The 72,089-nt window shown below is 42.4% G+C and overlaps 3 protein-coding genes across 4 annotated transcripts in view; all 3 read right to left on the bottom strand.

Annotated features, from left to right (window-relative positions):
• Positions 1-30,987: 30,987 nt before the first annotated feature.
• Positions 30,988-45,502, bottom strand: LOC123746054 (uncharacterized). Of its 2 annotated transcripts, none has more exons than XM_045727229.2 (2): positions 44,503-45,502; positions 30,988-36,110 (listed from the first exon to the last, which is right to left on the bottom strand). In XM_045727229.2, exons 1-2 carry the CDS (start codon positions 44,644-44,646, stop codon positions 34,341-34,343), a joined length of 1,914 nt encoding a protein of 637 aa, XP_045583185.2. In that variant the 5' UTR covers positions 44,647-45,502; the 3' UTR covers positions 30,988-34,340. The 2 variants fall into 2 exon arrangements, with proteins under 2 accessions (XP_045583185.2, XP_045583186.2); XM_045727230.2 differs by lacking the exon at positions 44,503-45,502 and adding an exon at positions 43,593-44,482.
• An 8,167-nt stretch (positions 45,503-53,669) lies between these two features.
• Positions 53,670-60,295, bottom strand: LOC123746052 (leucine-rich repeat-containing protein 58). Its single transcript, XM_045727228.2, has 4 exons — positions 59,482-60,295; positions 57,967-58,183; positions 56,439-56,640; positions 53,670-56,111 (listed from the first exon to the last, which is right to left on the bottom strand). The coding sequence occupies exons 1-4, from the start codon at positions 60,153-60,155 to the stop codon at positions 55,915-55,917; spliced, it is 1,290 nt and encodes a 429-aa protein (XP_045583184.2). The 5' UTR covers positions 60,156-60,295; the 3' UTR covers positions 53,670-55,914.
• A 2,578-nt stretch (positions 60,296-62,873) lies between these two features.
• Positions 62,874-72,089, bottom strand: part of LOC123746051 (beta,beta-carotene 15,15'-dioxygenase) — a 13,933-nt gene continuing 4,717 nt past the window's right edge. The window contains exons 7-12 of the mRNA XM_045727226.2: positions 69,138-69,352; positions 68,686-68,832; positions 67,477-67,606; positions 66,819-67,000; positions 64,961-65,101; positions 62,874-64,498 (exon numbers count right to left, since the gene is read on the bottom strand). Coding sequence (XP_045583182.1) covers positions 64,352-64,498; positions 64,961-65,101; positions 66,819-67,000; positions 67,477-67,606; positions 68,686-68,832; positions 69,138-69,352 — 962 coding nt within the window. The 3' untranslated portion in view covers positions 62,874-64,351. The remainder of the gene's footprint in view (positions 64,499-64,960; positions 65,102-66,818; positions 67,001-67,476; positions 67,607-68,685; positions 68,833-69,137; positions 69,353-72,089) is intronic.

Genomic DNA, 72,089 nt, shown 5'->3' with positions numbered 1-72,089 from the left:
TGGTTTTTGTACATAAATAGGTCAAAGTTACGTTAGATGTTTTGGTTCCGTTAACAATAACTTATATTTTAAGTACAGGAGTGAACAGTAAGCTTCATTTATGAGTAACGAATAATTACTCAAGTCACACTGAGTAATTCGAATCACATTACTCAATGCGATTCCAAGTAAGCTTCGAATCAAATTATGAGTAATGTGTAACATCCTCCTCAAAATTACAAGGTACTAAAAACTTACCCCAACACGGTTATATCAATTATTGCAAAACTTGGCGTCTCGTTATAGCGGGTTCCCGCTCGATATCTTCTGGTTATCTTGATCGAACGCACGGCTTCGCTCCGTTCCTGTCCTCGAAGCGCACATTTCGAAATGCTTCATCAACATAGCGTAAATAAAAGCAGCAATAGAATCAATACACCTGATCTATCCTAGGCCTACCTGTCCACAAAAACCTGCCTATTATATGTGAGCAAATACAATAGTTGATTACATATTACGGAACAAAAAAATTGGAAAAAGAACTTATTGGCACGACCACTGATTGGCTCAAAGATAGGCCCAAAAAAACATTCGAAACACCGATTTAACGGGGATTTAACGTAACGATTTAAACCTTACCTCAGGTTTAACTGTAAATAAAATATGCAATAATGATATATACATACACGCATATATGTATACAGTACAGTTTTCTATTATATAATCAACAGGACAAAATGGCGAGTTCTCTAGAGAATGGCGTGAGTTTGTACGTGCGGAGACTGAGGACTGGTTGAGGTCTGGGTTTACTCCCACCCGCGCCACACACACCTGCCTCTAACAGCTCCCCATCACACACCTGTTGCACCAGCCACCATCACTGGAGGCAATTTGGGCAGCATCTATCAGGGGCCCCGGGCACCAGGGGCCCCGGGGGACCAGGGGGCCCCCTCTGAATACACGCAGGAACGATGAATTAATCAGATTCTGTTATGTAGAAGTCGGTCGTCAGGAAGCTAGCCCAGGGGGGAAAGTGGGCGGCGTCAGCCTGTGTCAGCGGCATGATATTGGTGTGGGAGTGTGGGTGGCCGAGGAGGTGGCCAAGGGATTGGCCGAGGAGGGTGGCCAAGAGATTGGCCGAGGAGGAGGGTGGCCAAGAGATTGGCCGAGGAGGAGGGTGGCCAAGAGATTGGCCGAGGAGGAGGGTGGCCAAGAGATTGGCCGAGGAGGGGGGGGGGTGGCCAGCGATCACCACGACATACATGAACCGTCGACATAAACTAATATGGCTACAAATGACGCTAACCCTCTCGTCTATAGTGTGGCGAGGATCAGGTGTGGGGTTACGTCCCACGGCTACAGCCACCTCTCCTGTTACCACTGCACCCACTGTAATTATTGTGTTACGACTCCGGCCCTGTAGTCCCTTGTGACCACCAGTGTATCTGCACAAGTGTAGGGAGAAAAGGAGTGTGTGTGGTCAGTGCCGGGGCCCACCAGCCCTCACCTGTGTATCAGGGCTCCCCCCACCCCCACCCACTCTTCATGGTGAACCCCGCCCTCACCTTCCACCCTCACCCTTCACCATCAACTATGCGAGGACCGGCCCTCAGAGCTCCGCCACTAAAGACAAGATGTTTACCATAACGCTGTGGCAACATTTGGGGCAGTTGACTCAAGGTCCCCAGCAACTGTACTGTGTCAATACCACCGTCTCGCCCTCCGCCACCGCTTGCCACCCCCCACCGCCACTTGCCACCCCCCACCAGGAACTGGGGGTGGCCAGAGCTATGAGACAAACAGGTGGGTGGTAACTGGGAAGACACGGACACGTCATTTATCATGTGCACCTTACAAGGCCCGCCAAGCCGGTCCTGGTGGCAGGAGGACGACTGCAGAAGACTTACTAAGCCGCTCCTTTACTGAAACACATGACGGAGGCACCAGGCACGCACGCACCCACACCCACTCACACACACACACACACACACACACACACACACACACACACAGACACACACACACCAACACACACACACACACACACACACACACACACACACACACACACACACACACACACACACACACACACACCCACACACACACACACACACACCGTCCAACGGTACGAGACAAGAATGACAGCACTAACAACAAGTGTTTCAAAGATATAACGAAGACAGTAATCCCTTGAGCAGAGATCTACTCCTTGTCCTTGATAATCTAAACCGCAGATAAACTGACTGGAGAATTGAGGCTCCCCATAAACGGGGGTAAAGACACGGTGATACTGAAGGACATTAAACAGATACACACACGTCTTAAACCAACATATGATGAAGACAACAAAGACCAGGAGTGAAGGAGTGAACCAGCCACACAAGACCTACTCCTCAGTGATAGTGAAGAGGATGCTGAGAGAGGGATATAACACAAGGTGCCGCGGGAAGCGAGCCATAACTGCATCAGAGTGCCTGACCACATGGTGGAGCTGAGGTCAACAGGCTGGAGAGTGGGTCCAGGAGGGAGAGCAAGACTACAGGAGAGGTGAATACAAAACGGCAAATGACTTCGTACAGAAAGTACAGTTGGAGAATGACCTTGAGAGGAACACGGCAAATGTGATGTGATGAAAGTTTGTTTATAAACTCACAGAAGCCACACACACACACACACACACACACACACACACACACACACACACACACACACACACACACACACACCGTAAATGACCCCCACATATCACACTATGAAGAGCGGCCATCACAGAGAGCGACAAGTCTGTATTGAATTGAACTCAGGGACACGAGTTCGATCCCATTCTACAGCCTTAATATTTTATCGTGAATACATCAAGCGCTTGTGGTCTTATTGTTTCGTAGTAGAAGTGGCGTCACTATCGACTCACTATTGGGGATCCCGGGTTCGATTCTCGGACGGGATAGAAATAGTTGAGCACGTTTCTTTTCATCTAATGCCTCTGTTCACCTAACAGTAAATCGGTACCCTGAATTTAGGCAGCTTATGAGGGTTGCGTCCACATAAGAGTCCCCAGGTCGACCTCTTGGGGGGGGAGGGGAGGGAAAAGAGACCTCGATACAATCCAAAAGTGTGTGTGAGAGTGAGTGAGTGAGAGTAAGAGAGTGAGAATGAGAGTGAGAGTAAGAATGAGAGTCAGAGTGAGAACGAGAGTGAGAGTGAGAATGAGTGAGTATAATATAATTTATATATTAGCCCCCTACAGAATGAATTTATTTTTGTTTTGCAAGTGACAGGCAAATAAGTGCCGACCACTGTGCATATTTCCGTTCACGAGCATTTCAGTCTACGGAGATCGCGCGCCACGTTTAACTACCCAAGCATACCCACCCCTCTAGAAGCGACCTTGCTAGCCCCCGTCAGGCGCTACACCACAGCTCCTCCTCCACTTTCAGTCCCATAGGTCGCTAGCACGAGACCTGAGCCACTCGTGGAGGTCAACACCATGAATATCATAGTTATTATAAGTCACAGTAAGTGTACTTATCGTGAGAGAATTCGTTTGGGTTCACTTAAGCGAGACAGACCAGGGGCCAGATTCACGAAGCAGTTACGCAAGTATTTACGAATCTGTACATCTTTCCTCAATCTTTGACGGCTTTGGTTACGTTTATTAAACAGTTTACAAGCATGAAAACTTGCCAATCAACTGTTGTTATTGTTATAAACAGCCTCCTGCTGGTGCTTCGGAGCTCATTAACTGTTTAATAATTGTAAACAAAGCCGCCAAAGACTGAGAAAAGATGGACAGGTTCATAAGTGCTTGCGTAACTGCTTCGTGAATCTGGCCCCTGGCTAGGGTGAACCATGGAGATCGCTACCATAGAGAGACTTGGCCAGGGTGACACCTGAAGGTGCTAGCCCTAGTGACAATGAGATTTTATTATTATTATTAATATTTTCTACCACAGACGTGGCCAGACATTTACAATGCTAACCAGCATATATACATTTTCTTCTTCTGTCCTCCATGGACAGGGTTAGAGATGTGTTAAACATATAGTTCAAGGGTTTATTGAACACTCAACCACAGAAGGTGATTGTGGTGCTTTTAAAATGCTTAGCTAACCTACATACGTAAATACATAGATACACAGATTTACGTATGCCCTACATAAAGTGTTCGATGTGTCTTTTACATAGTGTCATTAATGTGCATTTACAAAGGTGAAATGTAATTCTGTTCAGACAATGAGATACTAGGTCGGGGTCGTGCAAGAAGGTCGTTACTATCTGGCCTGGTCAGTTTCAATAGTTTTTCTTCCCCAACTCTTGAAGAACTGAGTCCAGGTTTTCCTGGAGTTTGTTATGTGGCGGGCGGCAGTCATCACCACCTGACTGATCAGAACTTGCTCCAGTAACTTGTCTAGTTTCCTTTTGAAGGATAAAATCTTGCTGGTAACATATATATACTTGTTCTGAAAGGCTGAAGTCAGGCACGCCTGATATTGTTACAGTGTTCTCTAATCCTGTTTATAGTGCTCCTGAGTGTTCTCTAATCCTGTTTATAGAGCTCTTGATACTGTGTTCTCTAATCCTGTTTATAGAGCTCTTGGTACTGAGTGTTCTCTAATCCTGTTTATAGAGCTCTTGATACTGAGTGTTCTCTAATCCTGTTTATAGTGCTCCTGATACTGTGTTCTCTAATCCTGTTTATAGTGCTCCTGAGTGTTCTCTAATTCTGTTTATAGTGCTCTTGATACTGAGTGTTCTCTAATCCTGTTTATAGTTCTCCTGATACTGTGTTCTCTAATCCTGTTTATAGAGCTCCTGATACTGAATGTGTTCTCTAATCCTGTTTATAGAGCTCCTGATACTGAATGTGTTCTCTAATCCTGTTTATAGAGCTCCTGATACTGAATGTGTTCTCTAATCCTGCTCATAGAGCTCCTGATACTGAATGTGTTCTCTAATCCTGTTCATAGAGCTCCTGATACTGAATGTGTTCTCTAATCCTGTTTATAGAGCTCCTGATACTGAGAGTGTACTAAAATCCTCTTTACGGCCCTCCTGTTCCTCACTGGACGTATCCTGCACTTAATACCAGATCCCACTCCACTACGCTGCCATTGTATGGTGTAAATGAAGACCCAGTTCTTCAGGTGTTGCCGAAGACGGCAGGCAACACCTTCTTCAGGTGACACAGAAGACGGCAGGCAACACCTTCTTCAGGTGACACAGAAGACGGCAGGCAACACCTTCTTCAGGTGACACAGAAGACGGCAGGCAACACCTTCTTCAGGTGACACAGAAGACGGCAGGCAACACCTTCTTCAGGCGACACAGAAGACGGCAGGCAACACCTTCTTCAGGTGACACAGAAGACGGCAGGCAACACCTTCTTCAGGTGACACAGAAGACGGGTTGTCGTCGTCTCTGCTCCAGCGAATACAACAAGCCGAGACTACACGCTGAGAACTCTGAAGGGTTCTCGGATGATTTACTGTATTTACTACGTGTTATATAGACCTGTTTGCCACGTGCTAACAATCCAGATATGGTGGCACGCGCAAAGTTAACAATCTCGGGGGTATTGTTTGTGATAGAGGTGCTATAGAATGTAGAGATAGTGTTTTGTGGCTTTCGGTATAGTATTTAATATAAATTATAAGAGTATCTTATACCCAATGCTAGGTAGCTTTGACACAGTGCCTGGTAGTCTTGACACAGTGCCTAGTAGCAGTGACACAGCGCCTGGCAGCCTTGACACAGTGCCTGGTAGCCTTGACACAGAGCCTAGTAGCAGTGACACAGCGCCTGGCAGCCTTGACACAGTGCCTGGTAGCCTTGACACAGTGCCTGGTAGCCTTGACACAGTGCCTGGTAGCCTTGACACAGTGCCTGGTAGCCTTGACACAGTGCCTGGTAGCAGTGACACAGTGCCTGGTAGCAGTGACACAGAGCCTGGCAGCCTTAAGGCTTTGCCACAGCCTCAGAGCGTTGACTTATTAAAGCAATCAGGGAAGACCGTGTGACCATCAACAGCCAATGGCTCCTCCAACTCTTGCCACCAAATATATCCCCAACAACGGTGCAAGATTCTATGAGGAAATCTGATAACATTTCTGCTGAAGCTGCGGATCCCTGGAGGTATAATGGCTACGCGAGCTATATTGACAACCAGCGTCACGGAGCCGGCCATGGAACCTCATGGGGGACCCCCTGGTGAGAGACTGGTGGAACTGCTACTAATAATAATAATGTCGGTGATGCTGTCCCACTCTCCACCCCCGTCTGCCCTCTCCCACTCCTTGGGGCGGAGAGAGAGAGAGGGAGGGAGGGAGGGGGTTCTCCGCCCCCACTTACCCCCCTGCGAAGAGCGCCGAGTACGGCTTCCTACACGGACCGTGTTCCACGACAGGAAGGAGGTAATTATGGATTTAATCAAGACGAGGACGGAAGAGGGAGAGCAGGACCAATAATCGCGTCACCAACACCACCCACACATAATACAAGAGGAGAGGGGGAACAGCAGAAGGAAGGGAAGTGTGGAGAAGGAAGAGGAGAAGTAAAAGCGAGGAGGAAATAACACAGAAGGGAGTTAAGAGAACAAAGGCAGGAAGTTAAGAGGACAAAACCAACCCACCTGACGGCCACCTTGGACAAAATGACGACTTATCCGCAAAATCCTCTTGTGTCCAGCCGGTGCTGGATAACTAATCTTGTTGTCAGATGGGCAGAGGGCCGAGCACCCCCAGGGTGGCCCCACCGTCAGCCCCAGAAAGCCCCCCTAGGGAGGCCCCAGAGAGCACCCCTCCCCATCACCAGGACCTTGCCGTACCCCCAAATAATAATTACCCTTAAACTCTAGACGAGGACGCTCGCCCATCGGTATCCCACCTCCCCCAGCCTCTTCCCCTTCCCCTCTCCCCCTTCCCCTCTCCCCCTTCCCCTCTTCCCTTCCCCTCTCCCCGACAAGCGTTGTCAGGTGAACACTTTCCCTCTACTCCCCACAGCACAATACGGACAGGAACAAACGGGAAAAATATCCCAAACAAACCAAAAACATGTTTATTCTGTGTGTGTGTGTGTGTGTGTGTGTGTGTGTGTGTGTGTGTGTGTGTGTGTGTGTGTGTGTGTGTGTGTGTGTGTGTGTGTGTGTGTGTGTACTCGTCTATTTGTGCTTGCGGGGGTTGAGCTTTGGCTCTTTGGTCCCGCCTTTCAACTGTCAATCAACTGGTGTACAGATTCCTAAGCCTATTGGGCTCAGAGTGAGTGAGTGAGTGAGTGAGTGAGTGAGTGAGTGAGTGAGTGAGTGAGTGTGTGTGTGTGTGTGTGTGTGTGTGTGTGTGTGTGTGTGTGTGTGTGTGTGTGCGCGTAAAAGATTAATGTATATTAGTGAAACGTGTACAAGATAAACTGAACTAAAATTCATGAAGCCTTTACGTACTCACTTAATTACGAAACCTCTGCATCAATCGTCAATCATGGTGGATTAGTTTTCAGTACACAACAATTTATGAGCTACAGAACTTCACAACCCGAGGTTATTATTGATATAAGCAACCTCGCAGACCCTTCGGTTCTCACAAAAGAGTTATTAAATAGTAAACAAAGTGGCCCTGAGTGAGAAAAGATGTACTGGTTCCGTCAGTCATGACCCAGGATACGAACCCCACACTGGTGACGACTAGACACACACGTGGCTGCTACACTCGGCCCGGTTAAGGTCGTTGTCTTCCACAGCTCATGAAATCAAATGGCCAAACTCAAACCCAACACGGAAAGAACCGTGTCAACTATATTTACCACATTCTTGTGGTACGACTACGAGATCTACCACTTTCTTGTTGGACGACTACAACATCTACCACTTTCTTGCTGCACGACTACGACATCTACCCACAATCTTGCTGCACGACTACAACATCTACCCACTTACCCTTCTTGTGCATCAGGTATAGGACAGGTGTAGGGGAGCATTGGAAACGAATAGGCAATTATGTAAATATGTAACTAGTATGGACTTGAGTGAATAAGTGTGGGAAAAGATCCGACTTGAATAGAATGGCCTGAACAGGTTGGGGCTGACAGGTGTAGGCGAGGGGGGGGGGGGGGAGGGGGGGGACAGATAAGGGGGTGAAGGGGGGGGGGACACAGATGTGGGACGGGGGCCTGGCACCTGTCAAATGCTTCATTAACCACCCAAGGGAACTAAACAAAAGAAAATCAATGAATTCCAGATAAGAGCGTCGACTTCCAATGTAAACAATGGGACAGCCTTCAATGGCATGTTGACACACCTCATTCCCCTCATGCCCTGGCCGACCCCGCCTCACACCTCATGACCTCGCTAAAAGTGTGGGTAGACCTGCGAGGTGATGGTGATGGGTCCTCAAGAACACAACGCGCCTCTACAAGAACAAGCGGTTACTAGATAAAGAACAGCCTCGCCGAAGGTCCATATTTAAAGTACAACCCGTTCTCGCACTTTCGTATAGTCAATATTGACTTATTAAATACGTGCATATGTGACATACTAAACATACTAATTTACCTTGAAAAGCTTCATAGAAAACACCGACCTTACCTAACCTTCTTAGTATGTTAAGATAAGCATCTTATTGATTCGTAATTACAATTATTACTTAACCTATACCTATAATAGGTTAAGTAATAATTGTAATTACGAATCAATAAGATGCTTATCTTAACATACTACGAAGGTTAGGCAAGGTCGGTGTTTTCTATGAAGCTTTTCAAGGTAAATTAGTATGTTTAGTATGTCACATATGCACGTATTTAATAAGTCAATATTGACTATAAGAAAGTGCGAGAACGGGTTGTGAAGTACTGAGGTTGGGTGCCTAGGACGCAGGCCTGTGGCGACGCCAGAGTGCCTAGGACGCAGGCCTGTGGCGACGCCAGAGTGCCTAGGACGCAGGCCTGTGGCGACGTCAGAGTGCCTCCTTTACGAAATACCAAAAAGTCTTTTGGGTTGGATAGTGTGACAGGCGGTGTGAGGAGGTCTGGCAGGGCGTGGGCGGTGGAGAGTCTGCCGCCCACGCATCTTCCTCCTGGCCGGTCGCATCATTATTTTATACATTTTTCCCCTCTCCGGTGTGCACTGTGCCCAGAGGCCGCGGCTCGTGGGGGTCCAGGACCACCATATGGAGGACGTGTCATAGGCCGTGTCACTGTCTCCGTGTCCCACTATTCCCTGTGTTTATTATCTTATTGTTGTGTCTCTTTGTTCACTTGTAGCCTCCACCCTTCCCTCGCTCTCTCCAACACCACCACCTGCTGCTTGAAGCAGCCCCCACACCACCACCTGCTGCTTGAAGCAGTCCCCAACACCACCGCCTGCTGCTTGAAGCAGCCCCCAACACCACCGCCTGCCTGAAGCAGCCCCCAACACCACCTCCTGCAAGCACTCCCCGCACATAGACCCTCCAAACATGGCTGTTAGTCTCACCTCACACCTCACACAAACAGCGTGCCCAGGTACCTCCGCGCCTCACACCTCCCCACCTTCCCACTGGCTCACTTGTCCTGATGTAACGACTCGTGTGTTTATCCCCGTCAGTAATTCACAGTTAAGGATAAATCTAATATTAGCTTAACCAAGCCATCCCTCTTGTTCCAGCCTCCACACACACCCTACTCAACTACTGCTCCTGCTGCTGCTGCTGCTGCTGCTTAAGTAGCTGCTGCTCCTGCTGCTGCTCCCGCTGCTGCTCCTGCTGCTGCTGCTGCTGCTGCTTAAGTAGCTGCTGCTCCTGCTGCTGCTCCTGCTGCTGCTGCTGCTGCTGCTGCTCCTGCTGCTGCTCCTGCTGCTGCTGCTGCTGCTGCTGCTGCTGCTGCTTAAGTAGCTGCTGCTCCTGCTGCTGCTCCTGCTGCTGCTGCTGCTGCTGTTGTTGAGGCATCCAAGGCTCAGCCGCACACATACTTCCGGCTTACCTCACAGCTTCAGCATGCCATGTAAGCAGCTATCTTGCCACATTTAAGAGTATTCAAAATTACTCGACTGTTCAATAGCAGAACGCTAATGTTTGTAATATATTAAAACAGGTAAAACCCACTATTTCACTAAATATTTTTTTTCTATAATTCAGAAACGGTTTCAAACTGAAGCTCTTGTACTGTGTCATGTTACAGAAATCCCATCCTTAGGATTACAGTAAACTACAGATTAGCAAGAACGGCGCTCTTGTACCACGTGTACACACACACACACACACACACACACACACACACACACACACACACGCACACACGCACACACACACACACACACACACACACACACACACACACACACACACACACACACACGCACATACACAAGTAGTTTCAAAGCGATATATGACAGAGTGCTGGGAAGACGGGACACCACGAGCGTAGCTCTCATCCTGTAACTACACTTAGGTAATTACTTAGGTAATTACACGTTGTAATGCTGTACAGCCATGTGTATATGTACTCGTTGTTTGCTATGACTTTCCAGCCTTGTGTACATACAATACATACATACTTGTATGCATTGCAAATTATTGTACTATTCCACGACTTCATACTGGTCCAGGACAAGGTCCAGGTTCATACTGGTCCAGGACAAGGTCCAGGTTCATACTGGTCCAGGACAAGGTCCAGGTTCATACTGGTCCAGGACAAGGTCCAGGTTCATACTGGTCCAGGACAAGGCCTAGGTTCATACTGGTCCAGGACAAGGTCCAGGTTCATACTGGTCCAGGACAAGGTCCAGGTTCATACTGGTCCAGGACAAGGTCCAGGTTCATACTGGTCCAGGACAAGGTCCAGGTTCATACTGGTCCAGGACAAGGTCCAGGTTCATACTGGTCCAGGACAAGGTCCAGGTTCATACTGGTCCAGGACTTCATACTGGTCCGAATTATCGTTTCTTCATTTTCTGATGTGTTGTCATCATATGGATCAATACATCAGAACCTTCAGTACTGGAGAGATGTCGACAGCCTTACTGTTATATATAATTCCCATGTTCTCAAGAGTCTCTACCTAGCCAAGAGAGCCACTGTAGCACAAGAGCCTCAGTCATTAACAGCCTCAAGCTGGTCGTACCCTTCTCAAGAAGGGTACGACCATATCGGTACGGAGGTACGACAATCTCTCCATCATACGACCATTCTTCGGCTGGTTTGCGTACGAATCACCTTTCATCAACCAGGACTCATTGGTGAAATAAGATAGGTCAACTACAGCCAATATTGACTCCCGCCAAACCTAACTACTTCCGGTAGTTCCTTCACAACTTCTAGAATTATTCAAACTCGCCACACAAGCGTACCATTCAACTAAAAGTCAAACCATTAACTAACGCGGTGACTAATTACAAACACAATACCCATATTTCTCACCCCAATTCAACTTTCCTAACAATAAAACACACATGCAGAATAACAGAGTAATAACGTAACGAAGTATTACAAAACAAATAACGAAGTATAACAAATGCTTCACAACATTGTATCACAAAGGGTCGCTCACCTTTGACAAATCAGTTGAGAGTGGAAAGGTTAGTGACTGTGTACCTTGACTTTAGCACAACTTTTGATGCTGTGTCACACACGAAACACAGGCTAGAAAATGAACAAATCCACAAGGGCCGTGACGAGGATTCGAACCCGCGTCCGAGAGCATCCCAGACGCTGCCTTAATCGACTGAGCGTCTGGGATGCTCTCGGACGCAGGTTCGAATCCTCGTCACGGCCCTGGGGATTTGTTCATTTGATGCATCACGCAATTGTGATTTATGGGTGTACTGGCTAGAAAGATAAGAGATTCGGGGTATTCTGGGTTTCTATTTAAAGATGTATAAGGATGAGGTTATATCAAAGGAAACAGAGTTAGGATAAATTGGGTTTTCTCAGAGGAGGAACCATTGTAAGTGGAGTGCCTCGGGGCTCTGTCCTGGGGCCTGCATTGTTTACAATATATATATATATATATATATATATATATATATATATATATATATATATATATATATATATATATATATATATATATATATATATATATAACTATTTAGATTCAGGACTGGGCAGCAATATTTATTGGATGGAAAATCAGTTTAGTGGACTCAAAATCCCTTGAATCCAGATAGGCTTCTGAAGTGGTCAAAGGACTGGAAGATGCAATTTAATACTGACAAATGTAAAGTTGTGAGTCAAAGTGACGACGATAGTTACAAGATGCCGGCTGGATAGTATGGACATTGCGAAAAAGATCTGGGGGTTATCTTCTTTGGGTTATCTTGAGATGATTTCGGGGCTTAGCGTCCCCGCGGCCCGGTCCTCGACCAGGCCTCTTTTTTTTGTTACACATCCCCAGGAAGCAGCCCGTAGCAGCTGTCTAACTGACAGGTACCTATTTTCTGCTAGGTAACAGTGGCATCAAGGTGAAAGAAACATTTTTGCCAATTTGTGTCCGCCTCCACAGGGAATCGAACCCGGAACCTCAGGACTACGAATACGAAGCGCTGTCCACTCAGCTGTCAGGCGGGGTCATGATTAGTAAGAATTTAAATCCAAAAAATGCATAAATGTTCGGAATAAAGCAAATAGGAGACTGGGATTGATTTACAGAAGCATTATCAACAAAGTACCTGGTGTTATTCTTCAGCTATATTATCCAAACACTTGGGCTGGACGGTAGAGCGACTGTCTCACGTCATGCAGGTCGGCGTTCGATTCCCGACCGTCCAAGTGGTTGGGCACCATTCCTCCCCTCCGTCCCATCCCAAATCCTTATCCTGATCCCTCCCCAGTGCTATATAGCCGTTAAGGCTTAACGCTTTCTCCTGATAGTTGTATTTCCTTCAGCTATATCTTGCTCTTGTTAGGCCCCTTTTAGATTATGCAGCTCACTTTTGGATGTCATACTATAGAATGAACATAAATTCCCTTGAACACGTTCAGCGAAGTTAAACACGTTTGACAAAATTAACCTCATAAATTAGTAACCTTCCAAATGAAGAGGGATTGAGAAAGTTTAATTTACATTCTCTATTAAAGCGAAGAGTGACATGATTAAGGTATGAATGGGCATAATAAAGGTCGATATTAATAAGGTATTAAATATATCAACACACAATATTACACGTAACGATGGATATAAATTGGATAAGCTTAGATTTAGGACAAGACCTGGGTAAATACTGGTTTATAAAGTGTTGATGACCTTTGGAAAAGATTATACCGGGTAACATAATATACATTTCAAGCGTAGGTTAGACATACATATGAGTGTGGGTGGATATATGTTAAAGCTGTCATATATGGACCAATAGACCTTCTGCTGTTTCCTATATTCTATATGGTCTTATATTCAGCAGTAAATAAACAAATTAAGCTTGTTCATACAATGGTCAACTCTCTGAATGTGTATGTTACTTGTACACAGTGTACTCGGTACTAAGATGGTACAAGATGAAGGTAGTCAACTGTGATAGATAATAAACCTAACAATATTGCACTATAGCTTGCTTAATAAACCTAACAATATTGCACTATAGCTTGCTTAATAAACCTAACAATATTGCACTATAGCTTGCTTAATAAACCTAACAATATTGCACTATAGCTTGCTTAATAAACCTAACAATATTGCACTATAGCTTGCTTAATAAACCTAACAATATTGCACTATAGCTTGCTTAATAAACCTAACAATATTGCACTATAGCTTGCTTAATAAACCTAACAATATTGCATGCAAACGTTGCCGTGTGTGTGTGAGTGAGAGTAGTGTGGGGGAGGAGGCAGCGAGGAGCACCCATCCAGAGGGCGCCGACCTTGCCTCCCCTTACCATTACTCAGTGTCAGAGTTCTCCCGTCACAACCACAAGGGACGCCTGACAGACAGGCTGACGGCAATCCTCGAGTCCTTGCAAAACGGTCACTTCGCCAGGCGTGAGCATGGGGAGGGGGGCGGGGGCAGAAATGGTATTTCTCCGTCTCATTTCCACCACTGTTAAACTGTGTGTGCTCCTGTGCTGGTTCACACTTACCCCCGTCCTGGTTCACACTAACCCCCGTCCACACCCGTAACCTCCGCTCACAGGGATCATTAACTTGAGACGGTACTGTCAGAACCCAAACATCGACAGTGTTGACGCGTTCTCCAGCCTTAGTTGCTGTGGTCACATCTACAGCAACACCGCCTGCTGGTGGATTAGTACCAGCAACACTCATTCACATCTGGGCCAAACATACGGGAGTTTGGGTGTCTTCACCAACCCTCTACGAGTTGAGGAGGAAGAGGGAGCGTGACGAGCAGTAGTGAGGTAGTGTTGGCAGTAACGCCGGGCAGGAGGGCACTGTGGCCCCCGTACCTCTGGTGGCACACCACCCCTGGCGGACGTAACACAAGCAATAGAGGCACACACGTTAAGTTCACAGGAGAGGGGGAGGCGCGCGTGCTGGCCGGCCCACCTTCACAGCTGTACTGCTGTTGCTCGTTCCCGCCCCGCCAGCCACCCTCAGCTGCTGCTGCTGCTGCTGCTGCTCCAATATCGCCGTGCGGGTACTTCCCTAGATGTGTTGGCGGGGGTTGAACCAAGTTGGATATCACACAAATTTTCCCATCAAACAATGGTCAGCCTCAAGTGTGTACTAGCTTGCCTGGTTCACTACCTCGCCTCTCTTTGCCCAACCACTTGAGCTGGACGGTAGGGCGACGATCTCCCTTCATGCAGGTCGGCGTTCAATCCCCCGACCGTTCAAGTGCTTGGGCACCATTTCCCCCCCCCCCCCCGTCTCATCCCAAATCCTTATCCTGATCCCCCCCCAGTGCTATACAGGCGTAATGGCCTGACGCTTTATCTTGATAGTCCCCCTTCCTTCTCTCAGCTCTCGTACACTGAACATCAAGTTATCTGACTGTTCTGCGTGTTCAACTTCCTGCTGGTCCTGCTGGTTCTTCCTCAGGTGTTTGAACAGTCTATCCTGCCTACATTCTGGAGCATTTTGTGGGTAATTCTGTTCACCAATTGTTCTACAGTGCTGCAGGGTCATGGTACCCAGCTCAAGAGGCTTGGGTATATGTGTTTGGAGGGCACGAGCTCCAGCTCTTGAACCCTGCACTTACGAGCTGCCGGGGACATCTGTGAGTTCTTCGTACTCTTCCCTCTCTTTCACCGCCTTCCCTCTCCCTCACCTCTCCCTCAACACCTTCCCTCTCCCTCACCTCCTTCAATACTTAGCTGTAAATGTATATATGATAAGACAAACGAAGGAGAAGAGTCTGAAGAGCTTGAGAGCTCAACCCGTAGACCCGCAGGGAGACTGAGAGCGGATAACAGGATACCCGGGTTATGCAGAGACACTCCAGCCAAACTATACACGCTGTAACTTCCTACAGTGATAGCCATTTTACGGTCAGGGGGGCAGCGAACCACTGTACCCGCCAAGTAACACACACACACACACACACACACACACACACACACACACACACACACACACACACACACACACACACACACACACAAACACACACACACAAACACAAACACACACACACAAACACACACAAACACACACAAACACACACAAACACACACACACACACAAACACACACACACAAACACACACACACAAACACACACACACAAACACACACACACAAACACACACACACAAACACACACACACAAACACACACACACAAACACACACACACAAACACACACACACAAACACACACACACAAACACACACACACACACACACACACACACACACACACACACACACACACACCTGTTGATTGACCTGTGTGTCACCTGTTGATTGACCTGTGTCACCTGTTGGTTGACACACAGGTTCACCTGTTGATTGACAGTTGAGAGGCGGGACCAAAGAGCCAGAGCTCAACCCCCGCAAACACAACTAGGTGAGTACAACTAGGTGAGTACACACACACACACACAGGCAGGGAACGACTCCCTGATAGCGTCAACATATTGAAACGATAATTGCACTCGCTCACACACACGCACACACACACAGATTCAAAACAATATTCTTAGTGACGTAAGAATAACTTTCTATTAAAGAATTGTTGCCATTTAAAGTTGGCGCCTGAACAACAGATAACTCCCATCAACACATTACGACCAATTAAAACCCGTCTCCATAATTTATACCTGGAGGAAATACCTCATTAACGTAATCTGTGATAATAAAAACTTTTGTCTACCAATCCCTAAACAATCCCGAAGTATTCACGCAAATGAACAAATCCACAAGGGCCGTGACGAGGATTCGAACCTGCGTCCGGGAGCATCCCAGACACTGCCTTAATGGACTGAGCTACGACAGGGCAAAAAGGGTTGAAACCGAAGTTCTACTGAACTTACAGTAGCGTAGTAGTTATCTTGAGAGATGATTTCGGGGCTTTAGTGTCCCCGCGGCCCGGTCCTCGACCAGGCATCCACCCCCAGGAAGTAGCCCGTGACAGCTGACTAACACCCAGGTACCTATTTTACTGCTAGGTAACAGGGGCATAGGGTGAAAGAAACTCTGCCCATTATTTCTCCCCGGCGCCAGGGATCGAACCCGGGACCACGGAATCACAAGTCCAGCGTGCTGTCCGCTCGGTCGACCGGCTCCCCGTACATCACCGACCGGCTCAGTATATCACTACTGCTTTCTCTCATCTCAACAATCTCTGCTGTGCGCCGTCTGGCCCTCTGCTTCTGACGAAACACAGCCAAGATGCAGGCGGACATCGAAGCTGGTCCACTCTATCCTCTACCCCAAACTCAAATGATTTTGTAAACTTCACTGACTTCCACTTTCGATTTTGGAAGACTTCCACTTCCTATGATATATAAACTTTAGACCAGTGCCTCCGTCTCTTCCTCCTACGACATTCTAGTAGAAGCCAAGGCTAGGAAAATAAATGAAAAAAATAGATAGGAGCTGCCTCGTATGGGCCAATAGGCCTTCTGCAGTTGCCTTTGTTCTTATGTTGTTAAACACGTGTGCAACTCCCACCTAACTCTACAATCTCTACTAACCATTAATAATATTACATTCGTCCAAACGGGTGCCATGTTGGAGTAGGTCTTACACTAGGCAGGTGGGAGTTGTGAGCGGGCCGCCCGGGACCTGATAACAGGGTGGAGATAACCTTACCTATGAGGGGAGGGGAGAGATTCAGCAGCAGCCTTACCTTCACATTGGTGCAGTACTACACACACCAGTACTAGGTGAGTACCGGTGGGGTGATGCACGTCCCTCTCAACTCACCTGCGGGGAGAGGAAAATGTAGTTACAATAATAACCTAGCCAATAAAATGTGTGTGTGTGTGTGGGGGGGGCAGAGTCCAGAGCCACATAGAAGAAGTAGTGTTAACCCTCAGCAGCCTCCTTTAAACTACCCAGAAGATCGTTGACGTGTAGACTATATATGGCCCGAGATGTGTTGCATCACATCTATGATATACACATATCGCACACCTCTGTTAAGATCCCTTACCGCCCTTACAGGAGAAGCGCTTTCCTCCTGTACAAGACTACACGCATCTCGCTGCTGCTCTGCCTCACCACCACTTTGTACTCTTCCCTCCCCTCCTCCTCCCCCACGCCAGCAGACAAGAGCCTCCATATTAACCATTCACCGTCTCCCTCATCTCCGCCAGCCTCACCTCCAGCACCAGTGAGGCCACTGACGACACCACCTGGTTGATACCTGCTTGATGGGGTTCTGGGAGTTCTTCTACTCCCCAAGCCCGGCCCGAGGCCAGGCTTGACTTGTGAGAGTTTGGTCCACCAGGCTGTTGCTTGGACGGCCCGCAGGCCCACATATACCTGGTTGATGGGGTTCTGGGAGTTCTTCTACTCCCCAAGCCCGGCCCGAGGCCAGGCTTGACTTGTGAGAGTTTGGTCCACCAGGCTGGTGCTTGGAGCGGCCCGCAGGCCCACATATACCTGGTTGATGGGGTTCTGGGAGTTCTTCTACTCCCCAAGCCCGGCCCGAGGCCAGGCTTGACTTGTGAGAGTTTGGTCCACCAGGCTGTTGCTTGGAGCGGCTCACAGGCCCACATATACCTGGTTGATGGGGTTCTGGGAGTTCTTCTACTCCCCAAGCCCGGCCCGAGGCCAGGCTTGACTTGTGAGAGTTTGGTCCACCAGGCTGTTGCTTGGAGCGGCTCACAGGCCCACATATACCTGGTTGATGGGGTTCTGGGAGTTCTTCTACTCCCCAAGCCCGGCCCGAGGCCAGGCTTGACTTGTGAGAGTTTGGTCCACCAGGCTGTTGCTTGGACGGCCCGCAGGCCCACATATACCTGGTTGATGGGGTTCTGGGAGTTCTTCTACTCCCCAAGCCCGGCCCGAGGCCAGGCTTGACTTGTGAGAGTTTGGTCCACCAGGCTGTTGCTTGGACGGCCCGCAGGCCCACATATACCTGGTTGATGGGGTTCTGGGAGTTCTTCTACTCCCCAAGCCCGGCCCGAGGCCAGGCTTGACTTGTGAGAGCTTGGTCCACCAGGCACCACAAACAGTCTTCACAATAACAGGCAGCTCAATCACAACAGCTCCACTGTTGGCAGACCAGCACCAGCAACATTATCACTCCGCCAGGTGATAGTAGTCGACCCCTGAAGAGCGACCACTTCCACACGCACTCTCTCAACATGGCACAGTGGTCTACGTACTCCACTCGCAATCCAGTTCCCCCGAGTCGATTCCTAGGAGGGGACAGAAATGGCTTGGCAACGTTTCCTTTCAACTGATGTCTCTGTTCACCTAGCAGTAAATAGGTACCCGGGAGTTAGGCTACTGTTGTAGGCTTCATCCTGGGGAAAGTCAATAGTTGCTTTAGGGAAGCTCGCTAAACCTAGCTGCAGGCTTCCTGTCCCCGGCACTAGGAATAATCACTTATCTGACACGGTAACTACGTGACCATCAGTAAAATTAGTTTGTCACATATGCACTTATTTAATAAGCCAATATTGACTATACGCAAGTGCGAGAACGGGTTGGACCATCGGCCGCTTATCAATACAACCTTCATCTGCCTTGAGGTTACCTTGAGGTGCTTCCGGGGCTTAGCGTCCCCGCGGCCCGGTCGTCGACCAGGCCTCTAACCCCTGTCTTATGTTCATAATCAATATTACTGACAATAAACAGATAACAGGAGGAGATACGAGCCTAGTAGATGAAATACACAATCAATCTTTCTATCCTTTGGGCAAGAGATGAGCTTCATGTCATATCCAGACTCAGACGATAAAATTCCAGATCGCGGCCAACACAGAGAGCGGCCCATAAGGCAGAAGATCTCGTTTGTGACCACGCTAAAAATGACCTCAAAAGGCCAGGGTAAGTTGCAGGGAGCCACTTACAGGAAGCAGCAAGATACACTTGCCAACTACCAGAGAGGAAAAAGAGCAATAGTTGTGGAAAGACAAAAAGGAATGGAAAGGAATATGAGAGAGAGAGAAAAGGAGAAAGCCCCCCCCCCCTTCCCCCGTCACATTACACAACACCTACAGGCCTAACACTCCCAAACATCGCATATCATTCCTCTTTCAGGCATGCCACCATCCCCTACGGCATATCCCCAGGAAGCAGCCCGTAGCAGCTGTCTACTGCACCAAACATATGCGTAATGCAAAACTGCTCTTGTACTAAACACCTCCTACATCTGCAGTTATAACAGACTAAACACCTGCTTTACGTGACGTGCACATGTTCCACGCCACACACCTGCTTCAACTAATTCTTCAAATAAATTGCCTATCTGTTCTACCAGTACAAATCCTACTTCACCTAACCTGCATTTCTCCCCCCCCCCCTTCCCCCGCCACATTAAAACTACAGGTGTACTCTACCAAAACACCTGCATTAAACTGCAGGTGTTTGGGTAGACCACCTAAACACCCACTGCATTGTGCTAGAGCAACCCCCCTAATGACCCAACCTAACCGCTCTACAACTGTCCCAAACACACACACACACACATCATTCAGAAACCTAAGTAAGGAGGCATTTAGGGCGCTTTACACTGCCTACGTAAGGCCAGTCTTAGAGTATGCCGCCTCATCATGGAGTCCCCATCTGAAGAAGCATATAATGAAACTGGAAAAGGTTCAGAGGTTTGCAACGAGACTCGTCCCAGAGCTACGAGGGATGGGGTATGAAGAGCGCCTGAGGGAACTGTGCCTTACGACACTAGAAAGAAGAAGGGAGAGGGGGGACATGATAGGAACGTATAAGATACTCAGAGGAATTGACAGAGTGGACATAGACGAAATGTTCACACGGAATAGTAACAGAACGAGAGGACATGGATGGAAGCTTGAAACTCAGATGAGTCACAGAGATGTTAGGAAGTTTTCTTTTAGCGTGAGAGTAGTGGGGAAATGGAATGCACTTCAGGAACAGGTTGTGGAAGCAAATACTATTCATAATTTTAAAACCAGGTATGATAGGGAAATAGGACCGGAGTCATTGCTGTAAACATCCGATGCTCGAAAGGCGGGATCCAAGAGTCAATGCTCGATCCTGCAGACACAACTAGGTGAGTACAACTAGGTGAGTACACACACACACACACACACACACACACACACACACACACACACACACACACACACACACTTTACACTTGTCAGCCACACACCAGCTCCAGGAAAGTTACTTTTACTTAATCTTATGGTTTTAGGTATTGTATGTATTAACTCTTATCTATAAATCCAACATTATGTTTGTAACTCATCATCGTATGTACTTTTACCTGAATAAAAATTTGAATTTGAATTTGAATTTAAATACCCGCCTCCACTGAACTTTGTATCTACCACACCAATCACCAGTCTGATTTAGATCAGGTTGATCATGGATCAGAACTGCCAAAGGATCTGTATTAATAATAAAAATAAAGTTAATAACAGCAACATATGAGAAACGACGGAGGTGTTAGCGGAAGGTGAGCCAACTGTCAGCAGCAGTCTCCCGTCTTTATACAGCTGCTCCCTTAAATACATTTTCCCGCCCTTCCTACCCACAATAATATTTCCCCGGGAAAGAATAAATTACACGAGAAAGTAAACAAGTCAGTCATAAACCGTGCAAGGGTAAATATATGAGACAATGGTCCGTGTTTAGCTTCGCTTGTGGGGGGGGGGGGCTCTTGCTGGGCTTCACTGGAGGGGAGTCATATGGGACTCTTGCAAGTGTCGCTAGGATATCTTGTAAGGTTTGACAAACAGATCTCGCATGGCTTCACAAATGAATCTTGCAAGGCTCGAAAAGGGAATCTTGCAAGGCTCGACAAGGGAATCTTGCAAGGCTCGAAAAGGGAATCTTGCAAGGCTCGACAAGGAAATCTTGCAAGACTCGAGAAGGTTATCTTGCAAGGCTCCACAAGTGAATCTTGTAAGGCTCGAAAAGGGAATCTTGCAAGGCTCGAAAAGGGAATCTTGCAAGGCTCGACAAGGGAATCTTGCAAGGCTCGACAAGGGAATCTTGCAAGGCTCGAAAAGGGAATCTTGCAAGGCTCGACAAGGGAATCTTGCAAGGCTCGACAAGGGAATCTTGCAAGACTCGACAAGGGAATCTTGCAAGGCTCGACAAGGGAATCTTGCAAGGCTCGACAAGGGAATCTTGCAAGGCTCGAAAAGGGAATCTTGCAAGGCTCGACAAGGGAATCTTGCAAGGCTCGAAAAGGGAATCTTGCAAGGCTCGACAAGGGAATCTTGCAAGGCTCGACAAGGGAATCTTGCAAGACTCGACAAGGGAATCTTGCAAGGCTCGAAAAGGGAATCTTGCAAGGCTCGACAAGGGAATCTTGCAAGGCTCGACAAGGGAATCTTGCAAGGCTCGACAAGGGAATCTTGCAAGGCTCGACAAGGGAATCTTGCAAGGCTCGACAAGGGAATCTTGCAAGGCTCGACAAGGGAATCTTGCAAGGCTCGACAAGGGAATCTTGCAAGGCTCGAAAAGGGAATCTTGCAAGGCTCGACAAGGGAATCTTGCAAGGCTCGACAAGGGAATCTTGCAAGGCTCGAAAAGGGAATCTTGCAAGGCTCGACAAGGGAATCTTGCAAGGCTCGACAAGGGAATCTTGCAAGACTCGAGAAGGTTATCTTGCAAGGCTCCACAAGTGAATCTTGTAAGGCTCGGCTCCACAAGTGAATCTTGTAAGGCTCGGCTCGACATTTGAACTTTGCAAGGCTCGGCAAGGAAATCTTGCAAGGCTCGACAAGGGAATCTTGCAAGGCTCGACAAGGGAATCTTGCAAGGCTCGACAAGGGAATCTTGCAAGGCTCGACAAGGGAATCTTGCAAGGCTCGACAAGGGAATCTTGCAAGGCTCGACAAGGGAATCTTGCAAGGCTCGACAAGGGAATCTTGCAAGGCTCGACAAGGGAATCTTGCAAGGCTCGACAAGGGAATCTTGCAAGGCTCGACAAGGGAATCTTGCAAGGCTCGACAAGGAAATCTTGCAAGGCTCGACAAGGGAATCTTGCAAGGCTCGACAAGGGAATCTTGCAAGGCTCGACAAGGGAATCTTGCAAGGCTCGACAAGGGAATCTTGCAAGGCTCGACAAGGGAATCTTGCAAGGCTCGACAAGGTAATCTTGCAAGGCTCGACAAGGGAATTCAATTCTCAATGACAAGCCCCAAAGAAGTTTTGTCTTGCTTTTATTGCAGTCTCATAACCCAGGAAGCAAAATTCAATGTGGCAACAATAAATAGCAATATTATATATATATATATATATATATATATATATATATATATATATTATTTTTACTAATAATTTGTTTTCTCGGTGACAGAAACCCTATGTTTATATATACCTAGGCTTATATCGAGGCCATCCCCCCCCCCCCAGGTCAAACTATTGACCCTTCCCAGGATATAACCCCCCACAATAGATGCCTAACTCCCAGGTACTTGTTTATTGCCAAGTGAACAGAGGCATTAGGTGACAGAAACATGCCGAACCATTTACGTCTCTCAAACACTGGATAATTATGAGTCGGGAACCAACTGTACAGTACTATGAGAGCCTATATATAATAGAAGGTAAAATAGTTGTGTCAGTACAAAATTTGGCAGTTAACTGGTACATTCCAGCAAAGGCACTAACACATAGCCTTTTAGACAAGTTTCCGTAACCAATATAGATGCGTGTAAAGAGAATGGATAGCATGTTAGGTTTTTATCTGGTAAACACACCAGGTTGTCTGGCATGCATTTATATGCTGCACAGATGTTCACATTTATGTTAATGGCACGGGCCCACTTCATTATTGCAATGTTACATAATGTACTTGACGACTTCTTCTAGTCCCAACATTCATGCATATTTACCCGAAGGCCACCGTATCTCTAGATGGGCAAGGCCAGCTTCTTCAGATTGAGAGCAAGTAGTATTGAGAGGACATAAATAAAAACTGGAAATGGAAATGAGTTGAAGAAATGCAAGGAGATACTCATACCCTGTCAGGGTGGTCAGCAAGTGGAATGCATTGAAAGAAGTTGTGGAAGCCACTGTAAACCATAACTTTTAGGTCAGAATCAACAAAGAATTAAAATACGTGTAGAATAATTTAAGTTACAGTATAATGCAATAGGTGCAACAAGGCTTGTAGGTGCAGCATGAAATCCTAGACCTCATTTCTCCATAATCACTGATAGATAAGTAATGACAGAAATTTTTAATTTTTTTTTTTTTTTTTTGCAATACAGTACTGTACAGGTATTGGATTTTTGATGGATATTATTTTCATGTAATATCAACAATTAATATGACTTCCAATTAATATGATATTAATATTAATATGATATTAATCATAACAATTAATATGACTTCCATGGGGTTACACCACCTAATATCAATAGGGAGCTTAGTTTTTTGTTAATTCTGTAGGTATCAAGTCAATACTGTTCTCAACAGAATGCACAAAATTATGAGTGCTGGTTGAAACCTTACACATTATATGGCATTTGATAAGGAACCTTGCACTGCTTGGGTGATAAATGCAGGCTAACCCTCCTGGGGCCCCCAAGGTCCTCTCAGACATTTAATTTCATGGAATAGTTAAGCAGGTAATTATGAAAAGAAGCCACAAAGCCTGGAAGACTATTTAGAACCATCTGTCACAGGACAGTCAAAAAAGCCTTACAGATTATTCAAGATGCCGCTACCCATATGAAAACAAAAGACAATCACCGTCAGAGGTATTGGATTTGCCGAGGAATTTATCAAGGGACAAGTGACTCAAAGGGGCAGTTGAAAAACAAGATTTACAATCATCCCAAAAATCAGGACATTTTACAGGAAGGTAAACACATGTAAGCAAGACAATACAGCTCGAACAACAAGGCACATGTCTTTGTTCCACTAAGTAGCCATGAGATAAGCATGTACTGTATGACCAATATTAGCCTAGCCAGAGCCATTTCTCACATCCTATTACAATAGCAGAAGGCTACGGGGATAGACCATATTTAATAGTATAGTACATAGCTTGCTACTTGTAATACCTGACCATGTAACACTCAGGGGAAGTCAAGTTCTTGACTATAAAGTACATGATCTTCACTATTAACTTCACCACAGTATTTATGATCCTCACTATACAGTATCCCAATATTGTAAACATTTGCCTGAGAGGGGTTGGGCAAGCTATTAGTGTTGCATCTCTCTTTCTCTCTAGCAGATCCAAGGGAACTAGGAAATCTACCATTGATATATGCATGTGAAGCTTGAGATGAGTATGTGTTATTTTCATCGGCAAAATGTAAAGAGCAATTGTGGTTCCAGAGAGCACTCTGGATGTGTGAACACTTCCTGGTATGAATATTGGGAGGAGGATAGCTTGCTTCTATGTACTGTTTGTGTGAATTTGGTTCTGTGGTGCTACAGTGAGAAACTGCCTGGATACTTAAGGCATGGATGTTGCCTTAATGCTGAAAAAATGTAGGGTTCTGAGCTTAGGAAATAATAATAAAGTTACCAGATATCCGAAGGACAATGATGAAATTGGGAAAACAGAATGTGAAATAATCTAGGATTCATAGTTAGTAGGGATCTAAAATAAAAACATCAATGTTTAAATGTATGAATAAGGTAAATACAGTATATAGTACTGTGATTTATTTCTAAAAGCATTAGCAGACATGTAATATTATTCTACAAGTTTATTTTCAACTTGTTAAACTGCATTTAAATTATGCATTTCAGTTTTGGTGCCCATACTACATAATGGGCATAAATGCAATTGATCGCCAACAAGTATCAGTAAGGTTTTCAGGTTATCAACACGAAATAGAATAAAAAACAATTTATATAAATTGCATCTTACTTTTTTTTACATGACTCAATGACTCAAACTGTTTTGATGACTGACAACTGACTTTAAAGCTTCTGTGGAACCAAAAGAATTTGTTAAATTTTCATAAAGAATCACACCATTGGGTGTGACTTTGATAAAAAAAAATCATGGTGGACCAGAACCCCTTGTTAACATGTTAGAAATGGCTAACAGGCAAACTCTCTCTGAATAATAATAATAATAATAATAATAATAATAATAATAAAAATAATAATAATAATAATAATTTTTATTTACAAGAAGGTACAATGGATTTGTGAGATTACATAATACTGTATTGATATTTTTACATTCTTGCAAAACCACTAACACACACAGTGTTCCCGACAGGTCCTAATCTAACATATCAGGTCAGATGAAAAGGTACATTGTAGCAAAATTTTATATCAACATATAACTACAATATACATTGATAAGTGATTACACTGGTGAAGATATATGTCTGAAGTACTGTACTAATATTGGGGAAGTGGGTAGCACAAGATGTAGTGTGAGTTTGAAGAAATGAAGTGAACTGTAATATGGTGTCTGCTTCACCAAGTTGTGTTGGTAGACAAGTCAGATTTAACTAAAATAATACCATACAATTATTTTTTCAACATTTGTACTATTCTCCTGCCTTTAGCAGAAAATAAAGTACTAAAAGAAAAATATATAATTTTTGCAAAGCATTTTTTTACTCTATAGTACTTGAATATTTAAGAATAGTCAGGCTAAAGTAAGAAGGTATAAAGGAAGTATCCAAACATGAAAAAAAAAGACTAAATAGATTGAGAAAAATGAGCAAACCTGGGGAGTGCCGAGAGAACTGGAGCGTACCTGGAGAGGATTTCAGGAGTTCTTCTTTTCCTCGAGCCCGGCCTGAGGCCAGGCTTGACTTGTGATAATTTGGTCTAACAGGCTGTTGCTTGGAGTGGCTCGCAGGCCCACATATCCACTACAGCCTGGTTGATCCGGCACTTCTTGCAAGAACTTATTTAGGTGCTTCTTGAATACATCCACCTTTGTTCAACTAGTAGTAATGATTCAGAGTAAAATATGCTCAAGAAATCAAAGTATAAGGAGTTACATGAGGCTGCTTATAAATGGTTTGTGCAATAGCATTAGTGTACCAGTTTTGTGGTATTTGTTTTGTACTGACTACAATACTGTACAGTAGTAACTGTTCTGTATATCAACATTCCTGTTGCAGAGATTAACAAGCAAAAATAAGCTTTAAACAAATGTAACAACAAAAATTTGTTCTTACAATTTCTATCTTTCTTTTCCAATTTAACCTTCAAGAATATACATAAATACATACGTATATTATTTTGTTCTCAATACACACAAAGATTAATTCTTCCATTTGAGGCCACAACAACAAAATTGCAACAGCAAAAAGTGGCAAACACTAGTGGGCCGGAAACCTTCCTTGAATGGAACAATTCAGATATTTTTACACATCTACCATATTTGCACATGTTATTATAGCCAACTTGAGAATGGTCCAGGAATAGCACAATCCACTTGAGAATGATCCAGGATGAACCGAAACGTCGTCGTCCCTTCATTTTCTTGTGTGGTATGGTCAAATTATTATAGCCAACTTTAATAATTCCTGAAATTTTGAAGTGTAGTTCTGTTTAAGGATGAATGTGCCACAGCTAGATGGTTTCTTCACCATTAATTAGGCCTACACTAATGGCTTAACCAATGACAATCCAGAATTACTGGCTACAGTATAGCAATGATAATATAGTATTGTGACTATTGCAATATCCACATCATTGAATACAGCAATAGCCACACCACTGACTACAGCAACAGAACTATCTGGTTTGGCTAAGCCTAGATATATTACAAAGAAATAAATTGGGTTAGGAATAAGTTTAGTTCGCTTAGGTTCAGCAGAGTACTGGTGGCTGAACTGCCACCACTATTGTGCTCACCTTAAGAGAAAATAAGGTTTTGTGTTATTAATTTTATATAACAGCAATGAACAATACATTTAACCCTAGGTATTAAATTCCTAAATTGCCAGAAAATAAAAGATAGGAAGAATACTTCAATGGCAAATTATATGAAATAGTTAATCAAGGCTCACTTCTTATTCTGATTACCATCACAGTCTGCTGTTACCATTCTCCAGCTGTCAATTACCCAAAACACAGTAAATTTCCATGTCCCTCACTTATCTTTACCTTAACTATTCTTATTAATTTTACCACAAGCCTTAATCCCTTAAATATTATATCCTGCCTCAAGATATGTCGCACATGTTACCAGACTAATTAAAGCAGAGGTGAGCAGACTTAATAACAACTTCAGCACCCTTGCCCGAAACGCTATGCTTACTAGTGGCTTTAGGTATTGTATGTATTACCTCTATCTTTAAATCTAACAGAATGTTTGTACTGTAACGCTGCAACTATGTATGTACTCTTCCTAAATAAATTATTATTAACAGGTAGTAATAAGATGCTGCCAAACAGCAGATTCACACACACAACGGAATGTGTCCTTAACATCACACTGCACATTTATATGACGAATTACACAAAATGTATATATATATATATATATATATATATATATATATATATATATATATATATATATGCGAGCAAGTGTACTTGTTTGACTAACTTGACCTGATGGAGTCAAGGCAGGGGTCATGACCCCGAGGGGCCGATCGGGTGACCCGGGGTCACCATAGACCACAATGCACATATCACCGCTTGTATAACCTCTCCAGATGCATTACCTTTGGTGTTTTAATGAGTTCCATGCTGGTGTCAGGGGACGAGAGATGTCAGTCATCAAAGTTTCGAGTCACAACACACCAAACGTCATCAACAACTCCCATCTGTCAACACTTCTTAGCGACAACTAATTTATTGGACCTCGACCAAAAATAGAAAACATCTTTGTATAGTCAATTTGTGACGCTCGCTTTTCACAATTTCTAATAGAGAGCTCAATCGAGGTTGATGGTGATTTATATTCCTTTACAAAGTATTGGTATCAATTTAGTAGTTTCTGTGAAATGTACAAACAAGCAGACGACGGATGTAAACAAATTTATGCAAAGATATTTTTTTTATATTGCTTTGTTTATTTCCTCATTGTTGATGTGACGACTTATACTGAATTTTGTAACTAGTTCATCAAGATTGTAACTTGCTTAACTAAATGAATTGTGGGGTTCAGTCCCTGAGCCCATTATGTGCCTCTGTAATCCTTGCCACTACCGCCCACAAGATGGGTATGGGGTGCATAATAAATGAACTAAACTAACTTTCCTCATGAGACACCGGAGCACAATATCACTCGTGTGCTATTTTCTCGTTAAAATACAATGTATTATCTTATTTTTTTAATGTGTAAACGTTTTCGATAAGTCACAAATCAAAAAACTATAGCTCAAATCCTATCAACTGTAATATGAATTTTATATTATATGGAGTTTTTTCGTAGTTATTAATATGGTTTGAGACGCAGGCCCTAAATCACCATATCGGCTATACTAAATCTGTTTAGGTCATCCGTACACAACAAATTATAATTCATCGCTTATCTCGGTGGCATGAAACTTCTTGATGTTAATTATCAACTTATTATCGTCTCAGAATATACACATCAAACAAACAATGATTATAAAACTCTTATTTTATCATTATTTTTATTTTAAATTTAATTAATGAACCTGATATTATGGATTTTATTAATAAAATAGATAAGACACTCCTGGACCTTTTAAACATGTTTTCTTTAAATCACTTCCTTGCAGCTCGAGAAAACCCAACTTGAGCCATATCTATTATAATCTATAGACTATTAAAATAGTAACTTTTATTTATTTATTTATTTATATACAACAAGGTACATTGGATTTATTAGAGTACATAGCATTGATGTTTTTACATTCTTGTAAAACCACTAGCACGCATAGCGTTTCGGGCAGGTCCTTAATCTATCAGATAATTTTAAGTAGGTAATTTGTAGCAAAATTGAAAAAAAGTTAACAGGTACATTATAAGAAAATTAGTAAATACATTATAACAAAATTTGAGGATTATCGACAGGTACATTGTAGCATAATTTGAGGATTATTTCTAGATACAAGATAATGGCAATGAGTACAACGGTAAAGTTAAATGGCTTAGGTCCATTTTGGGGGAGCATGAAGCACTAGGTAGAACACCAAGAGGCTGAAATTAGGTACTTTTTGGTGTTACTTTTAAATAATGGGGTGAGTTGGACAGCTTTTTAATTCGTTCGGGAGTAAGTTCCATAGACTAGGTCCCTTTATTTGCGTAGAGTGTTTACACAGATTTAATTCGACTCTGGTACTTCCCTGCTGGCTGGTACCTCCCTGCTGATTAGTACTTCCCTGCTGGTTGGTACTTCCCTGCTGGCTGGTACCTCCCTGTTGGCTGGTACCTCCCTGCTGGCCGGTACCTCCCTTGTGGCTCTTACTTCCCTGCTGGCTGGTACCTCCCTGCTGGTTGGTGCTTCCCTGCTAGCTGGTACTTCCCTGATAGCTGGTACCTCCCTGCTGGTTGGTGCTTCCCTGCTAGCTGGTACTTCCCTGATAGCTGGTACCTCCCTGCTGGTTGGTAGTTCCCTGCTGGTTGGTAGTTCCCTGCTAACTGGTACCTCCCTGCTGGTTGGTAGTTCCCTGCTAACTGGTACCTCCCTTCTGGTTGGTACTTCCCTACTGGCTAGTACTTCCCTGCTGGCTAGTACTTCCCTGCTGGCTGGTACCTCCCAGCTGCCTGGTACCTCCCTCAGCTGAGTTCGGGTTGAGCACCACGAGAAGGTGATAAGGGCCTTGAGGAAGGCCCCCAACATTTTTCTCAGCTTTATCGAGAAATGTTTTGAATTTTAATACAGTCTTGACCTTTGCAACCTCGGTGGGTAGATGAGTTTGAAATTGTAAGAGAAATAAAGATCAGAAGACAAATGTCTTCTGATCTTTATTTCAAAAAAAGTATTTTTCATTTATTTTTTCAAGTGAAAAAAGTACATTTGTCTACACTTTAGTACAAGTTGAGAGTTGCATGGCTGACATGACCTCTAAAGCACGACGGGACTATAAGTGAGCGTAGTCTTATATGTTGTATATTTAAGATACCAAACCAGGTTATATAGCGTGACTCATGATCACTTCTCCAAGAGATCTAATTTGATTCGCACAAGAGCGGAGAAATATGATAAGTGGGATGCCACAAGGGTCCATTTTGGGACCTACCCTTTTTTGACATATACAAATATTATAAACATCATAACATTTGCAGACGACACAAAGATTTATGGTAAAGTGGGAAATGATAATTATATTGAAGCCTTACAAAGAGGTCTACATGAACTCCACAAGTGCAAAACAAACCCTGGACGAGAGTACTCGATCATGCTAAATTGAAACGCATCATTTATTTCTTAAGAGCATAAATTATGGAAGTTGAAAGCGTGTGTCTCCTGCGATTTGGTACCATATTGTGGAGAGGAAGCTTGATAGGCTTATCAAGATAGGTCTCACAAAACATTGACCATTTCCAGGATGTAACCCACAACAGCTGCAGGAGCAGGTATCTATTTACTGTTATGAATAGAAGCATCGGGTGTAAGAAATTGAATTGAATTTGAAATAAGTTTATTGAGGTAAAATACACACAAAGGGATGAGGTAGCTCAAGCTATTCTCACCCCGTTCAGTACAGCGTGTTCATACATATATAGACAGATTGGGTGTAAGGAAACGTGGCCAAATTGCTTGCCCTGCCGGGTAATTAAACCATGGACCAGTCGTCTATGAACCGACAACACTATAGCAACTGCCTCCTTTAGAGCAGAGGCTAGCCTCTCATGGCATTAGCCTAGCTCCTCTAAAACCCTGGCCAGCCTTATATACCAATCTGGTTAACGATCCTAGCGCAGCTTCGTCCGCTTTCCCGCAGAAAACCCCCCCTTGCATGGAGCCAGTCCCTTGTAGTCCCCAGACCAGCCCCTGTAGCTGGAAGACAGAAGAGCTAGGGGAGACATGATCACCACATACAAAATTCTCAGGGGAACTGACAGGGTAGACAAGGATGGATTATTTAACACGGGTGGTACACGCACAAGGGGACACAGGTAGAAGCTGAGTACCCAAATGAGCCACAGGGACATTAGAGAGAACTTTTTTCAGTGTCAGAGTAGTTAACAGGTGGAATGCATTAGGCAGTGATGTGGTGGAGGCTGACTCCATACACAGTTTCAAATGTAGATATGATAGAGCCCAGTAGGCTCTATCATATCTACACCAGTTGACGGTTGAGAGGCGGGACTAAAGTGCCAAAGCACAACCCCAGTAAGTACAACTAGGTGAGTACACAGCTTCGCCACCTCGGTGCCGACACCATTCCGTCACTCCTGACGTCAGCCGTAGTGCGCCACGCTCACAGGATATGACTAGACGCGCCAAAAACGCACTGTGTTCATATTTGGCTTCTAGTAGATACATTTAATTTATATGATTAAAGAATAAGCTGTGCAATCATAAACACCAACCTCTATTACACGGTTTTACCCCACGTTGAAAATGATTAAGTATTAACAAAAAACACCTCCAAAGTATAATAATATATTTATTTAACAGGTGCAATGGAAGGCGTTTGTTATTAACTATAATCATAATTAATTATAAGGTGTGTAAATATACTATAAAATTTTATGTAAGATATTCGCAGAGGTCTGTCTGATTAAGACCGTTCATTGTGTCCTCTCTGCTGATTTAACTCCGTTCCTCTAAAATTATAATTAAATCATTACTCAATATGAAAGAAAATCAGAAAATTTTCAAGAAAGTGCGTAGCTATTCTGCTCTCAGCCTAACATTGCAAATCTGACCGACCCTCGCTCCAAGACACGCCAGCTCGTCCTCATTGGTAGACAACTTCGCCAGCAAGAACACCGGCTGTGTTCTTGCTACTCCGCCTCATTTTTCTGTGTTTGCGAAGACGAATAACGACTCGCCAGAAAAATATAGGCCTACACATAGACCTGTCATGGAATTAGATTTTTCATTATCAGGGACACTAAGAAGCCTATTAGGCTTACCGAGGACCCCCCTAAGGCCTAGGCCAATAACTTAACCTTCCCACGTTATACAATCCACAACAGTTGCCTAACTCCTGGGTACATATTTGCTGCTAGGTGAACACAGGCAGGTGTAAGGAAAGGTGCCCAAACATCACTCACTACTCAGATTGATTGATTGATGAAGATTAAGCCACCCAAAAGGTGGCATGGGCATGAATAGCCCGTAAGTGGTGGTCTTTTTGTGGAGGTACGACTGCACCCTGCGTGACGGGAGATGTCTCCCCCGTCCACTACTCAGAAATCGAACCTCTTGACTAATGGGTTATACTGAAAGCGCTTGCCTGTGCGCAATAAGAAATGCTGTGTTATGTAATAAGCATTATTTAATCATCGTCCAATTTGTCTCCTTAAAAAACAAATAATTTTCTCAAATACAACTCAGAAATTCTTTACAGTTACATAGCTATACACAGTAATCTAAAAATATATATCTTAATTGTTAATGTATAAAGTATCGACACCACTTAAAATTTACCGAACAAAACTCAGTACAATATTTAATTTTACTTATTGATATGGTACTGCATCTTGAATTTGATATTAGGCTACCCAGAGTTTGCTAGAGAAGCCTAATAGATTAGACTCGCTTCTCATGCTCTCTCCTGATTCCCCGTTTGACTAACCATCCTGTGAGATGGGGATATTAGATGAACTCACAACTAGCCTTTGATCTACACTCTGTAATCCGTCATATAGAATATGGTAGCAGCACATTGGTATGTATACTTAAGCCTATTAATTTAAAAAATATATATCGCGTACAAATATATATGTACGATATATATTACAAATATATTTTCTGGGGGACCCATCTCTAATGACCTTGGCAGAGGCAGGATGCCAGTGGCTTGTGATGGGAATCCCCCCATAATGAGGGTTTCCATAGTTTTGTTTTTAATTAGTACGGCTATGTTTCCTAGGCCTAATGCACGCTATCTGAGGCCTAATATAATACATATTTGTGCTATATTTGACCTAAGAACATATAAGTTTGGTTTTTACCTATATTTTGTTCGGACTTTATAAAGAGAATAGTACCAAATTCCATTATCTAACATGTCCATTACGTCTATGTATTGTTGTGTATAAAATAAACTCAAGAGAACATAAACAATATTTCGTCAATTTTTGTATATATTTTAAGACAAGAGGATATTAAGATATTTTATGAGGCGAGAGGATACTACAGGCAGCTACATGTATGTACAGAACTAATTGGATTAGTCTCTTTTGGAGTCATATTACAGTCTTGTGAGGTAGATGGTAGAAGCGATAGTGGTAGCAGTGATCCTGGTGACAATAGTGGTTGAATGAGTGGTGGTGGTGGTGATGATAGTGAGGATAGAGCAAGGACCGAGGGCTGGGTGCGGGTGGACGTCCGCCACCACCATATTCCCAGACAGGAAAGGCCAGATGAGTCAACGATGTATTCCTCCTCTTTCGCCGCTGGAGAAAATATGGAAGCTCTTGGATAGCGTACATTGCTCCACCGGAATTACTACGAACAGTTAATGAAATGACGACTCCCTCTATATACTTCCGTTTCACACGTCAGGGACTAGCACCCTTCATGGGTTATGGGCAGGGACACACAAAAGAGGGTGAGATCCTTCCCTTGTCAGAGTAAGTGAACCCTTCCCTCGTCATGGCGGCGGCAGCAGTAGCAAAATTGGCAGGGCAACAGAAAGCGTATCCCACTACAGGGCATGGTTCCTGACCCGTGCTCTGGATGGTGATTTGATGTCACCACACTTCTTAGCATATGAGGCACTGCACAAGGCATAAATAGCCACAAGGACAGCACCACATGAGTGAGTTCGATCTGAAAAACATACTGTCTCATGTGAAGATCAGTTCATGATGAGGTATGTAGGGTCCACCTTGGGCACGCCAAGGGTCTCCACCTCCTCGTAGATGACGTCCTCGCGAGTGCAGGCAAGAGCCGGAACGTGCACGTAGATGTTGGGTTCGGTTGAGGTCGAGAGGCAGACATCTGGGTCCTGTTGCTGCCTCATGCTGAGGGAGGAGAGACGGGACCTCTCCTGGCATGGTGTGAACGATGCGAACGATGACGAAGTCAACCCTGAGTCTTGTCGGGAGAGTTCAGGCCTCTGGGGTGTGTCCGGAGCGTGGTCCTCGCTGTCTAGTCTGTCCTGAGCTATCAGGTCCGACAATGTCAGTGCAGACGGTGGGCACTTGCTTATGGTAGGCCTCCGCCACATGATGGCAGTGCCAATAATCATGCCAGCAAACACACCGGCGACAGTCATGATCATCACCCAGTACCAAGAGAACCCCACGAGATTTTTGACGGGAGTCTTTTCGACCTGGTGTGAGGTCCCAGTGAATCCCCCAATTTTGGACGTATTGGAGACTTCAGCTGGCCGCATGATGTGTAATGGATAAAGGGTTTTCTGATTGCTTCTACTCGTTAACTCAAGATGGATGATGGTATCATTACCAAGGGTAAAGTTAGTAATGGCTACTTTTCCTTCACCATCCAGAACAAGCATTGTTTGTGGGCCTTGACGGACATGAAAATTTGTCAAGGTAAGGACTCCCCCGCTGCCTACTGTGATCGCTGCTGACTGCATCTCGTTCACAGTCATGTTAGTGATGGTCAACTGTCCGCTCACAACCAGTATTGCTCCAGTTTCTATGATGTCTGCAGTCACTTCAGACAGATTACTGACAACTTCACTACCTGTTGTCTGTTGAACTAATCCAGGTGAAACCAAACGCCCTATTTTAACATGATTGAGCTGCAGCTGATTCATTGCCAGGCTGGACACAACCAGCATTGTGGAATCCTCAATATACGCTTGGCGTCCAGAAGCAGAAAAGTTAGATACATCCGACTTGCGAATATTTAATAAACCAAACTGACCATCAAGCTCGTCCACATTGCAGTAATAGAGTCTGGACACGTCAAACTCTCCCAGTAGACTGTGGACTCTGGCCTGAGTAATGGACACGTTCGAGGAGCACCGGGCTTCTCCTGCACCGTAAGGAACACTCTCCTCTCTCTCATAGTGAGTGGTTGAGAAGTGCGGCGCTACACCTAGTGACCCTCTGCTACCAGGTAGGTGACCAGTGTTGCGAGTTGGAGGACCAGTGTTGCGAGTTGGAGGACCAGTGTTGCGAGTTGGAGGACCAGTGTTGCGAGTTGGAGGACCACTGTTACCAGTTGGAAGACCACTTTTTCTAGTTTGAGGACCACTATTACTTGTTGGAAAACCACTGTTACGAGTTGGAGGACTGCTATTATGAGTTGGAGGACCACTGTTACGAGTTGGAAGACCACTGTTATGAGTTGCAGAACCACTGCTAGGAGTTGGAGGACTACTGTTACTAAGTGGAAGTTTATTACTACGAGTTAGAGCACTACTGCTACGAGACAGAAGACCACCTCTTCCAGTCTCACGTCCGTTAAATGCCGTCCCTTGGTGAGACTCGGGAGTCTTGTTATGAGCGTGGCCTGTGGCGTGTCCCTGAAGTGTGACGTTGGAGGAGGACCAGACTTCGAGGGTGGCGCCACAGGGAACGGACCCGTACAGCGATTCCGTCACCTCCACTTGCATCTTCCTCACCCCGGGCCACAGCACCGCCAGGTCTACATTCTGCAACAAGGAAATGCACGTTAATGCATGTTTAGAACTACTCATAAATTTTTGATTAATATACTAAATGAAAAGTGTACATATTTTCTCATACATAATTCATTTGTTCGTAAGCTTTCAAGGTGCTTGTTCACTTGTGAACACACACCAGCAAGTACAATTGTCTTGCAACAGATTGATGAAGAAAAGAACTTTGGAGTTTCTATCCATCAGTCTCTGAAAATTGCACAAGTGGGAGCTGCTATAAAAAAATAGAAATAGCTACACGAAACTTTGACCTCAAGGAAAAGAAGGTAGTTATTTAACTGTATAAATCTCGGGTGCTTGGAGTATTGTATCCAAGCATGAAGACCTCATCTTCAGAATGGCATATCTGCTTTGGAGAAAGTTCAACATCGGGCGACAAAAATCCTTCCTAAACACTCTCTCGACTCTCATACCAGGAATGGTTGAGGGCCAAAGGGCTAACAACACTGCAAACTTGACATGACAGGGCTGATCTCATGGAAACTTTTAAAATACTGAATAATTTGGAGGATATTTATCAAAACAGCTTTTTTAAAAGGTCAGGATGTAACACAAACAAAGAGCAACAGTTTCAAGCTCAGCAAGTCACAATGTATGACAGAAAATAGGAGATATTTTTTCACCCATAGAGGATATATATATATTGTGACGATAATCTCCTTCAAGAGATTGAGCCTGCTCTTCCCTCCAAAATTACGTCTTCACAATTATATAAAAAGACTATGGAAGAAATGTCCAACAACGACAACAACACCAGCACCAGCAAGGCTTGCCAGGGTGAGCAGAAACGTATGCAACCAGCCACCTGTTCGAACTCCAACCACCAAACTACCCGTTGATCGCTACGGCTCCGCTGATTGGTCGCCGGTCTGGCTGCACCTGCACTCGCCCCCCAATACTACCTGATGTCTGGGGTCACCCCAACATCAGTCCTCGGAATGTTCCGTGCTTTCGTAGCCAACACTCCTCCCAGCTAGACGTTAGCGTGTACTGAGAGAGGTGGTGGCTTTAAGCCAATATTCCAGCACCTCCCACTTAACTTTTGTGTTGCACTTCTTATTATTTTGCCTTAACGTAACTTTCCTTGTGTCATTTAAGTATTCTTATTATTTTGATTCATTGATTTTATTATACATATTTGTTTGTGCATTATTTTCATGTTTTGATTTATTTAACGTAATTAAAATTTCATTGTTAAAGTTTACTTGTGTTTTGTGTGTCTTCTCCTTACCTTACCACAGACGAAGTTCCAGTTTTTCTATTTTTTTTTATAACTATGTGACGAGGCCATACCCCTAGCCTTAAACAGCCGAACACCAACGCGTTACCGTCACAAGTTATATGGGGGCCTGTCCTAGGAGCTTCACTCAGGTACTGGTGCCAAGTGGTAATTTATGGTAAGCGTATTTAACTTTGTTAACGTAGCTTTACTATTTTTCATTCAATTTCATTTTTTAGAAGGTGCGGTGTATTGTGCATTACGAGAGTAACATATAGTGAAGGTGAGACAACTTTGGATTACGTGGTGACTGTAGGCCTCAGTCATACTCTTAATTGGTCATCTCTCCCTCCATGTTATTACTCGTATTTACCATCTATGTCCCTTGAATATTTCTCATTCTGACAGATCATCATATTGGTACCCTGGTACTGTGGTCTGCCCCGGGTCAAGAGTACCCAATCTTCTGCAATCTGACTGTAGGAGGACAAAGAGGGCCATAGTTCCTCTAGCTCGAACTTTAGTTGCTGAATTGGGACCTCAGCAGCAGTTCTCGTCACCAGTTGACACCTCGCACCCCTACACGTCAGTCAGAGATGATGATACATACAACGGTAGGGAATTAGCTTATTTTTTCAGAGCACAAAAGTTCGCTAATTCTGTAAGTATCATATTAAATTCAGTAGGAAAAACTTGCTTTATGTCCTTTAGAGACTTGGCAAGGTATGCCTACATCCTTGGACTACCAATTTTACTTTTGAAGCATTTAACTGTTTCATTTGTTTTCGAAACTTTGTTTCATTTGTTAGTAGGATTTTCTTGCCCTTATTCTCTTACATGAGTACCGGGTACAAGATTTCCTGCGCCCTTGATTTCATTTAATCATTTAATATCTTTCACTTAACGTTAATTGTTAAAGATCACACAGGATAGGTACCAGTTGCCACGTTGTCCTGTTTCTGACATTTCATTATTGAACATTCGTGTACCTTTATTTGCTAATTTCACCATGTTTCGTCTCCAAACTTTCCGTGCAAATCCAGCAGGTGAAATAGGGACTTTAAGTCGTGCCAAGAGGACTGAACTACAAACTCTTGCACATGAGTATCAACTAGAAGTTCCCTACCAAGCCAACAAAAATGACCTACACAACCTGTTGCTGGATTACTATTTAGAGCAAGGTAAGATAGACTCTGAAACTCATGAAACTTACTATATTGCAGATAAAACTGATTTGGCAACGCTGAAACTCAAACTAGAGCTGGCCAAGATTGAACGTGAGCAGCAAAGGGAAGCCCGCGAACAGCAAAGGGAAGCAGCTGACATACGAAGGGAAGAGATCGCCCTCAAGGAACGTGAGGTTGCACTACTCCAGGAGCGGGAACGAGTACAGCTTGAAACCAAACGACGCGAGTTGGAGATGCAACGCGAACATGACAAGCAACAAGCGACTCTGGCTCTAGAGTGTCGTCAACGGGAATACACGTTGGAAACTTCACACCTCGCTCAACGCCAGCAAGCTACTGCCAATCTTCCCGTCAGTTTTAATATATCACATGCAAGTAAGTTAATGCCATCCTTTGTAGAAGCAGAAGTTGATGTGTTCTTTACCACCTTTGAAACCCTTGCTAATCAACTCAGTTGGCCTGTCGACCAATGGGCCACACTTCTCAGAGTCCATCTTACAGGTAGAGCTGCAGTCACACTCAGTACTTTGGCGTCTGAGAATGACTACTACACTCTGAAACAAGCAGTGTTGGACGCCTACCTACTTTCCACAGAAAGTTATAGAAGGAAATTCCGTGACCACCTGAAGGCAAGTACCACTACCTTCCTCGAGTTTGCCAACACGAAACGGAGGTATTTCATGAAATGGCTGGAAGCAGCACATGTCTCTACTTTTACAGAACTCGTCAACCTGATGCTTGTTGAAGAATTCTTGAGACGTGTGCCGCCTCCTGTCCGCCTCTACTTAGCAGATAAAGAAGAAACCGACTACCTGAAGTGTGCTAAGTCGGCTGACACTTACAGCCTCATCCACCGGCTGACACCTGAACCATCCTCCAGTAAGAAGTCGTGGTACAGTTACGAGAAGGTGAGCCCCGATCAAGCTGGTTCACAACTGTACTGCAAGTATTGTAGACTCTATGGACATACCATAGACAAGTGTGGTAAGTCTCAATACAAGGGAACCACTGACCAACAACGACCCAAACCAACTCCTCCTAAGTCCGGTAAGCCTGTGATGAATGTTGGTGTTGATGTTAATGATCTTTCTCTTTTCAGTAACCACCTGTATACTGGAACTGTCTCTGCCAACGGTTCAAATCCGGAGGGACGTTTCAAATTGAAGATCTTGAGGGACACAGCGGCTCTACAATCAATCATCTTGAAGTCGGCTGTGCCCAACATAGTCTACACCGGGGAAACGGTCTTCATCACTGACCTCACTGCTACTACTCCATACCCTCTCGCCAGAGTCCACCTGGATTGTCCCTACGTGAACGGGGAAGTCCAAGTCGCCGTCAGGGAAAAGCCTTTTCCCATGCCTGGAGTGCAACTTCTCCTAGGCAACGACTTGGCAGAAGACCTGCAACCGACCAACCTGATCGTCATGGACAAACCCCAGGTGTGTAACTCTGTGCCCAGAAACCCTATTCTCGAGTATGTTCCAGCAGAGGTTCAAGAGAGTGATGAAGTTTCTCCTCCGGTTCTCGTGACCACCCGTGCACAAGCCGCACGTCCACAGCCAGCTGACTCTACTGCTACCGCTGTCCCTCAAGACCCTCAGAAACTACCCCCGCATCTGACCAAGTTGGAGTTCCGTAAGTTGCAGAGGGAAGATCTTACTTTAACACCATTGTTTTTCCAGGCTGAGACTCAACCCGACAGTATTCCTGGGTTCTTCCTAGAGAACGACTTGCTCTACCGCAGATATAGACCCAGTAAACTGAAGGAGGAGGACGATTGGGCCAACATCGAACAACTTGTGATTCCCACCAGCCTGCGGCCCACTATTCTACACCTGGCCCACGGAGCATTCTCCCACTACGGCTTCAACAAGACTTACCATGGGATTCGTCAAGACTACTACTGGCCAGGTATGGTAAACAACGTCAAACAGTACGTAAAACAGTGTCATACATGTCAGATGGCAGGCAAACCGAACGTCTCCATTCCCAGAGCACCACTGATTCCCATACAGGTGCCTGCGGAACCTTTCCACAGACTCATAATAGACTGTGTTGGTCCTTTACCTCGGACCAGTTCAGGTAACGCCTACATCCTAACCATCCTGTGTCCTACCACCAGATTTCCCATAGCAGTTCCAGTGAAGAACATCACGGCTGCTACGGTTATCAAACATCTATTGAAGATCTTCACTCAATACGGATTTCCCAGGGAGATTCAAAGTGACTGTGGCACCAACTTCACCAGTGATCTCTTCAAAAGGACACTGGAGGAGTTCAACATCAAACAGGTATTGTCCAGCCCCTATCATCCTGCTTCACAGGGTTCTCTTGAACGTAGTCATCAGACCATCAAAGCACTCTTGAAAAAGTTTTGTAGTGAAACCTCAAAGGATTGGGATAAGCAGATTGACCTAATAATGTGTATTTTCAGAAGTCTCCCCAATGAGTCCCTAGGAGTATCTCCTTATGAGATGCTCTACGGCCGTAAGTGCCGTACTCCCCTTAAGGCTTTCAAAGACTCTCTCAGAGATGCCACCTTCAGTGAGCATCAGAATGTGCCCCAGTTTCTTCAAAACCTTCAGCACATTCTAGAGAGAGTCCACCGCTTTGCTCATGATAATCTATTGAAAGCCCAGGTGAGAATGAAGACTCATTACGACCAGACCAGCAAAGTAAGAAAATTCAAGCCGGGAGACTTCGTCCTTGCTTATTTCCCTATCCCAGGTTCACCTTTACAAAACAGATTTTCAGGACCCTACTGCGTCAAAGAGTGCAGGAATAATAATAATTATGTGATAGAGACTCCAGATAGGCGGCGGAAGACCCAGCTGTGCCACGTCAACCTCCTGAAGCAATATAATGGTACTCCTCCCACTGTCTTGATTAATTGTTCTACCTTCACAGAACCCTACATCCACAGTGAGACCATCCCGGCTTCTTCTCCCGAAAGCACTGACAAGGAGTCGGCGCTTTCTAATTCCAAAATCCTTAATGATCTTCCCAAATGCTTTCAGGATAATAATCGTGCTCCTATGCCCTCTTCTAATTCCACTCTCACCTCGTCAGATAAGCCCTTCATCCTCCATGTCGACGCCAATGGTACCGACGTGGGTGGTGTCGTGATGCAGCAACGAGGCGAGAAGAATACACCTGTCAGCGACTACTGCTACAAGGATCTACGGAACAATTGGCAAGGAGCTACTCTTCCTCATCCTGAAGCTTCAGCACTTCACTCCACACCTGAAAAGTGCTCGGTCCACCATCAATACGGACCACACCACCCTACACCTCCTGCAGCACGCCCACTTCTCATCTCAACGTCTTCTACTATGGGCTTGCTACCTGCAGAAATTCAACCTGGAGACACGCTATACCAAGAGTCTGACAACATCTTAGCCCATGATCTCTCCAGAGTTTATGAAGTAGAAGCAACTCCATCCATTACTCCACCACATAACGACGTACTTCTTCCAGAACCGCAGGCTTCGGGGGAGAGTTGTGACGATAATCTCCTTCAAGAGATTGAGCCTGCTCTTCCCTCCAAAATTACGTCTTCACAATTATATAAAAAGACTATGGAAGAAATGTCCAACAACGACAACAACACCAGCACCAGCAAGGCTTGCCAGGGTGAGCAGAAACGTATGCAACCAGCCACCTGTTCGAACTCCAACCACCAAACTACCCGTTGATCGCTACGGCTCCGCTGATTGGTCGCCGGTCTGGCTGCACCTGCACTCGCCCCCCAATACTACCTGATGTCTGGGGTCACCCCAACATCAGTCCTCAGAATGTTCCGTGCTTTCGTAGCCAGCACTCCTCCCAGCTAGACGTTAGCGTGTACTGAGAGAGGTGGTGGCTTTAAGCCAATATTCCAGCACCTCCCACTTAACTTTTGTGTTGCACTTCTTATTATTTTGCCTTAACGTAACTTTCATTGTGTCATTTAAGTATTCTTATTATTTTGATTCATTGATTTTATTATACATATTTGTTTGTCCATATTTTCATGTTTTGATTTATTTAACGTAATTAAAATTTCATTGTTAAAGTTTTACTTGTGTTTTGTGTGTCTTCTCCTTACCTTACCACAGACGAAGTTCCAGTTTTTCTATTTTTTTTTTTATAACTATGTGACGAGGCCATACCCCTAGCATTAAACAGCCGAACACCAACGCGTTACCGTCACAAGTTATATGGGCTTGTTCCGTGCTTGATAATACTTGAACAAGTGCTTGTTCACTTGTGAACACACACCAGCAAGTACAATTGTCTTGCAACAGATTGATGAAGAAAAGAACTTTGGAGTTTCTATCCATCAGTCTCTGAAAATTGCACAAGTGGGAGCTGCTATAAAAAAATAGAAATAGCTACACGAAACTTTGACCTCAAGGAAAAGAAGGTAGTTATTTAACTGTATAAATCTCGGGTGCTTGGAGTATTGTATCCAAGCATGAAGACCTCATCTTCAGAATGGCATATCTGCTTTGGAGAAAGTTCAACATCGGGCGACAAAAATCCTTCCTAAACACTCTCTCGACTCTCATACCAGGAATGGTTGAGGGCCAAAGGGCTAACAACACTGCAAACTTGACATGACAGGGCTGATCTCATGGAAACTTTTAAAATACTGAATAATTTGGAGGATATTTATCAAAACAGCTTTTTTAAAAGGTCAGGATGTAACACAAACAAAGAGCAACAGTTTCAAGCTCAGCAAGTCACAATGTATGACAGAAAATAGGAGATATTTTTTCACCCATAGAGGATATATGGATATATATATATATATATATATATATATATATATATATATATATATATATATATATATATACCCATGGAACAGCCTACCAAATGCCAAAACACGGCTGAATTTTAAAATCCGTCTCGATAAAATCATCAGGACAAATTGAGGAGGGACCTTTCACCATTGTAAAGTTCATAATAAAAATATGTTCTTTAAATAAGTACAATTAATAAAACCTTAGTTAATTTATAATGGAAATATTAACAAACAAATATTCATAACATGCCACGCACATAAAAAGTATGTCGTGTTGACACGACGACAACAGTGCCGGATGCGCCCCGGCGTTCCTTTGTAGGTTAAGACCAGTGGCTTGCGCCTATAGAAACGTCGCCTGTCGCCGAAAAATTATTATGCCTTGCAGTGGCTAAACACACTATTAGGCACATGTTTAGTGACTCCCAGAGTCCCCCCACCCCCTGAGAGACGAGAGCCGGACTCCAATGAACACAGATAATCAGCATGGCATACTATCGACACCCTGGTGACCTTAGACGATAAGGCGTCTTGTGCACTGTGGGAACTCGAACAGTCGTGGCCAAACGGCAGAATCGCGATGTTTCCTTCCAAATTCGTCATTTGGTCAAAAACGTAAAAACGTCTCCAGTGATCTCTGGCGGAGCAGGAGCCAGACGTCCATCACGACGACCCGAGGGCCGACCAGGAACCCCTCCAAGACCACCTCTTGGCCAAGCCGGTGCCCAACCGGAAAATGAACAAAATATCTATTAACTTTCCTGTGACCCCCAGGCGCTAAGTGTACAGAGACGCCCAAACGTTTGTCCACTCGTCAAGGCTGAACAAGGAGTACGGTAGCATTTGATATAGCACAAATTTGACTTGAAACAATTGAGTTCTCCCTACCCAGCCCTCTTTCTGCTACTCACACCCAGGGAGGCTGACCTTGACCTGACTGGCAATGAAGAACACATCACAAAATATTGCTCATAATGGCATTTTGTTGCCACGGATGTTCAGTTGGATATATGGAATGCATTGAACTTGTTTTTCTTTGTCAGCATTCCAGTTGATTTCAATAAATACAATTATATCATAAGTAAATATCAAGAGAAAACGTTGTTAAGCCATAGCATGGCAGTATAGCACTATAGACAAACACAGTAAACACGCAGGTCTTCATACCTCACTGGTGTTTCTGAAGACACATCTAAGATCCTGGTTTGTCTGGGAGCAAAATTTTGACTTTAGGTCACTGGGGAGGACGGTCGCCGGCAGCCCCAGAGTACACACCACCGCCATCAACACCACCTCCCACCTGTACATCATTGTGCCTGTGGATTATGTATATAACTGCCGTCGCGGCGAGGGGTCAGTACTGCCGCTGAGGGCGGCTGGTGTAGCTGTCAGCGAGGTAGTCACCACTGCACTGGAAACTGGCCCCGTTACGGATGTAGCCTCTTGAGAGACCAAATGCCACAAGACACGTGCCGCACACCCTCTGTCCACTCTCGTCACTTACCAACCATGTCTTTCACTAATTAAGCACTCATTTCCTAAACATCAAATTGTATTATATATAATATATGGACCAACAGTTGTCTATCACCACACAGTTATTACGAAGCAGGTTATGTGTGGAGAGAGTAGCATCAAGGGAAGATTTGTGAGGCAGGATGAAGACGTCAGCATGGCGGAGCTCAAGACGGCCACGAGCAGCGGATGTTCAGGGTTCTGCCCTTTGTTATCATGACGCACTAGCCAGTGATATCACGTCGTCATAACGTATATAATTCTCCTTGACATATACAATGCAGATTGCATTATCTGGATACCATCCCCAGTATATGTGTGAGAATATCAGTATTAAAAAGAATTATGTTTTCATATATTGGATTATGTCGCAGCTTTGATTGAGCTGATGCTTGGACGGTTGTAAACATATGCAAACTGAAGACAAAGATCATCTTGGGATGACTTTGTGCCATTAAGTTGCTTAAAGAGCTAAAGCCAATTAACGTTAGGAAGGTTAGAACATTTTACTATATATATTCAGTAGACGTTACAACTGCTAGTGTAAGATGTTGTATTCAAGTAAAGGGGTAGTTCCCACCACCTGCTGGTAACTAGACACTTGTTTTATGTTAAAAAAAAAGTTATGTATGAATTAAAATACCTACAACATGAGCCTCAAAAACTATAAGGTTTAAATTTTACGGTATCCGCAAATTTAAAACTTGTATAAAAGCTATGAGCCGTTGTTCACCACCTTTAGCTTCCTGATTCGATTTTAAATTTTTATAAATTTTCTAGCCATTATTTATGCATCACATAGGTGCAGAATGATTCAAATACGAACTCTCCTAACATTGATAAAAAAAAATTATTTACAGTATGCATTACCATTAAATTTTGAGCAATTGAATTCCAAAATCTGTCTTTTAAACTTATAAACAACCTTAATAACAATAAATGAGTACCATATAAATATTTGATGTACAATATTACTAAGTGAGTGGCTGAAGAGGGTGGATTGATAGTGAGCAAATATGTGAAAGTGGAGGTGAAAAGAAAAAGACTTTAGACTGCAGACTTTTCGAAAAAGTGGAGGAAGCTGCCAAAGCAACGTGCTCACTTGTTATTGTGCTCAGCTAGTAATCTACCATTACTAATGCTGTAGACCAACCTTAACACTTTAAATGGGTGGTTGTGGTAAAGAATTCTATGGTTAATATGTACATCATTAGTTTTGAATGATGAAGATACAAATACCAACACAATGAGTTGTCATTATAGTACTTGAATACATTTTTTGGGGCTATACAGTAATGAATACAATAAGTTGAACAGGGAAAGTATTACTGATCATTTTGCTTCTTATATATTAATAGAATAATTATGTAGATTTTTGATAACTACAGTGCTATACAGTCTCCCTGGCTTGATTCCTTCTTTTGATAATTACTTGGAGAAGGGGGACAAAAATTAATATCAAAGCCAAGAAATTTATTGACAATACAAAATGCAATCAACAAATTTACCAATTATACAGAAACTTTCATGTGGTATCAGATCAAGACTAATTATTTTACCATAAGGCGGTACTTGTCATTATACCTACTGTAAACTGCTGAACAACAAGCTTTAGTCATAATATACTTGAAAATCTTGTACAATCTTGCTTACAACAATGGACAATCTAATTTATGGAACAGAATACCCTGTAACATACTTAGAAAACAAATGGACACAGAGTTCATCACTGGTTTATGATTCTTGGCTGCACATAGAAATAGTAACATTTAGGAAAAGTGGGGAAGCAGACAGCTCTTCAGCTCCTCCCCCCCCCCCCAAAAAAAAAGGCATTAAAGGAAAGAGGGGTTCCCTTAAGCAGAGAAGGGAAAAAATGTGGAGGCATAGAACAGCACAAAAAAAACTAAAATTAAGATAATGAATAGAAAAACAGTAGTAATTGTTGCAAAGATAATGTGGAGGTAAGAGAAAATGTGGCAGACCACAAAGCTGTTGTGCAGTGAGTATAGCCCAAGAAGCATCAGTAAGGGAAAGGATTATCCCTGTTACTTCTCCGATGATACTGCTTCCATAGGAGACTGACCAACTACTGTACTACCTGTACTATAGTACAGTACTATCTATATCCCAAATACCTTATTCCCTCCTGAGAGTTTCCCATCAAAGGGTGGCTACAGCAGAACTTCCTCAAGGAAGATCTATAACCCCTCACAAACCTTTCAATCTTCCAAATGCTCTAACACCTTCCCCCAAATCCTTTCATTCAGTCATAACCATCTTTCATACAATCCCTTATTTCACCTTTATACACCCTTATTGTTAAACAACTCTCAGGCCCTCCACTATAACTACTACTACTAAAAAAATAATATAATCATAAACTTCAATTATGTGCTATAGCTGCAACTACAATGATTAATGTATAAAATCATGAACAGACAAAAATGCTGAACGAGTTAAGATTCTCACTCATATAAGGTGAGGTCAAGCACAAGAACATTGTGCCACAGTAAACATAATATATTGATATATGATCAGAGTTTGAAGCTGGCATATAGCACTCTGAAACAGTGAGAAAAATCCATTAAATAAAAGGTTAAGGCCATCTAAAGAAGAAAGTAGCGCTAATAAACAAAAATTGTCTGAAAGGCAAATCAGAAATTAATGTTAATTTGTCATCCAATATTTTTATTTTGGTTGTGTGTTTGGTTATGCTTATTTTTGCCCTGGAAACATGGCTTAGCTGTGAAACATGTATAAGGGTCAGAGGCCTTTGTTATGGTGTACAGTAATTGCATTACCTATAATTAAAAATACATGCTGTATTCAGGTATTTTGTAAATATTTTGTTGTTTGCTTTATGATGTATCTAAAATTGTGAAAACTGTGTGTGTGTGTGTGTGTGTGCATGCACACACGTGCAGAAATGAGCTGCACAAACACACACACACACTCATGCTGTCTGCTTGACAGCGGACAGCGTTTGGGATTTGTAATCCACGGATCCCTGATCAATTCCAGGCTGATACAGGAACAAATGAACATAATTTCTTTGATGCCTCTGTCCATCTAAAAGTCAAAAGCTGATGTTGATGTTTTCAAACATCAACAAACTGGAAAAGGTACAAAGACATGCCACTAAGTGGCTCCCAGAACTGAAGGACAAGAGTTACGAGAAGAGGTTAGAGGCATTAAATATGCCAAAACTAGAAGATGGAAGAAAAAGAGGCACTATGATCATTACAAACAAATAGTATCAGGAATCGATAAAATTGATAGGGAAGAATTCCTGAGACCTGGAACTCAAGAACAAGAAGTCATAGATTTAAACTAACTAAACAAAGCTGCCGAAGAAATATATGAAAATTTACTTTTGCAAACAGAGTGGTAGACGGTTGGAAAAAATTAGGTGAGGTGGTGGTGGAGGCCAAAACCATCAGTAATTTCAAAGTATTATAAGACAAAGAATAATGGGAAGAAGGGACACCACGAGCATAGCGCTCATCCTGTAACTACATTTAGTTAATTACACACACACACATATACACATACTGTACACACACACACATATACACATACTGTACACACACACACACATATACACATACTGTACACACACCCACATACACATACTGTACACACACACAAAAAAAAAAAAATAAGTATACACACACACACTGTTGTCACAAACTACAAAGTAGAGACCCCACACATGACACTGCCTCAGATGTAGGCACAAGCATATTTATAAACAATATATATAAAAGTAATATCCTACAGCTAGATATTTTGAATAAAGTAAATAATACACATAATATAAATAAAGTTTATAACTTCAAAAATTCCATTAACAAAATGCAATTAAAACTTTCTTCTTTCACACTGTGAAATTTAGGATTCAGACTAGAATTAACTTATTGCTATTAATATAATTCATTCATATATATAGTATATACTTCTGATGTAAAAAATAAAAATCTTTATACAGGCATGATGTGCCGACAAATAAAAACATACATGCAAAGAGTGTTAGCATAAAATTCACAACAGCATTATGATATGCTATGCTGCAGAAAATTATTGTTTTACATAATCTATTCAGATGGTTGAAATTATATATCATCTAAAAAGTAATCATTAACATTTAAAATACAATTGATGCCTGAATCTACATATGTACAGTATATGATACCCAACATGCTGTAGAGGTTTGTACTGTACAGAAGAGTACCGTATTCACTTTTCTTAATGATCTTACAGGAAAAATAAAAATAAAAAAGACAAATTCCAAGAGCAAGACTCATTAAAAAGAATGTGTGTATGTACAGTACTGTATTTTAAAATAAAAAGTCTGATTGCAACAAAACACAAAATCAGAGAATTGGTCTTATTTCAAAATTCACTAAAGCAATCGGATGATGCATTGAACACCTAAAGTTCAGTCTTACAGGTAACACAGTCAATCTGACCCACTATGAGAGAGAAATAAAATGTAACACAGAGCAAGGAAATTGGTTGATGGTGGAGAGACATGGAGGCAAACTAGTAGAAGAATGGGCTGGATGGTGGGTGACAGGTGCATAAGTGTGTGCGTGTGCATGCTGGTGGACAGGAGGTGGGTGGGCAAGTGAGCTACTGGGGTGTAATAAGGTACAGTATTGTAGCATTAAAAAGTGTGATTAAGTGAGTAAGCATCATTACCTAAGTATAGTTACGGGATGAGCTCTATGCTCGTGGTGTCTATCTTCCCAGTATTCTTTAGTCACATGATGCTTTCAAACTATTGATTTTGGCATCCACTGCCTTTTCACTTCACTTGTTCCAACCCTCAACTACTCTGTAAAGAAGTTTCTTATATTTTTTGGCACCATTGTTTCCTTAAAACTTGAATCTGTGACTTTTTGCTCTTGAAGTTGCAGGATTAAAAAAATCCTCCTTGTTTATTTTATCGATTCCTGTTACTATTTTGTATGTAGTGTTCATATCACTTTTTTCCACCTATCTTGTAGCATTGTCATGTTTAACACCTCCAGGCTCTCCTCACAGTTTGTTCTTAACTTCTGGAAGCCATTTAATAGCATGTCTTTCCACCCTTTCAAATTTGTTTATGTGCCTCTTCTTGCACCACTACTGCACATTCAAAATTTTGGTTTCACAGTACAGTATCTTTAATATTTCTCCGGCCATATATTGAAACACAGTTCTGAACTTTGCTAGTGTAGTGTATGGTCCTTTCACAATACCCTTTATGTGGTACCCTCATAACAGCTTACTATCCAGAACCAGTCCTAGATTTCTTTTTTTTTTTTCTTGTCAGAAGTTTCTAACATCTTTTCACGTAATTTGAAGGTTAGGTGTGGCCAGTCTTCCCGATTCCACATCCCCATTATGGCTTCATTTCCAGCAACTTAACTCTTTGTGTTTCGTAAGAAACGATAGCAGATACAGTAATTATATAGTCAACAAAGCACGTGCATGTGTGCATCATGTGACATTGCATACTTGTATCTGTCTTCTCAAATTTCCCTGGATGTTTAGCTGGATAAGACTCAGGATGATATTCTTGTCAATGCTTTGTGAAAGACAATGGTTTGATTTAAAAGCAAACACGTTCAGATCCATCGAGTATGAGAGAAGCACAACACTGATGGGTTGAGCTGAACTCGATCTCTCAGATAAATTGTTTAACAAGTGAGACAATTAGTTGGCTTCCCATTAGAAAACTGCAACTTGGACACTGACTCTTGAGTTTCTATACTTTGGACACTTGCTGAGTAACATTATTATTGCAATGGGAATTTCTCTTCATTGGTAAAGAAATATTCACCAGTGAATTTCACACCGGCCAACTTGTGTGAAGTACCCAATGAACTGCTCCACTCATGACCAACTTTGATCTGTTAGTGTTACAAGCTGTACATTTCAAATATGCTGATAATTGTACATCTTCTACTGTACAGTGGAATAATGTGCCACTAAACAATCAAGTAACATTGCAAATAAAGGGTAAGTATATCACATATAAACAAGTTCTAATCATAGTAGCTACAATTAATGAACAGCATCCAGTTAGTGCTGGATTTTCAGATATCTTCACTGTGGAAAGCATAATATGCTTTATGCAATAAAAAAACACTTAAGTATCACAAAATTAACAAGAATTCTAGAGATGGTAACTAAACAGCAATTTTTCTCAATTTATGTCCCTCTCCAGGTGTAATGAAGGTTTATCTCATCAGATCAGTTTTCAATGCTAGTGGTGTAGTGAAATTGGATGTTGTAACAGTACACATAGGATTAGGATTTGTTCATTTGTAATAACAGACTCGGTCAACACAGTCAAGCTCGGGCTGCATAATGGGTGCGAGTCCTTCCATGTCGAAAATATTGATTACTGAACCTCCTCTGAGCCCAACTATTGTGGACACCTTCCACCATGATGGTGAAAGGTGTCAACAATAGACATATATACTGTACATCTATATACATATATATATACAAATTGTTTGCTATTTCTCAGCACTAGCTAGCTAGTGTTGAGCAATAGAGTAAAAGTGCAGAAGAGGCTCACTTAAATGTAGGTACAATGGTTGAAGTAGTGTTCCTAGCAGCACTTAATTTTGGCATAGCTAGGTGGGTCATATAAGCCAACTTCTTGTCACTACCTCCTCTGCAAACTCTCACTGAATATTACCCAAGTGCGTACATGGTTATGGAAGAGAAAGTGAGCTACTACACCAGGGCGTATACATTTACAGTTTTCTAATGCGAGCTTGTTTGTGAATCTGTTGCATACATCATATTGCATTACAGCAGAAAAATTAATGAGCATTACGAGTATAGAGGTGGAACATAGTTAAACTTTTTAATGATTTGCTTGATATTTCAATATGGAATTGAACTTGGTCAAACTGGGTAATAATTTAAACTTGGATTTAAGACTGTGGCACACCTGTTGACTGCAAATTTGAAACTTCAGATTTTCCGACTAGTATTTTCTCCTTTTGTGTTCTCTCATGTGATTTGTTGCCCGATTGATAAATAATATGTACCGAATCTGAAAACAGTACTGATAATACTGTATTATTCAATATTGTTTATCTTTATACAGTAATTTACAATCCTGTTGGAGAACAGTCTTCATTGAAAAATATACATTTTATGAATTTTTTTACCAACATGTTGGCAAGCCATTCAGTATTTAAAACAAAATATCAAGGAATGCAAGTGGAAAAGGGCTTAAATGTCTGCAAACACGTTAAAACTAAAGGTGCCGCTGGCCATGAAAAATAGGTTTCGCAACAAAGTGGTGGGTAAGGCAGGTCAGAAAAAAATGGAAAGGTTGGTCTGCTTAATTTACCACTGTCATATTGCTGTTTGCATGTCTTGTTATTTATTGGTATTGTAAAAACAAAAAATATAATCAACTAATTTTACTGTTTTATGATGATTAATGTTGTTAATTTAGGCACCAAAATACTTTTAAAAGTTTCTCTCTGTCTGCAATAATTCCACAAATATGGTATGTTTTCTTGTTTAGCCTACTTTCTAATCCTTGCGGTCATAACAAGCACAGTCGGAATCACATTCTGTAAATACAGTATAATAAGACCCACCAAGATAATATATGCCAGAAATTTGTTAACCCTACTTTGTTTGGCATAGATATGAAAGTTAAGGGAATTACTACACAGTCTAACCATGGAAAATCTAGATATGGCTGGAATGTGGCAGTTTCTGAACTTGAGATGGTGTGTGTCGACTAGTAACATCTACCTAAATATTTATGTTCATATTGCATCACTTTTCCAGTGTCTTTTAACACTGTTAAACACAACTGTGCATGATTAATGTGAATGCTAGAGTGCATGATATTAGTTTATGAACTCATATTTCTAGTTTATTTTGAGTAGGGAAAAAATGGACCTCACAAGATGTAGAGTAAAATATAAATCAAATTGAGGAAAGTAGCTAGCAGAGGAATTTGAAACTATTCAATGAGTCTGCTCTTAAAATAATAACCTATTTCTGTATTATCATCATTATTATTATGGCAATTATTATTATATTATTATTATATTATTGAACAAATAATAAAATAGAAAAGTCAATCAGCCCTGTATGGAGGTGAACACTATCACACAGTTTCTTTACCCAGTGTTAAAGCACTGGGTAAACACTCATCAAAGAACAAATGCCCCTTCATATTATAACACTCCATGTTCTGCAGGTGTTCTTAATATCACTTCCATCACAAGTGTTGTCAATAACACCAATGTGATGCTATAAACCTGAAGGATGATACCATACTATTTTCAACTAGTTACTTTCTGATGATGTATTGCACAAAAATGTAAACAATTTAAGGACAATACACTTGGTAATTTTGAATCACATGGTGCCCCATCTCCTTTCAGGTTAGCTGAATTTCTTGCCAGGAACGTACAAAAATAATAAATTTGACATTTTTTGTACCACAACCTGGTTACTCCCATCACTTTGCCCTATATTTTCATCATTTACTTGCTTACTCCTGCCATTTGCCTGTGCATTCCCATAGTTTACATGCTTACTCCCACTGTATTTGTAAACAATGATGTATTCATTCAGATTTCACAAAGTCTATAGCTTCTGCATTGCTGGACAGAAAAAACTACAAAATGCAAGAAAAAAATCAAATCTACTCCAATAACATGTTGAAATATGAAAGGTATCTAATAAGTAAGTCAGAATAAAATAAGATCATTCAATTTTCCATGACTGCATTTTTCTTTCTAAAATAAAATTAAAATTCTATAAACTGATTTCTATTACACAAATTGTTTTTTTTTGGGGGGGGGGAAAGCAGGGCAGGGAAGAGAACTATCAGGAGAAAGTACCATGCCATGATGATTATACAGCACTAGGAAGGGATCAAGATAAGGATTTGGGATGGGATGGGGTAAAGAAATGGTGCCTAACCACTTAGAAACAGTTGGTGATTGAACAACGACCTGCATGAAGCGAGACCTTTGCTCTACTGTTCAGCCGAAGTGGTTGGGCAGGGGTCAGATGTACAGTCCTTAAACTGTAGAATAACGTGGATAAATGCCTAAATACCTAAAAAAGTGCACTGAATGTAATAACCAACAAGGCTAGACAAAGTTGCCATGGGTACCCAGGTGCTCCGGCCACCAAAACCATGCACAGTAAAGTACAGTACTGTACTGTATATCTAAATCAAGTTAAAATACTGTACCACCAAAATATTGTAACACACCATGTTAGCATGCACATTAATAGTGGATTTTAACACACAGTGGTTCTCAAGAAAGGCGCCATCAAACACTTGGGCTGTGGCTTCCAGTGACCCATTGGTCCTGTCTATACTGTACTGGTGACATAAGTAATTATCAAAAGACAGCACCAAGTAAGTAAGTAAGTAAGTAAGTAATTATCAAAAGAAGGCACCAAACCGGGAAGGCTATGTAGCACCATCAAATGTGCGGAATAATCAGAGAGCGCTAAATATCACCAAGGATGCCAATACGAGAACAAAAATGCATAAGGCGAACGATATCAAAAGTATCCGAGTCACCAAGAATTCTATTGAGGGACAGGCGACCGCGAGGGGCAGTCGGAAAGCAAGACACACGCTCGTCCTGGAAGTCAGGCCATTCAAGAAGGACAAAGACAGCACCAAGCCAGGCACTGTACTGATGACATTCCTTTACAAATAGGTGATGCAACTACCTGGCCATTCGAGTAACTGGGCTCTTGCTGCACATAACAAATCTAACCACCTATTTATTTCAATTAATTTCTCAATAAGTATTGCACTTATGTAATAGACTGTGGTGTCATTTTATTTATAAAATTTACCTTTTGCTATTCATATCATAGGTTTTTACATAAAGGTATTACAGTAGGATTCATTATCTGGATCCCAATTTTCCAGTTTCTCTGGTTATCCAGATATGCGATTATTTTGGTTTCCATCTACATTATCCAGGAAGAGTTGTAGGAGTTGGTGATAAGAGACACTTGTTTTTACCAAATAACAAATAAAAAAATGTCAATGGTTTCTTAGATATACATTGGTGCACTTCTATTAAAATACCACACAAGATATTTTTTGCACATGTTTGTTAAAATAAGTGCTAAAATAAATAAAACTGCCAAAAATTTAAATGAATTATGCTTTCTTGAAGTATGCTGGCACCCAGTTGAACCAATTAAAGTGAATAAGTGGGAATGAACTATATGTAAATTTGATGTTCAATTTGAACACAAATTTAGGCAAGTGACAAGAAACTACAGACTTTACCCTTCTTGAGTTGATTTCAGGGCTTTAGTGTCCCCGCGGCCTGGTCCTTGACCAGGCCTACACCCCCAGGAAGCAGCCTGTGACAGCTGACTAACTCCCAGGTATCTATTTACTGCTAGGTAACAGGAGCATAGGGTGAAAGAAACTCTGCCCATCATTTCTCGCCAGCGCCCGGGATCGAACCCGGGACCACAGGATCACGTGTCACCCTAATGACAAGACAGCAACAAGGACAACAGCAAGATTTCTAACAAATGACCAATAAGAGAAAACCCAAGTCAGATGTGATGTGAAAGTTTACAAAGCGTGAAGGGCACTCACTCAAAATTAGATGTTTACACACATGGATTAAAACCCTGTAATTAATAAACTTAATAAAAGAAATACTTTTTCCTATCATATCACAATACCTAATAGCATATATCTGTAATAAATCTTCAAATATAACCTAATTTATATCCATAATGCTAGTCTAATAATAATTATTATTACTATTTAAAAAGTTTCAAATTCGGCTTCAGTAAATGTGCTCTTGTACTGTGCACCTTAGAAAAATATAATCAAAATTGATATGAATACATCTCATGTATAAAAATAAAGTATAACCCATACAAAACATCAATTTTTGTTTAAGGTATGCACTGCAGTGCATTTAATCCATATTGCTAGCAAGATGCAGTATATGGCAAACACCATAATATATAACCTGGGTAATTAGAGTGCACATAAAAGTCGTACACAACAACGAGACAACTTGGCTAACCCAACAAGACTCTCTTCATCCTGGCAGCAGGTTCGTCCTCTTCGCTATCCGACTCAGAGGACAGGGCACGATAATAGTCAGGAGTTTTAGAGGAGCATCGGGATGAACACAGGTAGTGCATCAGGGGAACCCGATACATGCCACAGAAATCTACAAATTTGATGTGCTCCACACATGATGTGAAGTACATACCTGTTGTGAAACAGAAAAAATGGAAAATTAGCATAAATGTCATAACAAAATTATGCTTTTTAGCAGAAAAATTTAAACTTATTCATATCTCTTGTTAATAACTGCATTATGAAGAACAATTAAATCAAAATACAAACTGTGCATTCATTTTATTACTATAAAATACATTCACTATGATCTTGACAAGAAAATTTAAGTCCCATATGCAAACAAATATTTACTGTACTATTTATTTAACACATTCTAAAATGTATTTCATTTCCATAATAAGCTTTTGTGTATAAATTAATATTTCTAAACTACTTTACACCTCATACCGACTCATACCTTTGCATTTTGGATTAACACATCGTTGGCCATTGCTTAGGTATGTCACAAGCGTCTGAGGAAGATCTTGATACGTGTACTCGACCTTCTTTAGCTTGATAACTCGGGCAGCCAATTCCAACAGGGAAGGTGGGTTATACATAAGCTCTCGGGCACACGAATTCACGAATCTTGTCACAAGGGGATTATCCCGAAGACTGAGCTACAAATGAGAAAACAAATTATCAGTACTGTATTTATTTTTAATTCATTTATATATAATACAGTTAAAAAAAAACTTCTCTAAAAGGTAGACTGGCAACAATTTTAAAATCAAACATTTTAACTTTCTGAACTTGATTGGATACCTGTGCAAAATATTGTCTTTCTAGGATACTTAAATTTTCTGCCCATTCTTAAAAACTATATAAAGGGTTCTTAACAAAGCTACACTAAAGACAGGTAAAATCTCTTTCCATTTGAGAACTTCTATGAGCAAGAAAACAGTTGCCATATCCCCCCCCCCACAAAAAGTTAAATAAAGCATTGACTGCAAAATATGAAGCAGTGACCTGGCACTGCAGTCAAGAAGCAGACACAAATTCCAAGTTCAGACACGATCCCAATTACATAAAAAGAAACGTTCGTTACCCCCCGGACTGGGGGAGGGTTATGTAAGCGAGAGGACAATCTTTTAAAAAGGCCAATTCATCATCCTCCATAATGGGAGATAAATCAAACCAGAGGCAGATACTAGAAACGGTCTATAGTACACGTACAATATACCCGTATCTCAAACTGAGTTGGAGAGATACATCAGCCTCCTATATGCAGCAACACACCCTCTTGTCTGGAATAATAAGCCCAGGAGGGGTTGGGAGGACACCAGATTAATTTCTCCATCATTGTAGACGGAGCCTTATCCTCAACCACAGAAATTGCCTCAGAGACCCACAGGAGAATCAAGGTTGGGGAATCAATTGAGGGACTTTAGGAAGGGTAGTAGGGAGGAATTAAATTTTTTGTTAAATCTTATAGGAATACAGCCAGTGATGGAGAATGGGAACTTAAGTGTTGATATTGGAAAAAATCCGTCTGATGAAGTGTCACAAACAGGAACCAAGCAGAGTTCTATCTGTCCAGAAGCAGAAAGTCACAGGTTGATGCAGCAATAAGATCCAAATCATCCTCAAAATAACATGGATCATGCCAGACATCTGCAAAAGCTGGGAATGGAGACAAACAGCATCAATATTTCTAATAGTTTATGAGCCTGAACCGTCTCAATGACTTCATATGCCCCTCACCCAGGCATAAGTTTCAACAAAGTAGTCACCAAAAGACAACAAGTTTCAAACTTGAGGTTGGCAGTGACCCTGAGCTCTGTATGATATATGTGGGAGACTGCACCAGGCCAAGACCAAATACACATGGTACAGTATTGTGTCCTAGGCTAATGCCAAACGCTAAGGATGCAAAACTCTAACTTTTGATTTTTAATTTACTGTTACGGCAATAAAAGGCCTCAAATGCAGCCACATCAACGCACCTCCATAAGACCCCTCAGCTTGACTGCTCCAACAGGAAGGCAGCAAAGATTGTTCTTATGCAGAAGGAGTGACCGTAACCTTGTAAGGTTGGAGATGCTTCTTGGTAAATTTCGGAGACGATTATCACACAAAACCAGAGATCCAAGTTGTTGTAGCTCACCCAGCTCATCAGGAACTGTCTCTAGCAGGTTGCCACCAAGATTTAGTACCTGTAAACTGAAATTAAATATTGTAGCACATGAACCCTTAAAACCTAACACAAAGTTATACATGTAGTGAGTTGGAGCGAGTAAATTGTTTACTCACTACATACATAACTAATGCTTGACTTAGGTATACATAAACTAATGCTTGGCAATGAGGGGGGCAAAAGCCTGAAGAACCTCTAGCTGCCAAAAGGAGGCTTCAATCTAAACCTGTCCTTCTGAATAAGATAAAACTAGAGACTTTAATGGGTGCAGGTTATACTCGACCATCTTTTAACTGGAGCCAAGCTTGTACCAGAAATGCACAAACTACTATTCTCAGCTAAACAAAGTGGGTTAAAGGTCCGACATCGGTGAACAAGATTAACTCGGATCCCATAAAACTACTTGGAGCAAACGGTGTGACATTATTTTCTATATAATAGCCACAGATTGAAAGTCAAACTTATAAGGCAACAGGATTAGCTCCTCTACAAACAAGACATGATAAGACTGATCTCACTGAGACTTAAAATATTGAGATTCTTTATATTCATAACAAGACATTAATCTAAACTTTTTACAAATCCCAATGTGACACCTATACGAGAACAGTATCAAGCTCAACTAGCTTAAACTGACAAAGAAGGATTTTTTCACCTGTAATTACCTATCTGCCAAAACTGCAGATAGGTAATTCTGCACGTGTACACATGTACATACATACGTACGTACACACGTACTTACATACATACACGTATGTACATAAATGCATACATATGTACGTATGTATGTTCACACATACGTTTGTACATGCGTACATACTGTACATTCGTACACACGTACATACATTCAATCACACGTACGTACACATGTATGTGCACACATACATACACATGTATGTACACACACATACATACACATAAATGTACACACACATACATACACATGAATGTACACGTGTACATATGTATGTACATACATATATACATACAAACATACATACACATGTAAACATGTACATTCATACACATATCGTTCACACGTGTGTGTGAGTGTATACTGTATGTATGTTTATGTGTGTGTGTGATATATTATATATATATATATCAAAGGAAGCCTGTACCCTACAAAATGAATTATAATTATGAATTATGACTAAATAAATACTGGTACAGTACTGTACAGTACTTTAAAAAAAATCCAACACCCAACAGCTTGGGGAAATTGCATTGAAAAGCCAAAGTTTAGTTTAGTGTAATGGAATATGCTAAATGGATTGTATGACAATAAGTAATGAGATGTACTTCACAAACTAACGTAACACACCTTTGCATAGCTTTGATATCTGGAAGAACTTCTGTGATTTGATTGTTTCCAAGATACAAGTAACGGATTCCAGTCATTTCATACAGCTGATTGGGCACTCTTGTTAGATGATTGCCACTCAGGTTCAGTTCCCTAAGCTTATCCAACACCGACATGTCCTTGGGGAGGCCATCGTCTGCCAGGCTGTTGTTGTGCAGGAAGAGCGTCTGCAGCTCTGGCAGTTGTAGCAGGAAGTCATTAACATGTGTGAGGTTATTACTAGACAGATCTAAACTCCGTAACTTTGAAAACTTAATAATCTCGAATGGCAAAGTTAGCAGCATATTGTGCTGTAGCAGCAGTTTGTGTGTGATGGTATCGTGAACATTATCTCTGTCCAAGTCAGCGTCCATGTTACTTATTGAGACCTGAGAGATCCTGGCGTCGATATCCTGATCTCCTGCCGTTCGAGGTCGGGTTCCTCCCTCACTGCCTCCTGCAGGTTTCTCCCTGGTGGTCGGCAGGCCATAGTGTTTGGCATCTTTGTTCTGCAGGTGCTGCTCCCGGATGCTGTTCTTGAGGTGGACAGCCAGGGAGTCTGCGTCCAGCATCAGGTACGACAAGTCCAGACTGGACGTGTCGACGGCCGTCTCGCTGTCGGAGCTCTCGGAGGAGTAATACATATTCGCAGCCATATTCAACGAAGCCCAGAATGAATTCTTGACGGTTAAAACACTTCACAACGAGAGGAATATCAGCGGAAGAGAGGGAGAAGGTGCCACATAGTGCAAGGTGGAGCCAGTTGCCGCCGCCACACACAGGCCCTGGCAACTGCCTCTTGTTTATTTACGTCACCCTCGGCACCATCTGGCTGGGCCGGCTGCCACACACCACCACCCACATATACTTATTCCTATATCAGTTAGGTAATTGTTTCAACTAGGGTCGTGTTTGTTGGTTATTTCCTTTCTTTTTTTGGAATGGATGTATTTAAAAATACTAGAATACGTTCAAACCTTTTATATGTGATCACGTGATAAGTCTGTGATACAGAATTTTTTACATAATTTGTATATATTACTTACTATAATAAACAAGACTTATAAAGCAATCAAATGAGATACAATTATAAATTCTTATTATCATGTATATTTATATCTATATAGTCCCATTACAAATGAATATATGGCAGGTGGCGCTGGCACAGAATGTGCTGATCAGCAAGAACTAACACTCATGGTCGTCTAGTCAGCTCATATCAGTACTTCACCCGTCACATATCCACGGTCACCCAATAACAGCAGTAGATCTCTTAACATGTCATTGCACTCCACTTAGACGGATATATGTTGGAGTTGGAGTCACCTGAATTATTGTAGATTATTGAAATGGTGTCGACCCTGTTCCCGAAGTGTATTAGAGGCTTTTGTGAGAATGTACCACTTAATCACCTGATTTTCTAATAAAATAACCAGTTGTCCATAATTATAAATAAACCTATATCTACAGCATAGAAAATCTGTCTGTTCAAAGTTGGCGGCCAGACGCTTGGGGCTAGCCTCACACAACAACTTCAGTCTCCGTGGTGTAGTGGTAAGGCACTCGCCTGGCGTTCCGCGAGCGCTTTGGCATGGGTTCGTATCCTGGCCGGGGAGGATTTACTGGGCGCAAATCCTTAACTATAGCCTCTGTTTAACTCAACAGTAAAATGTGTACTTGGTTGTAACAACGATTCTTCGCGGCGGGGATCGTATTCCAGGGACCTGCCCGAAACGCTACGCGTACTAGTCTGTACAAGAATGTAACAACTCTTGTATATATCTCAAAAAAAAAAACTCTCCAACATGACCTTTAGATGCACTCCATGCCCATCTACCACCTGCAGGTTGCAGAGGAAGATAACGGACACGGGAGCTGAGCCCCACGTGCAAAATATGGGGAGTTAACATGAGTGTAGAACGTTGACAAGTCCAAAGGTGGTTGATTGTACACCACCATACTCATCCTGTGAGCGTAGTTTACTGTGTACCCCATACTCATCCTGTGAGCGATAGTTTGTGTGCCTCGTACGATATAAATATTAATATACTAGAGCCAACGCTATGATTAGAAATGCAGAGCAGCACCAGTAAAGAGTTGAGAAGAGTAGATCCATTGCTATTCGGAAGTCTCCCAACAATTCATAAGAAATCTTATTGGAACAAAATTGGACGTATTCAGGAAAACATTAGACAAGTTACTGCAAGAAGTCTCCGTGGTGTAGTGGTAAGACACTCGCCTGGCGTTCCGCGAGCGCTATGTCATGGGTTCGTATCCTGGCCGGGAAGGATTTACTGGGCGCAAATCCTTAACTGTAGCCTCTGTTTAACGCAACAGTAAAATGTGTACTTGGATGAAAAAACGATTCTTCGCGGCAGGGGATCGTATTCCAGGGACCATAGGATTAAGGACTTGCCCGAAACGCTACGCGTACTAGTGGCTGTACAAGAATGTAACAACTCTTGTATATATCTCAAAAAAAAAAAAAAAAAAAAAAAAAAAAAAAAAAAAAAAAAAAAAAAAAAAGTGCCGGACCAACCGGGTTGAAGTGGATATATAGCCCTGCGGGCTGCTCCAAGAAACATCCTGTTGGACCAAGTTGTCGAAAGTCAAGCCTGACTTCGGCCCGGACTTGAAGAGTCGAAGAACTCCAAAAACCCACTCAATATATAGTCATGATGTGAGTGGTAGTTTATTGTGCACACCTATACTCAACCTGAGTTGCTGAGTATGAGAGTGCACAAATCATAACTTTTCACACTAATACCTTGCAGTGTTTCAGTTCCAAGGACCTTACAATGGGAAAGGTGGACTTGTAACCGAACTCAAACTTTTCTTAATTAATAATGAACCCAGCTATTGCTGTTATGAGTAAGCCAGTCAATGTGTCATGACTAGACCACTCAAATTTGACATTGAAATTACTTATGTAATTTGCATGCAGTAGTGTGAGTAATTAATTGATGTTACTAAGGTGACAAGTTGTATGCAAATGTAGCATTTTGAGTATACACATGAAAGTTGAATAACTATTGATAGCAAAACGTATGCATAATTAACATGTTATGCAATGATTATACATTTTAATTCATAATAATTCATTGTGTCGGAGGACAGGAAGCCAGAGTGTATTCACACACGTTAGGCATCACGCACATACATATTGGTGTGGTGGTCACGGTACTGTGTACGTTTAGGGGTAATCCTGGACGGCATGGGTTCGAATCCTGGCCGGGTCAAATAGAGTTCTTAGTCATCTATGGCTTGCACGTTCATGTAACCTTTCTCATATATGGGCTGGTGTAATATGGCTCGCAAAAAAGTGCCGCTTTGGCTATGGCAGTGTGAAAATTGCACAGGATATAAAGAATGAGGAATTAACAATATTTACTCAGATATTAAATATGAACAAACACATGTAAAATACCTGAAGCACTGCTAACATACACCTGGCTAGCACACGAGAAAACATATGCCTCTGCCGGAGTCTTGAGGGTGACCTTGAGGGTGGACTTGAGGGTGGGCTTGCCGTTCTTGTCCTGCTGGATGAGGTGGGCCCAGATGGCGGTGAGTGACCGATTCAGAGCGTTGATGCTCTTTACGATCTCAGTAATGGGTTGCTCTGCTATGATATCGCTCTCTCTATGAATGAAGATGCATGGAATGCATCGTCCTCACTGCATGGAATTGATGGGGAGGTATGAGTGTTTGACAATTTGCCTCTACAGCCGCGAGCGTTGTTGTGGTGAACAGAGTCTAGTGCCACTGCCCTGCTGAACAATATCTGGGGTCCAGTTACTTCCATGACGACGTCGATGGGTGTTACCCCTGAGGTCGACGTCAGGAGGGCCATGTTTTCCGCCTTGGTGTAGCTGTTGTTGGTTCCGCGGAACCAACAACAGCCATATTCATGCCCATGCCACCCAAAAGATGGCACGGGCATGAATAGCCCGTAAGTGGTGGCCCTTTTGAGCCATTACCAGTATCAATATATGATACTGGAGATCTGTGGAGGTGCGACAGCACCCTGCGTGACGGGAGATGTCTCCCGTACTGTGGGGGTTGTTGTTGTTGTTTCAGATTTAGCTACTCAGAACGAAGTGTCAATGTAGCACGGGCTATGGTGAGCCCGTTACAGGAGGTTGTGTTGTTGTTGTTATAGATTAAGTTACTCGGAACAAGTTCCAAGTAGCACGGGCTATGGTGAGCCTGTAGTGAACTTACCTGGCACAGGAGCGGTGATGACTGTGGGGGTGAGGACAGGAGTACTTATACCCCCTACTGGTGACGTCACATCCTTTGTCAATGAGGCTTGGAACTGGAGGCCGACAGCGAAACTGCTAGTTGCCCAGATAACAAGAGTCGGCAGGTTGTACCTGCCTGGTGCTCTTGGGCTGGGTAGGGTGACTGGTAGTGCATTTCAGACATAGGTCTGGGTTGAACGTCTGGGTCAGCTGTCATATATATGTGAAATGTTGAGTGATGTACATGAAGGTGAGTAGGAAGTGGCAGTTTCCTCTACTATGCGGGGGAAATATGTGACAATATATTATAATCAATGACCGATTACACATTTAGTCAATGTGTTACCGGATTTGTTCAATGACCGGTATTTGTTTAACCGTTGCTGGTGGATATGTGAGGCAATAAATCTGATTACAGGCGATGTTGTTGCTTGGCTTCAGGTAATATTGTTGCTTGGTTACAGCCGACGCTTTAGTCTTGTTGCAGATGATGTAGTTGTCTGACTTCGGCCACCACCACAAAGACTTGGACCCGAGCGCTGGGTGTGGTCACCGAGATCCTTCTGCTGCTGTTGGTGAAGCCCCAGGATGGCTTCTATGAGCCTTCATTAATAACGATAAACACTTTCGTTGGCACCAGCAAACTGGCCGTGGAATGTGGAAGTGACGGCGCCCTCAGCTTCGAACTCCACTCGCGCGAGCTCTCTCCAGGTCTTGGGGTTCACCACCAGTAGAGCCACGAACTTCGGCTCGTTCTGGGGAAGACGGTGAGAGTTACTTTTTGTAATGAGGAAAACTTAGCCGCATAAAATATATGGATCATTGATATATACAAGATATATCAAAGAAGATATGTTTCCATATCATTACTGGAAACGATCTGAGGATCAAAATATTTACTGGTCTTAGGTATGGCTTAATTAAATGAACTTATACTGACACTATAGTAAAGTTGGTTAGCTTGTAATGTGGTACAGTTATGGTACAAGAATTGTACAACACTACTTGAGGAGGTATTTTTTAATTCAGCTAATTTCTTGAAAACGTAGTATTAATTGCCAAGCTTATCTGTAAGAGTGCAAGTTAGTACATTGTATTAAAATGTATAAACCTTATTGATGAGAGAGTAAGCTCGTACACTAACCACAGTATTAACGTATGAACCCTATGTATGAGAGCGTAAGATCGTACACTAACCACAGTATTAACGTATGAACCTTATCTATGAGAGTGGAGAGGACGACGCCATGCTCCTCGGCTGAGGCGTCGGGGGCAGCAACGAACACAGGCTCGCTCACCAGCTTGCCCTCCTCCCGCCAGAGGTACGTGTCTCCAGTCTCCACGTTCATCTTCACCAGCTGGGCCCCAGGCAGCACTCCACACATTAATAATACAGTATTATGTATACACAGAAATCACAATAGCATGATATATCAAATGAACAAATCCACAAGGACCGTGATGAGGGTAGAGAGGTTATATCATGCTGCTCTACCCATCAGCATTGGTGTTCCTCAGGGCAGCATACTTGACCCTATCCTCTTTCTCATATACATTATGTCTAGAGATACAATTCTCACATGACCTTCCACATGCCTCTTAACACCTCAAACCAATTCTATTTGCCGATGACACAACCTTCATTTTCTCCAGTCCTGACCCTCTTGCTCTAAATGTCACAGTGAATACTGAATTAAATAAAGTCCATCTTTGGCTAACTGCTAATAAACTCACCCTTAACATTGACAAAGCTTTCTATATTTTGTTTGGTAATAAATCCTCAAATCAAATTAATCTCAGAATAAACAATATCCAAATTAGTAATAGAGTAGATGGCAAATTCCTTGGTGTTCTCATTGACCACAAGCTGAATTTCCAGGGACACATTCTAAATATATCAAAAAAGTTTCTGAAACTGTTAGCATTCTTTCTAAGATTAGATATTATATACCTCGCCCTGCCCTGGTGACGCTCTATTACACTCTCATCTATCCTTACCTCAATTATGGTATTTGTGCTTGGAGTTCTACTACACAAAATCATTTACGTCCTCTAATTACTCAACACAAAGCTGCTATTAGAACAAAATCATTTTTAGGTATTGCCTTTATGTATTGAATGTACTAGCTCTATCTATAAATCCAACAGTATGTTTGTAACTCTGCATCTATGTATGTACTTTTCCTAAATAAAATATTATTATTATTATTATTATTATTATTATCATATGTAACCTCTCTAGCGCTCCGTAGGATGAGTATGGTGTCCATAATACTACAGTAATTTAATCTGTATCCACCAATTCTGGATAGATATTTATGCTAAGTTGCTTCCTATTGGTATTGAACAATTTATTATATATTTGATGCAATAATATTATTATCAATAAGTATAAATAACTAAGATTCTTTAATAACTCTTGTAATGGGAGGTAATTAGCAAAAGGTGCAAATCCAGTATATACGACTTACATGAAAGCGATATGAGGATAGTGAGCTGGGATATGAGGATAGGGAGCTGGGATATGAGGATAGAGAGCTGGGATTTGAGAATGGAGTGAAGAAATTGCGCATAACGCTTGGACCATCAGGGATCGAACGCCAACTTGCATAAAGCAAGCGCGTAGTTTTACCGACCAGTCCCAGTATAACAGTAACTCAATATAATGATATATTGACGTCGATGATGTGATGCTGACATTTCTATAACGTCGATGACGCGTCGGCGTTGTTGTTTACAAATAAAAACATCTAAATGTTTGGATCTGTCACAACCTTTAAAACTCACACAGGAAATAATATAATTGTGTATGTACGAAAACACTCAAATGTGGTAATGACAAAGGCTGGAGTACTTAATGAGAATCACGCCAGTAAGGTACACCCCAGCATGGTACACCCCAGCATGGTACACCCCAGCGTGGTACACCCCAGCAAGATACACCCCAGCATGGTACACCCCAGCATGGTACACCCCAGCGTGGTACACCCCAGCAAGATACACCCCAGCATGGTACACCCCAGCATGGTACACCCCAGCATGGTACACAACATTAAGGAACGCAGCATTACTGACCTTGGGGAAGTCGATGCCTCTGGGGTTGACATCAACGCCATAAGCGTAGGTGTATTCTTTACCGTTGTGTCTGTAGTTGATGCGAGGAAGGTCAAAGAACTGCTTGGATATAATATGTCCTTGTACTTGGATTCTTCCATCTGTACGCCTCAAGGCCGAACATTTCGACCCTTTCAGTGTCACTGTAAATAAATTAATATGTACAGTAAGTAAATAAGTAGTATAATGGGGCAACAGCTTCAAGCTCAAGAAAGCTACAATGTTGGCCAGATGTTTTTTCATCCTTAGGGTTATTACCCAAGGAACTGTCTACCCGCCGAAGCCGTAAATGCTAAGACTGTACTGCAGTACAACATATAGATAGAAAACATGCTCAGGAACAATGCTGGGGATCTTTGACAAGCCGCCAGCTTCCTGTTCCCGTCGAGGCCACTAGAGAGATGGTGGCCCTCAGGAAAATTCTGGTAAATAATCATATCAAAAGAAGGCACCGAGCCAGGAGGGCTATGTAGCACAGAGTGTCACTAAATGAACTATTTTTTTTTGTATGGGTTAGTTTTAATGATATTAATTGATGAGAACACTCCTTACTCCCACAGCAAAATCAAATCTTAGAAGAGTTTAGGCCTACTCGTAAAACCTTCAAGGAAATATTTACCCAGGTTGGTATTTTCTTCCGCGTCTTCCAGGTTGAGTGGCAGGACGTAGCGGCGGTGAGTGGGCATGGTGGCCGCTGAGCACTCGAACTCTGGCTTCTCCAGGTTCTCCAGCAGCAGCTGATACACTGTCTGGCAATATATTTTACACTCACACCCATCACATTCAAATAGCTATGTTAACTGGTACATTTTAGACCACAGAAATTTCAGATATCTAAAACGTCGTAATTTTAATATTATTAAAATCGTAACTCAGAAATCCAGAATAAAATAATTAATATATACATATATAAAGGATGCTTTAATACTGCCTATGTTATCTATATCCATAAGAGAGCATGTCTATTTGTTTGGTTGTCTGTCCAAGGTTGTAGGCCAGCCGCTTACAGCTAGCCTAATGTAATTTGCATGGCAATCTGTGATTATATATAGTGTGTCATGGCGTAGTTAGATCGACTCCTAATCCCAGCGACTCCTATCACGTCTGAAATGAGAGTTAGATTCTGTAATCACTGCTTGTATCAAATTTTCCAGATATTAATTATCGACAAATGAATCAACGTTGATAACAAAGGTTCAAAATCGAATAACGTTGATTCGGCAATGATGCAGCGTTACTCAAACATGTTTCGCCCACCGGGAGGAGAAGGGAGGAAGGAAGGGTAAGAGAAGCAGAATGGGATGATAAGTGGAAGAGAGAATAGGCTGGAGGGAGGGGAAAATAATGGGCAGGAGGGACGAAGAGAAAGAGAATATATGGGAAGGAGGGAGAACTGAAGTAAGAGGTAGAGATAGCGGGAAGGAGAGAGAGAGAATGAGAAGTGAAAAAGAGAAAGGGAGAGAGAGGGGGGAAACGTAGAGAGGAGATGATATGGAGGGAAAGGAGTTGGAGGGGGGGATAGGGCGGGTGTTAGGGAGAAAGGTAGAGAGGGTGGGAGAAGGGAGAAATGGAGGAGAGGATAGTGGAAGTGAAGTGAGAGAGGTGGAGAGAAGGGGTGAGATTAGGGAAGAGAGGGGAGGGGGGGAAGAAAGAGACTATGGAGAGACGTGGGAAAAGGGGAGAGAGACCTGGGAACAGCCAGTTACCCCCACCTATTTATTGTACTTACATTCTCAAAAATAATTTAGCAAATTTGTCCAAATGAAGCTCATTCATGAAATATAGTCATGGTAATTATTAACGTCAAATTTAAGTGCCACAAGTATACCTCTGCATTGTCCATGGCAACCAGATCCACGACCAGGTGGTTGTCCTTCTCGTAGGTGTTAGTGTGGTGGAAGGTGAGAAAGCTGTCAGCGACGTATTGGGTCGGGAGCCGCTCCCCTGTATCCCGCTTCACAATTATAAACTTGCTCTGAAACACCAACACTTACATTAAACAATGTCTTCAGGAGAGAGTTTACTGTGTACCTAATATTTATCCTGTGAGTGGTAATTTATTGTGCACCTAATATTTATCCTGTGAGCGGTAATTTATTGTGCACCTCATATTTATCCTGTGAGCGGAATAGCTTATTGTAAATTAAGCTATACGTTTTGATTAAAACCTTTTGTGCCATCTAATCCTTTTATGCGCTACCACTTACAGGATGTGTATGGAGGTGCACAATAAACTATCAGCCTCCGGCGGCAACAATCAACATACAATTGTTGTAATACCTGCTCCTCCGGATGCCACTCTAGTGCTCCAATATACGGCTTCCCTGTGTAATAGTTAAAGATGAGTTTCTTCAAGTTGAAGACGAAAGGCTGTTCGACAAAGATGAAGTAGTTGTCGGTGATCCCGAAGGAGTGGTAGTAGGAGGGGCGCATTTTCCACTGGCAGGGGATTGTAGCGACGATCTCCGCCTGCTCCACTGAGGAAATTTTCTTCCCTGCGGATGTCAATATTGTACTATAGTGCATAGAACGTTGTCACTGAACCAAAATGTATTATCAGCGCCCAAGTCTGGACGCCGACTGGCAGATACCTACTGCCTTGCTGTACTAAGCACATACAAACACTGCTAATGTATACCCAAGTAAAGCACTAGTTAATTTATCGCAGTCTAAGCACTACGTAAGACTTAAATAAGTAGTAATAGCGAAATAAATCCAGCAATGGTCAACCTAGTCGGCTCACAACAGGTTTCCGGAAAGGATGAGACATTGGACACGTTTCTTACTGCGGAGTGAGGCTTCCTGTCTCCGACAATAAGAAACAAAACACAAATATTTCCTAAATGTATGTACCTTAACGCAGGCGAAGTCATAATAACGTGGCTGAAGAATGTTGACCAGACCACACACTAGAAGGTGAAGGGACGACGACGTTTCGGTCCGTCCTGGACCATTCTCAAGTCAATATGTATCTTAACCACTGATCACCAAATCTATCCCTCATTATTCAAGTGTTGAATAAGTACTCACTTCAGAACACACGCGACATTAAACCTAGACACCCTTCTAGAGTAAGCACAAGCAAGGATAGCCTAGCCATTAGGATATTCCCACAATAAACAAGTTTTTTTTTTTATAAAGTGTATGAGATGTTTTTTTTATATAAAGTGTATGAGATGTATAATATCCTTGCTGTAGTTATTAATGACTCTTATTTTCAAACTAAGCCTACTCATTGAGACATTCCACTACAACAAGAGCCACTACCAAGAGCGAACGATCAAATCGCCCACTTGCGTTTCGCACATAACTTGTTTCCAAATTTTACATTTTCATTTAACGTTAAATCTGACTTTCGCCCTCCTGGGCTGAGGTATGCTGAACTCTGTAACTACTATATGAGTACTGGAACACTTGATGATATATTGGACTTGTACCCTAGATTAACCATGTAATATAACTATATAACCTGAGCTTGTAAAAGCATCTTAATCACCTTCAGTGGTTAAGTTCTTAATTGCACACTAGTTTCTCTTGTCAGCTATCTCACCCTGTCAGAGTAAAAGAGACAAATATATGTGTATGTATGTGTATATATGTATGTATGTATGTGTGTGTATGTATGTGTGTGTGTATGTATGTGTATAAAGTATAAAGCTGATCAGAATTACATTTCACCATTATAAATTCACATTAATGCATTCATTAATCTGTGTATCTATGTATTTACGTATGTAGCTTAGCCTAACATTTTAAAAGCACTACGATCACCTTCTGTGCTTGTTCAATAAATCTCTGAACTGTATGTTTGACAAATCTTTCACCCTGTCCATGGAGGACAGAAGAAAATGTATATATGCTAGTTAGCATTGTAAATGTGTGGCCACGTCTGTGGTAGAAAATAATAATAATAAAAAAAAAGTTAAATCAGGTTAGGTTTGGATGGGTTGGGTAAAATTAGGTCAGGTCTTCGATTCCGAGGACAGTGTATAACAACAAATTAACAATTAACAAGTTAATCAACCCATGTCTGTTATTTTCTTTTTTTTTTTTTTTTTTTTCTTTTTTGTAATCAACACTGTTTGTCAACCTATTGTATTTGTGCTGCTTTTTCAGTCATGTTCCCCCTTTTTTTTTATCTTTATTTGTATTTGTTCTCAACATCTTTTATTCTTTATGCTCAATTAGTATTAAGTTCTAGATATTAATGTTTTTCTTGCCCGAAACGCATTGCGTAATAGTGGCTTTAGGCATTGTATGTACTAGCTCTATCTATATATCAATCCATTAATGTAACATCACTTGTATGTATATACCTTACCTGAATAAACATCTGAATCTGAATCTGAATCTGAATCTGAAATCGACTCGTAGGTTACGAAAAGCAACCGTCCACCAGCAACCATCCACCAGGTACACCAGGTAACACAGGAAGGAAAGGACAGGTAAGAGTGAGGTAACCCGTGTGGGGTTTCCAGAGGAAGACGAGAGTCTCGACGCTTCAGAGGCTACCACTCGTGTCGGATTCCCTCACTTCAGAGCCAACTCTGTGCGGTCCACAATTATATATTTTTTTGTAAATCAATATGCCATTGCGAATGAGCTCGCCAGATGGATGTTGGTGGTTGGCTTCTTTGTTGAATCAGAGGTTACCAAATACGAAGTCATTTGTATTGATCCAATGGCATAGGAGTGTAACAAGAGACTTTCAACTAGGCACTCGACTGGCAGATGTCTCCATGCAGTTATACTGTATTTAATATTTTACTGAGTACCCAGTTATATTATTTGCCTAGTAAACTTAACGAGCACATTACTAGCTATGCTGATCATACATTGACACACACTGCATATACTTACACGTCCGAAAACATTCTGTATGATGTATTAGTCACATGTCAGGCCCTATACTGCTCACAAGATGAGTATGTGGTGCACGATAAACAACCGCTTACATGACATTTATAGGTCACACAATAAATTCTGACTGTTTTGCACTAAGAAAAACTATTCAATTGAAGATGCTGTTGCTTTGCTTTGATGTCCAGAGGGTTTGGAAAGGATGGGGGAGGTAGAGGGATGGGGAGGTGAAATTCTGGAAGAGGATACGGGTGTAGAGAGATTTGAAAGTTCAGTGGCCTGTCCACCATGCGTTGGTATGTGTGTGTGTCATTTGTTTGAGTATTTGGTATGTTGGGTGGTCAGTACCTTGACTGGGTGACTAGTGTTTGT

Source organism: Procambarus clarkii, chromosome 78 (genome assembly GCF_040958095.1).
Source record: "Procambarus clarkii isolate CNS0578487 chromosome 78, FALCON_Pclarkii_2.0, whole genome shotgun sequence".
Lineage (NCBI taxonomy): Eukaryota > Metazoa > Arthropoda > Malacostraca > Decapoda > Cambaridae > Procambarus > Procambarus clarkii.
The sequence above is the reverse complement of the archived record's forward strand: the minus strand, read 5'-3'. Positions and strand labels throughout refer to the sequence as shown.

Coding starts and splice junctions, on each gene's coding strand:
- LOC123746052 (XM_045727228.2), bottom strand. CDS start 60,155: ATGGCTGCGAATATGTATTACTCCTCCGAGAGCTCCGACAGCGAGACG. Junction 58,184..59,481: donor GATATCAAAGCTATGCAAAG/GTGTGTTACGTT, acceptor ATTTAATTTCAG/TTTACAGGTACTAAATCTTG. Junction 56,641..57,966: donor AGCTGAGGGGTCTTATGGAG/GTGCGTTGATGT, acceptor TCTCATTTGTAG/CTCAGTCTTCGGGATAATCC.
- LOC123746054 (XM_045727229.2), bottom strand. CDS start 44,646: ATGATGTACAGGTGGGAGGTGGTGTTGATGGCGGTGGTGTGTACTCTG. Junction 36,111..44,502: donor TCTTCAGAAACACCAGTGAG/GTATGAAGACCT, acceptor TCCTTGTTGCAG/AATGTAGACCTGGCGGTGCT.